This window comes from Leptosomus discolor, unplaced genomic scaffold (genome assembly GCF_034619465.1).
Source record: "Leptosomus discolor isolate bLepDis1 unplaced genomic scaffold, bLepDis1.hap2 HAP2_SCAFFOLD_54, whole genome shotgun sequence".
Taxonomy (NCBI): Eukaryota; Metazoa; Chordata; class Aves; order Leptosomiformes; family Leptosomidae; genus Leptosomus; species Leptosomus discolor.
Window position 1 is genome coordinate 1,033,025 of NW_028237817.1, and position 70,422 is coordinate 1,103,446.

The 70,422-nt window shown below is 49.9% G+C and overlaps 2 protein-coding genes across 2 annotated transcripts; both read right to left on the reverse strand.

Annotated features, from left to right (window-relative positions):
• Positions 1-13,416: 13,416 nt before the first annotated feature.
• On the reverse strand, positions 13,417-33,687 carry LOC147412730 (RING finger protein 17-like). The gene is made up of 19 exons (XM_086481080.1): positions 33,646-33,687; positions 33,206-33,210; positions 32,495-32,627; positions 31,884-32,037; positions 31,060-31,175; positions 30,552-30,672; positions 29,694-29,811; positions 26,596-26,814; positions 25,805-25,955; positions 24,557-24,675; positions 23,701-23,791; positions 22,707-22,822; positions 22,071-22,378; positions 20,951-21,114; positions 20,021-20,140; positions 18,899-18,979; positions 18,080-18,205; positions 14,149-14,259; positions 13,417-13,461 (listed from the first exon to the last, which is right to left on the reverse strand). The coding sequence occupies exons 1-19, from the start codon at positions 33,685-33,687 to the stop codon at positions 13,417-13,419; spliced, it is 2,340 nt and encodes a 779-aa protein (XP_086337206.1).
• Positions 33,688-37,402: 3,715 nt separating this feature from the next.
• Positions 37,403-41,961, reverse strand: LOC147412731 (serine/threonine-protein kinase PAK 3-like). Its single transcript, XM_086481081.1, has 5 exons — positions 41,837-41,961; positions 40,827-40,944; positions 39,876-39,975; positions 39,247-39,443; positions 37,403-37,462 (listed from the first exon to the last, which is right to left on the reverse strand). Exons 1-5 carry the CDS (start codon positions 41,959-41,961, stop codon positions 37,403-37,405), a joined length of 600 nt encoding a protein of 199 aa, XP_086337207.1.
• Positions 41,962-70,422: the final 28,461 nt, after the last annotated feature.

A 70,422-nucleotide genomic window follows, 5' to 3' on the forward strand; every position in this document is an offset into this window, starting at 1 on the left:
GGATCAGTGCTGGACTTGGGCACGAACAACTCCAGTTCAGAGCAGGATCCTTGTTACTCATCTGGCTGCCAGGCTGTTTCTGCCCTCTCCTCCCTGCTACAACCTGAGCGCATGAGTACTCTCCTTGCTTCTGCCCTGCTGCTTTGGGACCTCGGGGGTGAAAAGGAGAGAGGGACTCGTGTACTCACGGGGTCTCTTGGGGTGTCCTGGGTTTGCTTTGCTGCTCACTTCTGTGCTGTTTCCTGGGCTGTTCACCGTGTGGGTGCCTAGAGAGGCAAATGAGGCCCTGAACTAAGTTTCCGCTTCAGGGTTTCCTCCTACAATAAAACACGCTTCCATTTTCTCATTGGTAACAGCCTGAAAAATCGACACCGAAGCAGCACGTGCCTCTTGTGACAACAGGTGACAAGAGATGGTTGTGTTCAGTTAATCCTTAGTAGCTTTGGGTGTAGGAAAACAGTAATGTTACTGTGTGGGCACCATGTATGTGGATGTCTGGTTTTCTGCATATTTGTAACTGATCTTGTTTCTTTTAGACATGAAAACCTTGATATGTACTGCCAAGGTCAGAACAAAATGCGCAGAACTGATAAAGCCAGAGGTGCCGATTAAGGAGGGTGTGTAGGTTAGCACTAGTTTTGAATTTTCTCGTTCTAGTTAAAAGCCTTGCCTTAAACGATTGAAACGAGCTGAACCATTGGGTATTTATCATCCTTGCGCAATTCTGTATTGCTTCAGACTTTACCAGCCATACTCATGGACTCTGGGCCTGTCCTGTAGTGAGCTCAGAACAGAAATTCAGGAAAAAAAATGTGTGATTTTCCAAAATTGTTATGAGATGGAAGGCAACCGCTGGCTGCACACAGGTGGGAGTACACAGAAATAGGCAGCGTCACTCAGAATGAGGAAGAGCGGTGTGGGGACAGCCGCAGTGTGACAGTTGTGGTGGCCGTGAGCAGCACAGCACAGGTTTTTCAGGCAGCAAGGCTGGCTGGCAGGGTGGGTGAACAGCTCCTCCCGAGCACGGAGATGGGCATGGGAGAAGCCAGGGCTGTTCTGTCCGTGTGTAGCGGGGAACGGTCGGAGGAAGCTGCTCTCAGGGCCTGTGACCAGGAGCTGTCGTCTTGGTACTCCCGGAGGGTGATGGTTCCCAGGGAGCAGAGCTGCCGGGCAGGGGCTCCAGCTCGCAGTGTGCCACAGGGTGAAGAACTTCCTCTCCCAGCATGTGCGGGGTTGTTGTAGAAGGGTCTGGGGAGCTCCTGCTGCCGACTGACCGGGTTCAGACTGGACTGGTGTGGGGCTGTGTTTTGGATTTGCGCTGGAAAGTGTGTCAATAATAATACAGGGATCTTTTAGTTACGGCTGCTGAGCAGAGCTGTGATGGGTTTGCGGGGCAAGGTTTTGGTAGTGGGGGGCTGCAGGGGTGACTTCCGTGAGAAGCTGCTAGAAGCTTCCCCCGTGGCCAAGGCTGAACCCCTAAATGACAGCGGTAGCGCCTCGGGGAGAATGTCTTTAAGAGGAGAAAAAGTTGCTGGGCAGCAGCAATTGCAGCGAGAGGGAGGTGTGAGAAGATGTGAGAGAAACTTTTCTGCATCCACCAAGGTCAGTGAAGCAGGAGGGGGAGGAGGTGCTGGGGTGCTCCAGGTGCCCGAGCAGAGATTCCCCCGCAGCCCTTGGTGAAGACCACAGTGAGGCAGGCCATCCCCCCGCAGCAGAAGGCAATGACTGCAACAGCACAGGGCCTTTATCAAGAGAGGGTGGTTGACGTTGTCAGTATCTCATTCCTGTGAGGGTGCCACTCCCCCGCCCGCTGCCCAAATGACTGCAGGCGGAGAGAGGCGCTGCCAAGCAAACATCCAACTCTTTAATGGATTGGGAAAGAACGAGGGATCTGGGAGAGGGCTGGGGATGGGGCAGGTGGGGTCAGGTCTCCTATTCCAGATCGTCTCTGCACGTGGGTGGGGGGCAGATTGGTGCAGGACCCGTGTGGCGTGAGTAGCCGTACTCGTCGGATATCTCCATGACGATGCGCCTCTGCAGAAAGAACTGCGCCCGGCCCTGTGCCATCTGCAGGGCCGCCCGCTCCCGCTCCTCCTGGGCCAGCTCCCGCTCGGGCTGCTGCTCAGGTGTGAGGGGCACCGACGCCTCCTGCTCCTCCAGCGGGGTGGGCGTAGCCACAAGGGTCCCCCCAGGGACAGTATGGAGCTGCGGGAGGGCGCAGCAGCTGTGGCGGCTTCCGTGGGTTTTGCCCCTCCACGGGTGACAGGCGTGGCCGGCTGGGCTGCGTGTGTTTGGCAGCCTCCCGGGTGCGCTCCTTGCCACTCGATGCCACCACTGGTGCCGTCTCCTTCTTGCCATCAGCTGGGGGCTTGGAGGCAGCTGGCCGCATGCTGGGGCATCTTGGGGCCACCAGAAGGGGCTGGGGGACCCGGGGGGGCACCTGGGGGCTGGTCTGGGGCTCCAGACGGCGCAGTTGACGCTCCACCCCCACCGGTTTCACTCTTTGCCCCAGTGGGCGGAAAATCCGGATGGCATCCATCAAGCGCGCCTTCAGCTCAGTGCGGGGCGTCCTCGGCTCCCCCGGCGCTTTCTCCTTCTTGATCAGCGGTGGGTGAGAAGGGCATGGGGCGCTTTGTCCCCAGGTGTCCCCAGGGCTTTTGGGTCGCTTGGGCCCCAAGGTGGGCACAGTGGTGTCCTCAGATGCCCTGTGCTTGATGCCACCCGCTTGTCGCCTGCTGCTGCCCGCCTGCTGCTTGCTGCTGCCCACCGCCGCGCCGCCCCTGCCTGGCTGCCCCTCGCACAGGGCTTTGGACTCTTTGTCCACCTGGCACGTCGCCGCCTTCTTCTTCTTCTTCTTGGGTGGGTCGTCGTCCTGCGGGGAGCTCTCTTGCGTCTCGGACGCGTCGGCCGGTGCAGGGCGCTTGGCCTGCTTGCTGCCTGCCTCTCCCGCTCTGGGCAGTGCCTGGCCGGAGACGACAGCCGGCATCAGCGGCAAGCGGCTCACAACCTCCTGGGGCTGCCGCTGCGGCACCTTCTCCAGCTGCTGGGCCGTGCAGAGCGGATCACGCTGGGGGGCTGCTGTGGGGCTGGTCAGCAGCGGGAAGCGCAGGGAGAAGGGGTCGGTGTCCCCCAGCATCACCTCCGCCAGGCTCTCCTTGCAGCAGCTGCCCTCCACCACGTACTCAGAGAGGTCGGGGAGCTCCTGGAGGAAGGCGGTCCAGCCAGGGCTGTCAGAGATGTCGGAGGCAGTGTCAAGCCAGGCCAGCATTTGGTTGTCGGTGGTGTCCTCTGCCTGCTCAGGAAAGGCCATGGAGAAGGCGGATGGCCACTGCTGGGGCAGGTGCACGGGCTTCCCTGGAGCTGGCCCTGCAGCTGAGAAACTCCAGGCGCCTCCTCCAGCCTCCAGGCTTCCTCCCTCCAAGCAATTCCAGGGGCTCCTCCTGGGCTTCCTCTGAGATGTCTTGGGGCTGCCCCGAGCCAGCTCTGTCCCGAGGGCGAAGCTGGGCAGTCTGGCAGCAGGACACGGGGGGGACGCTCCTTTTATCCTGCCCCGCAGCATTGTGACTGCTGCGTTGCCGGGTGTGGGCACTGTGACATGGGGCCCCCCCTGCGCAGCCCCGCCTGCCGCAGCCCTGCCCGCCGCCCCTCTGCCCAGCATCCTTCGGAGGAAGGCCTTTGGGGGGGCTGGCCCCAAGGCAGCCCCGTGTGCCCAGGAGGCCCAGGGGGCTCTCCCTGCCCTTGGTGGCCATGCGCTGGGCACAGCTGCTGGGCGGCCCCGACGCCTCCTCTGCCCCTCGGCTCCCAGGGACAAAGCCAGTGCTGCTGCTCTTCTCTCCGGCCGGGGCAGAAACCCACCGTGTGGCCCAGTGACCCCCCTACCCGCCGTGCCCTCTCTGCGCCAGAGCCAGCGGCCATGAGGCCGTGCAGTGGGGAGGACGGGGGACTTGATCTGGGGTAGACAAACCCTTGCCCAGAGGCGCAGCGAGGCTGGTTTCGGCAGCCGCAGCCCGAGTGGAACCGGAGCCAGAGGCTGGGCTGGACGGTGCCAACGGAGCGCCATGGAAACAGCAGAGGCTTTGGAAAAGGAGGGAGCGGGGGTTACCCTGGGGTGGTGGAGATGTTGCTCCTTTTCAGGCCCAGAACACCGGGGTCCGTGCCCAAAGCACGGCGAGGCAAATGGCGACGCTTCCCAACTGTAAAGGCAGCCCCTGGCTGCTGGGGCTGTCACATCCCCTTTTCCTCATGAAACCAAGTTGCGCAGGCAGCCATCTTTATGGGGTGAAAAACATGTTCAGCTGCAGAGCTCATTTGTGACTGTAACCTTTCCGAGATTTTTTTTTCAATTCCTAAAAGAAACTGTGAAAAACAATCTTCTGGCACACGTGTTGCCAATCGGCAGTGGGTAAGAAAAACTCCTCTACACACAGTGAGATCAGTAGAGACGTCCTTTATTAACGATGCGCACCGGGGACATGGGATCCTTCCCCAAGATGTCCGCCTGCACGTTGCAGTCAACAAATATTTATACATTAAATTCATACAGATTCAGTCTATACAATGCATATTCAATTTCATCCTCTCAATGATTGGTTCTTCTTCTCTCGCTTCTGATGCAAATTAGCACGCAGCCTCTGTCGTAGTCTTCTGTTGTTCCCTTGTGAGTAGGGGGTATAATTTGGGTAGGTGGTCCGTGAGTCGGAGGTCTCAACCACTCCTCAAATTGACCGTGTTTGGTCAAGGAACATGTCCTTGGCTCGTAGGCTCTTGGCTTGTACCTCCTTTGGTCACGATTCAAAGATTGGAGCTCCCACCCACCACCCCTGGGCAGCGGGAACCATCATAAATCCTGTCTAGCAGACACCTTGGACTGCAACACGTTATCCTTGTTTCTAACCACTAACAGATCATTGGTTAATAAACACCTTAGGTCAGGGACTTTATGCTAGCAGCATTGGCAATACAAATTTTATTTTACATTTGATCATTTATTCCATTTGAGACTTATTTTCCCAAAATAATCATTAGTCTCTCCTACTAATATCCACTAATTCGGATTCTTGATATTCAAATCAAGACGGGAAAAGTAAGGGGATTTCCAAGCAGTATCACTGGTGCACGGCAGGTTTCAAGTTTCTCTGGTTTTTAAACTGTAACCACCTGGTGAGGTTTCTATGGTTACGAGGCTCAAAACACACACTTCTAACATCCTAAATCTGGGGATTTCTGCAGCACCATCAGCTGTGCTCTCCTGCAGGGCACTCTCAGGACCATCACACCTGGAGTGAGAACAGGACCTGCTCCAAGTTCAGTTTGTGCCAACTCTGCAAAACAAGCTGCGTGACCCGCTGAGGGGATACAGGGGACATGCAGAGGGGGGTATGGGGGCTAATGTTTGAATGTGCTGTCCACTCGTCACTCATAGCCAGGAGGATGAGGGACGAGGCTACTGCCTGTCTACACGTGGGAGAAGATGCTTACCTAATATTGTTGATTCATTAATTGATTTATAAAATTTCTTGAGTTTATTTTGATTCTTGTAGCTTCTGCACGGGTGTGTTTCTGGAGGTCTAAATACTTGGACTCAGTGCCTGTGAACTGGATGTGGTGAAATCTGGTATTTTCAGATCTGATGGCTGAGTTTCCTGGATTTCTGGATGGGAGTTCAAGTTGACTGTGTTTATCCTTGTGGAGGAGGGGTTGCTTGGGTTTTTGGAAAGGCATGGTGCTGGCTGTTTTTATTCCTAGCAGCCTCTGTCTGATAGGGGGCCAGATAGAAAATATACTTTATACCTGAACATATATTAATACGGAGCTATATAGAAAATGCTAAAACTATTGAAACTTGCTTTCTCTAGAACTAACACGCATGTAAGTAAACAATTAATCACTAACGCCTGCAAGCCGCCTGAGGAGGAGGCCGGAATGCTTGAGAAAGAAGCTGATAAGGGAAACAGAAAGGACAGAAACAAGGACATAATTCATGGCTCAAAGGCGTCAAAGGCAGGAGGAGCTAAGGGCTAAGGAGGGCTCGCTAACATCCATCTCTAAACAAGAACAAAGAGGAGATAGCCAGCTGTGCACACAAGGACAGACCAGGCTGAAACCGGTCTGGGACTGCAAGCTCAGCCAAATTAGAGATTCCAGGGGAGAGGCGAGGAGTACACAGCGAGGAAGACCTATGGCCTTTATCCCTGAAGACCCCTGCCCAGAACCACCAGGAGGAACTGTGCAAGCGCCCCGAGGAGGAGCCCGAGGCGGAGATTATGGAAATGGAGTGACAGGAAGGAATGGCCTTTTTGGGGACAGGTCATGAATATGTACAGGCATTTCGAAATAGGTGATGTTTTAACTGTATAAATCCTGGACAAGCGGCCACGGTGGGTATGCCCGTGTGTGGTGGAGCGATCCCCCGTGCATCTGCGCGCAATAAACACACCTACTGTGTAACCTTGCAGGTTGTAGAGTCTTTTCCGCACGTCATGTGTCACTTTCCTTATTATCATTTAAAAAAAACCAAACCCAAACAGGACTTGCTTATTGATGATCATGAAAGGGACTTAGCCCGGCACTGGCTACGAGCTGACGTTCAGGACTGCCAGGAACTGCCCCCCCAAGCCCCTCCCAGCTGTGAGTGAGCGCAGGTCTCACTGCTGCAAGCTGGGGTGCCCCTGGGGTAACAATGCACGGGCCCAGTGAGGGCAGAGCTCGCTTGCCCTGAGGAGGAGCAGGGGGACAAGGGGAAGGAAGCCAGTGCCTTCTGCCGGGCGAGAGGGTGGCATTTCCCAGCACCCACTGCACTGGAGAGCTGGAGCAGACACTGGCAGCAGCACTGAGCTTGTAGGTACTGCAGGAGTTCAGAAGACAGGTCAGCTTCAAAGTGCCTGTGAGGTGGAAGAAGGGTCTGAGCTGAGATGTGCTGTGCTTCCTCCCCCGTTGCTGAGAAGCTCGGAGCATGAACCTGTCCTCCCGTCTCTCCTGTCCTGGCTCATGAACATAGAAGAGCGGTTGGCAGAGCAGACTTTGGGGGCTGCTAATGCTGCTGCCTCTGAACTCCGAGGGGGAGAGAAAATCAGATGAGGAGGGAAGAAGAATGGCCTGAGGCGAACTGCAGAGGAAGTCAAGCACCAAGTAAACCGACAGCCGCACTCTTAAAGCCAGCCCTCTGCTGTGTTTCACCACGGCAGGGATTCCAACAGCACAACCTTTTACCTTGAAGATTCTTTTTTCTTAGATGACTAAAATAAGGTAATCTACCTCAGCTGTTTGATGGATTTTTCACTGACAGCTGAGGATTTGAAACCCCCCTCTAAACTACAGAGCACTGAACTAATAAACTGCTGCTTGAAAGTGGAAATGGGAAAAAGATTAGAAAAGGCTCCGATCGATTAACACTGTGTTGTAGCGCGGTGCTCGACTGCCTTGAGTCACCCATGCCAAGGTGTGAGGCAATGGATGAAGGTTCACAAAGCCTGAATGCTGCCTACAGCAAGGAATCACAGAACTAATTCAGCTCTTTACAAGGTGCTTGTGCCTGAGGCAGCGACAGCCCCAGCCGAGCGCTTGCTGGGGGGCGGGGGGGGGGTCAGGAGTTTGGGGAGCACAAGGGGGACCCAGCATCCCCATGTCCTGGAGGTACCTACAAACTGGACGGAGCAGCCGCTCAGAATGGGGATTTATTCCCACCCCACGCAGCCAGCACTCCACCAGAGTGCAGTACAGCTCGGGGTCAGCTGGGAATATCACACTCCGCGGTTTGGCCCAAGAATGCCCAAGTTTCACCATCGATCCTTTCGGCACGATGACCCCACTCACAGAGGGGGAACCAGCCCACGCCCGGTGCCCCGACCCTGCAACCACTCACCGACGGGCAAGGGCTTGCTCACGGACAGAATCTGCGGGGTCTCCACTCACCTAAGGCCCCCGGGGGGTGAGGGCCCTCAGCCCTGGGCAGCGTCCTCGGGCACGTCCCAGCCCCCGGGAGAGTCCCTAGCCGCAGCCCCGCTGCTCCCCGGAGGCCCGGAGTGGCTCCCAGCACCTCTTGGTTGGGCTCCGGCTGCGCCCCCTCGGCTCGGGCTGGGGTCAGCTCTCATGAGCTGGGGCCAAGTGCCAAAACCGTGAGGTAAACGCCATGATGAGATCTTACCGGCTGAACTCCGATCGTTGTCTTTGGCAAGTCCCTGTCAATGTTGGCTCTTTGCCAGGGCGGGTGCATCTGCCACAACCCACCCATGACCACAGCCGTTACTCAACTGGTTTCCTGGGAGCGGTCGTGCAGCCACCTCTTGCCTCCAGTGTTAAAGGCGAGCGTGACCTCGGGGAGCTTTCGTGCTCGCTGTGGATCGTCATTCCTCAATTATCCTTCTGTCCAACACGGACAGAACAGGTTTCAAGGGGGTGCACTCTACCATTAACAGGTTTCAGTACTGCACGCCTACTCTGGCTTATTACAATACAAATTACAATAATCATAACTGCAGTCACCTAGTAAAATCCAAACATTCCAAAACTTTCCCCGACCCATTAGTCCCTGGTACAGCAACAACTGCCTCCCAGACTTTTACCACTTTCTTCATTTCGTTGGCCTGATCCCGAGGTGGCATCGATACATCTCGGATGTGGATGCAGCCCTATTCCACACACTCCTTCTCCTTTGGTCACACAGCATTGTGTTCCACTGAGCACCACACTCGGCTGTTGCCCTGGGAATGTTGAAACGCAGGGTAGTGCCATTCCAGTCCCCACTCCACAGTGTCATGAGCAGGTAGGAAGGAATAAGTTCATCGCTCAGGTGAAACCCACTGGCATTTTTGCCACCACATGGTCATCCAGGTCCTGGTTGTCACCATGGCCAGCAGGGACACCAGGGCGATCCGCTGTCCCTGTAAGACAACACGGCTGACCTCAGCTTGGAAACTGGGCTTCAGGGTTAGAAGTCAGGGATTATCTACCGGCACCAATACGGTGGATTTCCCACTCCCATCCAGGGCTTCCCAGGCAAATATGCCTCTGGGTTTCGCCAGGGTCATGGGCACAATGCCGAGGGAGGGCAGCCTCACCATTACAGGTTGGCCCACGTATGTCCACAGTGTCCCTTTTATCATCTGGTACAGGGGCGATGCCCATTAATGGTCCCATAGGACAAAACGCTCAAATTTTGGGGTTTCCATGACGCCCCCAGCGGTTCTTGTCAATAAAGACCGCCTGTGGTGGCTGTACATCCCAGTTACGGTGTCAGACATCGGCACATCTTTCAATCAAACCACGGGTTCATTCGACTGCATGGTCAGCCTGAGTATGAGACCGTGGATGAACACCCACCTGATGCCCTCCCCTCGAGCCCAGTGCTGCACCGCTGTGGCCATAAAGTATGGCCCATTGTCACTTCGGATGCACTCAGGAGTGGGTAAAATACTAAACCACTTTCTCTGGGCTTGCCCTGCCTGGTCTCCAGAGGCAGTTCTAACAGCTGTAGCCACGGTTAGTCCACACACCACCTCCACTGCTACCAAGAGAGATCCCTTTCCATGCGATGGCTGCAAAGGACCAGTACAACCATCTCTTCTTTTACGGGAATCATAAAAACCAGGTCCTTACCACCCAAAGCGGCCACCCACCAACAGGCGGCCGCCTGTATTGCTGTTACCATTGAGGGTACCCTCGGGATGGAGCTGTCAGGGACGGGCTATTACCAGTCAGTTTGCTATAACCGTTAATTTGACACCACCATCCATCAGGCTTACGGACTGGCCAGACTGGAGCGTTACGGGGTGAATGGGTGCAGCTTATGGTCTGTCTCTTCTCCAGGTCGCCAGTCCCTTCGGTGATGCCCTGCTTGGCTGCGGCTGGCAGCGGGCCCTGAGCCGTGCCGGGCACATTCGATTGCGGCAGCGCAGGAGTGAGCTGCAGGGGCCTCATCCACCCCCAGCTCCCGAAACCCCAACGCTGAGAAAAAATGTGGATTAGAAGGAGAGATGTTAATGCCATGTGCGGAGGAAAAGGAGAAAAAGGAAAAGAAACATCTGCCTGGATGTTGGGGGGCGACAAACAAGAGGATGGGCAGTTGCGAGTCCCTTCTTCCCCTCCCCCATGTGACCCCGGTCCAAAGGGGAAGGGAGGCAGGAAAACCCAGACAGAGCAGAAAGGACAGAGAAGAAATGGGGAGTTCGGGGCTGTTTCAAGCGGCACTAGAGGGCACTCAGCACACACACACCCCCTACAGGTGCCGCTGAGCCAGGCTGCCGGGGTGGATGCTGCGGCATTTTTGTTTCTCCCATCCCTGCACCCCCAAATCTGGTTATATTCCCACCTGCACCCCCAAGTCCAGTTAAATCCCCCACCCTGCACCCCTAAATATGGTTAACTCCACAACTTGCACCCCCAAACCAGGGTGTATCTCTCATCCTGCACCCCCACATCCATGGGTGCCTTGGTGCTGGGGGACCACCCAGGCAGGGTGAGACACAAAAGATGACGCGGAGGCCACGGCCTCGCAGGACGCAGCGTTTATTGTTGGCAGGGGAAACTGAGGCACGGGGACGCGGACAGACCTGTGTCCCACCCCCTGCCACCCCAGCCCGGGGGATGCACCCGTGCCTCAGCAGGCAGGGCCACTGCCCCCTCGGGTTAAATAGCTTAAAAAACAACCAACCAAACCAAAACAAGCCCAAACAAACAAAAAAAAAAAAAAAAAAGGGGAGATTTTAAGGGAAATAAAAGGGTGAGAAGCCCCAGAGCTCAGTGGGGACCAAGGCCGGGGCTCCCAGGAGCCTTGCAGGGGAAACTGAGGCACGCGGCGGTGTCACGGCCAGCACCCCATGGGATGCGGCACCACACCTTCCCTGAGAGTTTGTTTAGTGTTAAACTGGGAAGACCGGAGTCTGCTGGCTGGACCTCCTCAGAATTAGCCCTTGGGGTGGGGTCTGCCCCACGGTCAAGGGGAAACTGAGGCACGGGGTGGGAGGAAAAGTCAGTCCCTCATCCCTGCAAATGGGATCCTACTTTGCTGTCAGCAGGGGAAACTGAGGCACGGAGTCATCCTCCACCTCTCCAAGGTGCCCCAAACCAGCTCCCAACTGGAGAAACTGAGGCACAGACCCACTGGTGCTTCCCCCCCAAAACCCCAGCCCTTCTCAGCAGGGGAAACCAAGTCACGGATCCACCTCCCCCTCACCTCCCCGCCCCCTCCCCCAACAACTCCAGCAGCCCCACTTCTCCCAGTCGCGCCTTGGAGTGCTCCCCCCAGCCCCGGCTGGTTTTGGGGCTCGGGTGGGGGTGACCCCTCGCCGCGGAGGGCCGGGCCGGCGGCTGCCACTCGCCGTAACGCCCCCGCGCGCCCCCCGAACACCCCCGGCCCGGCCGCGTTGGGCGGGGGCAGGTTCGGGCCGCGGAGGCGAGCGGAGAGGCGGGGCGGGGGCCGCAGAAGGGGCGGTGCCGGCGGCGGGGGCGGTGGTCGCGGCAGAGGGTCTGGGCAGGGCGGGGCAGGGCCCGCACCGGGCGCTCGGGGGCGGCTTCTTCGCCCCGCGACGGCCCGCGGCCACCTCCGCGCGTGCCAGGCGCCGCCGGAGGGCACCGGCGGGACCGGGGGGGCTGGTGGTCGCCCCCCCGGGCGCGGTTTCTCCTCCCTCATGAGCGGGGGGCAAGCGCCAAACGGGCTACTGAGCCCTGCGATCAGGCTTTTGCAGCCGAGGCCGGTTGGTGGGGGGTTGGCCGCGCTGGCATGACCTGATCTCCGCCACACTTTGGCAACCCCTGGCCGCTGCCGGGGCTTTTCAGGGCAGGGCCACGAGCCACAGCGGGGGATCGGTGAAACCCCCCACTCGATCGCTCTTCCCTTCCGACCAAAGCTCCGGTCATGCCGCCGTGTGGGGGGCTGCTCCAGGCGCAGTGATTTGCCACAGAGGAGTAAAATCATTTTGGACGTTGATACAACGGGGAGGAGTCAGTCCAGCTCGGCAGTCAGGAGCGCTGACCAGGATGATGCTGGACTCCCAGTTCATGGGGAGCGTGTGAGCAACCACGCTCAGCTCAGTGTGGGCACTTGCATCATTTAAAGGTCAGGCTCACTGAAACACTTCCCTGAACCGAAGGCGCACTGGGTTGTGCCCTAAAAACCCCCGGGACCGCCCCGCTGCACCAACCCTAGGCGTCTCCACCGGCGCGCCGTTCCTTGCAGGCTGGCCCGCTCCTGCCAGCGCAAGCCCCGATCCCTGCTGGCTCCTCGGGACGAGGCGGGTCACCCCGCTGCCACCAGCAGCACCTGCCCCAGCAGCGGGGCCGTGTGCCCAAACCTGGTGTTTCCCCGGCCATGGAAGTGCAGCTGGAGTGAGGGCCGAGGGCCAGCAGGAACTGCCAGCGCTCACGACACCCCTCTCATCCGAAGGGTCTTTGCTGGGGCAGTGCTGAGGGACAGGCTCTACTTAGACCATGCACAAGGTGTATTTATTTTTAATCAACTTCCTTGCTGACAGGTGCACACTTCAGTGAGAAAAGATCATTAAACAGCTTTCTGTACCACGGAAGTCTAACCATGCAAAAGAAAGATTATTCTGTTTTTCCCGGAAGAAAACATAAACTCCGAAAACAAGTCTCAGCACTGAAAGCAAATTATTAATTTAATAGCACTGTAAAACCAGATCACAAAACCACACATGCAAGACATACGATTAGGATGTCTAACTTGGAGCCTCTTTCCCTTGAGAATCAAGACAAAAACAATTTCACTAGAACGGATGGGTTATTTCTGTTACAGCAGCAGTATTTGGACAAGGCAGGTGTTACCATTCTTACAGCTACAAAAGCAGGGCCCTTCAGGCTTGACAGCTCCCCACTACTGTTAAGGCCAGAGGACAAGTTCATAGAAACCTCTAAATTGGGCATTACAAGAATTAAAAACCCTCAGATGTGTGATTTTCCCCCTATGCCTATGCAGAAGAATCAAAGCCCAGACAACGACCATCAGAAACAGCAACCGCATTAAACAAGACTTCGTGAGGAACTTGTGAAGTAAAATTTTTCATCTTTTTTTTTTTCTTTTTTCTTTTGGCAGTATACAAAGAGCCAAACCAAACCAAACCCCAACAGACTTATTTTGAGACCTGACTCTAAGATCTTAAAGTAAAATCAATTATTTTTTCCATTCTCTTTTTTTTTCTTCTTTATTTTAATTTTGCAAGCCAAGGCCTGTAACGTTACACGAACAATCCCTTTTCGATGTGACATCACGTGGCTATGTACTTCCCAGACTAATGCTCAGGAGCAACCACAGCTCAAACACCACCCCGGGGTTTTGTTGGGTTGGTTTGTTTTCAAAAACATTTTATATTCCTCTCCGGTAAGAAAACAACAACAACTTGCCTGGGGTCCTGTGATCAAAACCCCCAAAATTCTGCCAGTGACACAGGGCTCGGAGCAAGGTATTCATCTGATGGCTGTTCCTGTCTCTTCCCTCGTCACTCCCTGCAACTGGAAGGAAAGGAGAACACTACTTGTGTTCCTGATCCCTTCACCACTCCTCCCAAGACCCTGAAGTCTCTCTTGATTGCCCTTGGACTTCTGGTTACAACTTCATCGCTGCCTACCTGGAAAATCAATCCCGGATAATGTACAGGGTACTAATGGATAGGCACACCCTATGCCATCCCCCCCGCCCCCAAATACTTAATAGTCACGCGAATTGGTGGGGTGAATTTCTGTTAGGCCATGGTGCTGAATTTAAAGCAATCACTTAGACGTAAAATACAACTGTAACAGGCAGAAAATGTTCACCTCACTCTACAATGTTCCAGTAATTTAACCTTTGAAGGACAAGGAAGAGATAAATCACCATTGTTCCACCAAGTGAAAATCCAATGACCTATTTTCTGATGATACAAGGTAAGCACCAGACTGCAGTACTGTAATTCTTAAAGTTACCTTTTCAGGGAAACGGTCAGTATTTCTCCGCCCTCACTGAAGAGGGTATTTCAAGCAAGAGTTCATGCAGACAGCTGCAGTGCACAACCATCTGCATCAACAACTCAGCAGCCTTTTGCCACCTTACCCACTGTTTTCTATCACCTAAAACTGTTAGCTGTCCCGCCCTTTTCACCAGCAGGGCGGGACTGCAACATTTCCTGACTGCAACAGATCCAAGATGTTCACAAAACGTACCTCCTCAGGGGACACCACATGGGTGACTCTGACAGGAAAGGGATCTCCTGGAACAGGTAGCGGTGGCAACAGGTACGAGGGCAAACCAGGAACGTCTTCTTCGAGTAGCTCCTAGACCAAGAGAGGTTTTGGTCAGGCATCATGTTTAGTAACAAAATGGAAACTAGCTTTGGGATGATTCCTGGCACAAAGGAGTTATCTGAGAATGTAACCAGCATGTCTTTGATGAAAAAGATATTAATCAACATTTCCAACAAAAACTTAAGCTAAAAGATAACAGAAGAGAACTAGTTAATTAACACTTTTAAAATAGAAAGCATCTATCTTTGAAATGGTCCTAACACACTGACTTGCTAACTTGGCTGCTGTTAATTCAAAAGTGCACTGAATATGGCATTCCCTTTAAAGAGAGAAAATATTTAGAAAGAAAAACGAAGATAACAGCAATTTACCTGCACGGATTAACCCGAATGCCGTGCCCAAGGCTACTGCAGTTTGCCAGAGCAAGCTATCCCTTACGAGAAAGGCAAAGGATAATTTGACTCCTTAGCCGCCAGCATCATCCCACGTTCAAAACAGATCACAGACTTTGCAGGGTACAGATGCCCATTGTCTGGGCAGCACAGCACGCTCCGGTCTGTCGTCTTCTAGACCCTCATATTGTACAGGTTCAGCTCTACGTGCCGTGCGCTCACTTGGCTCAGGACAAAATCAACCTTGGCACATTCCATTATGCCTTCAAAGTAAGGATGGATAGCACATAGCTCAGCTGGACCATAGCTCCGGGGTACAGCTCCTGTCCTCTCTCGTACTTTAATGTCATACGTAACAAAAGGCACAATTTCTCTGAAATAATTTTATTTTTTACACATCTACTTGAACAGTTCTCATTCTGCCCAAAACAAAAAGTGGAAGCAATCAGATACCGATAACTGCAAAATAAAACAGCTTAAAAAACCCAACAAACCCATCTTGATAAATACCGGTAAAGAAAGGACATCTAACTAGATCACAGACACACACAAAGTGCCAGATTTCTGCCAAACCACCAGGAATATTGTGACGGGCCACCTGACTGCACCTGGCTCTGAAGATTCCTCTGAAATTCCTGCTTGTTCCCAACAGAGCACTGCACATCGCTCAGCCGAGCGCTTTGGTCACCTCTCGTGCGCGTCTTTGAAAGAAAAACTGCCCTCGCAGCTCTGCTGTTGTGTTACCAGCCCTTCCTCGCTGCCAGCAGGGTGCTTACTGCCAGATCTGCCACACCGGGGCGTGGACAGCCCAGTTGCAAACACTGACCCTAAAAAGGTGTCCTGCCAAGACCTCTCAAGGAGCTACCCGTTTCAAACGGCTGTCCCTCTGCCTTTCCGCCTTTGTGCCTGTTCTTGAAACACCTGAAAAGGCCTCACATTCCTTAATGCATCTTTGAAGCCACAGCCAAACCCCTGAATGTTTAATAGATAATTCACACATCACCTAACACTGCACACTTAATAAGGCAACACAGGAGCCTTTTCAGCACGAGGAATTCAATCCAAAGAAAGCAAAGGGCAGGCTGCAGGGCAGCGTGTCACCTCGTACCTCCTTCACCACACGCAAAGCTTTGGCCATGAGCAGCCTACATGAGCCCAGCCAGTAGGCTGAGGCATTAAAGACGTCTTTAGGGTGAGGAAGATCGAAGTGACAGTCCGGCAAGTCTCAGATTCTGTACTTCCCCGACACGGACAGGGTACCGTAGACTTCCCTCTCCTGTTGACAAAAGGAAAGCAGAAAGGGCTTTCTACCCAGGTGTTTGCAGAACGCCTTTCCACTGGACTTGTTGTGAACATCAGCCACAGAACAGGTCTTCTTGGTGTCACAGATGGCGGGACCCACGACCCACACAGCTGGCCTTCAGCATACGGCCACAGTCACGTGACAGCCCCGTCCTTCATCCAGGCCTGGCCTGATAAATTTCTAACAAGGAAACAACAGCTCAGGGGATCGGGCAGGTCTTTCAGTCGTACAGATCACCGGTTCTAGAGGGAATTAACTGCCTGTGTAAAAGTGGGGAACAGGGACAGGAGGAATAAGCCTTCCTGCAAGCCGCAGGGCCCAACCACCTCGCAGTCCCAGTGCTGGGATCTGCAACGCTGCCGGCAGTGCTGCAACACCAACTGCAGCATCTGCTCTCCCTTCCATGGAAGCCCACGTGGAATCAGAGGAGAAGGAACCAGCCCTTCGCACGCTGCTGCTTCTGCCTAAAGGGTTCTCCCTCTGCCTGAGGAGACGCTGGTCCCTCCTAGAACGGCTGGTGGCTGAACAGCTCCTGGTGAGGCTGGAAGCGCTCAGACGACTACAAGTCAGTCCCATCACAAACGGCTGTGCGTCAAGTCTGTTCAGCACGGCCTTGGCTGTCATTCAGAAGGCAGGGGCTCACTGAATGAACGTGCCCAGGGTGTCAACAGCAGTTTGAAGCGCAGCTCTCCTCCGACCCGAGCTGACGGACTGTTCCAAAAGCCAGCATTGCCATTTCCAGGGGCAGATTACAAGGGACCAGGCTGGCCAAAGGCTCGCTCAGATCATGAGCTTAAAACCTGCAGACCTCAAGTACCTCCCTACGGAGGGGCTGACAGGCAGCGCGGTTAAATACAAAAACAGGCCGTAGGAGGAACTGGGGACTTATTTTGGCTCAGACGCTTGGAAAGGGTTTGTCGTCAACTGCTGTAGAAAAAGTAATTCTAGAAATGACGGTTAGTTAAACCTCAGCTCAGAACAAAGAGATTAAAAACTCGTCTGTCAAATGAAGCAAGGTCACAGTCCCCCAGGCCTGAATCTAGGAGCACAAGGCAGCACCTGTACCTACGCGTATGCACGCGAAGACACGTTCACGTGCACACGTTCACCCAGAACGAGACTCGCTGCCGTGAGCTCACCACGCCCGGGGTTCTGGGGTGCTCTCCAACACCCTACTGCCTGCCAGGGAATCTCCTGGCTAATGACTAAGCTGGGATGGTGCTACGGTAAGAAAGACCAGCTCCTGAACTCGCCTGTCAGCTCAGCAGAAGCGCATCTCGCAGACAGGAACACACTCTGAAGCAAGACACCAGTGTAGCGGGCTCTGTGTAAGCAGCTCATTACCACTGTTAACAGCACGACAACACTCCCAGAACAGACCACAGTCCTTACCAGGTTACCTACCCGAAAACACGCATGTGAAGCAAGGAAGTAAAGTTACTATAAAATAATAACATGGGTAATGGCTGTACTTTACATAGTAACGGTATCCTTCAGCCAACGCAGCGTAGCAGCTGGCTTGTGAGGATGGAGGGCTGCTGAGCCTCTCTGCAGCTAAACCCAGAGCTGATCGCGGCTGAACATTCTCAGAGCTGCAGGCTTCCCCCTTCTGCTGTTCCCGAGGCTCTGCTCCCAGAACCAGCTCGAGCTCTGGACGCCTTGCTCCTTTTCTGGTCCACAAATGAACACCTCCAACACTCATTTTCTTACACATTCTTCTGAACCGCTTATTTCTGGATCGGGTCTGCTTAATGCTACATGCCTTGCGGAGAGCATTCCGGGCTTTCCGAACGCTCCTTGCTTACAACCGCCTTACGCAGCTTGGTGGCTGTTTTCCAAATTTCATTTTTGTTCTAAGGGTACAATCCCATTTCAAGACAGTTTGCAGAAAGTCGCGTGTCACGTGCTGACTTTACCAAAACGCAACAAGAGACTGATTCACCATTGGGGTTTCACCGTTACTCAGTTCTAACGCACGCTGAGAGATTCTTCTAACTGCATCACTGCCATGCACGCCACGATTACATCAGCAGTGACAGCAGCGTCCTCTGAAGGGGAAAACGATCCTCTGAAGCAGAGACGAGCAACTGAGCAGTCTTTTTAATGTCAGAGGGACAGCAGCAAGAGACACACCTACACACACAAAAAAGCTCACCAGCTTTGTTATGTCCTGACCCTCTTCAGCAACACAGAACTTCTGACGTGCCATGAAGGAAGAAAGCGACGTTCCACCAAAACACAGGCTGACGGACAATTTGCCCCACGGGTTATCTGGTAATTCCTACTTAGACAGGACAAAGTAAGATTAGAACAGGCACAGTGTGACTGAGGTTTTAGAAACAGCGACCCGCAAGTTCCAACCTGTCAGTCCTACGCGCGCCCCACTCATTCGCCAACAGGACGAAACCCCCAAGGGCGGTCGTTAACGTCAGGTAACGACACAAATGGGAACGTGCCCGTCCCTGGAACGGCAGCCCCGACCACTCGGTCCAACACCGAAACACCATCCCACGTTCGCTCACTCAGCGATAAACCCTTCTCTTCCACAATATACCATTAGAAATTAAATTATCTGAAATTGCAGGTTTTCAGACAATACAGATTATCTGTTTCCCTGTAGTGTCATACATTAATTTAAGCATGTCCATACTCGATTACGCCCAATTTTAATAACTTAAAATTGAATTGACAAGAATTTATGCTGTGGTAGGTAGGTTGCTTGTCAGAACGACAACACAGAATACAAACAGCACCAAAAAGCATTTTTGACCTCTAAAGGACACATTTCGGGCCTGAAAACTATAACAAAGGTAAAGTCACGGGAGAAAACTTTAGTTTGGGATTTTGATCTGTCTATGCAACACATTTACTGCTGTACTCCTTCACCTATTATTCCTGATGCAAGTTAAAAGGAAATTAAAGCAAGATAACAGAAAGTAAGCCTCATTCCACACCCGTGAATACATTAAGCTACCTGAACATGGATTTCAACCTCCTCATGTGTAAGTAGTTCTTGAAGGCAATCCACTGCACCTTGCTGCCAAAAACTGCCGATCTGTTGGGTGAAAGCAAGAAAATCGCCACACGTTAAGACGCTGACACTAAGCCCCACACCATCCTCAACACAGGGGCATGAAAATAGGCGACTGTCATTGAAAAACTTGGTTGAAAACACCCATCACTGGTTTGATTTGTCTACAACAGTTTAAACGTTACCTGCTCTTTGGGACACTAAAACTTTCCGTGTGACAAAGCCCACCAGCCAGTTCAGACGTTGAAGTGGCTTAGAAAGAGACGCTGCTTGCCAAGGCTGACCTTTACCCCAGGCATAACAAGGTCTGTGTGCACAATCACCCAAAGCAGAACCCAAAGACACAGAATTACACTCGGAGATAACAGACAACAGGAAACACAGGACACTTTAAAGACTTCTGTGTTTCCCTGCAATATCTGTCTGCGTCCCAACCCGCAGGCCGATAAGCCTGTCTGTCTGAATCTATCCGTTGAACTGCTCCCAGCAATAAAAAGGTTTCCTTTAAGAACAAGTTCAAAAGTGAGCCAGTCGTTTCAGTAATTCACTTTACTAAATGCACCATTCAAATGGGACTAGAGAACGTTGTTTACATACCAATTACCGACTAACAAAACCCCTAAACCACTCACTCCCATGAGCTGAGCAGCGGTAACAGAGGGTTTCCCTCACAGCTACCTGCGGAATGACAGAAACGCTTTCGCAGGACTTGAAGACTGACAATTTTCTGGCTATTTTGCATTAAGAAATCCAGGCCCCCCTTCTTCTTGCTGCTACTGCAAAACAAACTACCACTCCTGAGTATCATCCTGCCAACTACCGCAGCGCCCCCTCTCACAAAGATTTAATTCCAAGGACAGCTGCTTCTGAAGCACGGTCACTTCATAAAGTAATCCAGCAGCTCCTGGTAAAAGCCTGCCTTGCTGAAACCATCCTCCAGCTGTTCTCCCCATCCTCGCAGGCAAGAAAACACGCCAGCAACTAGCCTCAACCTTGGTGGGACTCAACAGCGTACCAGTTTGAGTAACTATCAGCTAAAACCTCTTCCAATTCACCGTTGCTCACCGGTACTGTCTTGTGGAGCTCACAGGGTATGCAAAACGCAGGAACACCAGCATACAGCGCGGCTGGATACAGAAGACACGGAATAACCCTCTCCATGTAACCATGGTCTATGTACTGTACCTATAGGAAAAGAAAAGCTTTCCTGAAATAATTCAGTCAAGTTTACTCAGAGAACGCGTTCATTGACAGCATTCACTTCTCTGGGGGAAAAAATAACGGTCTGCTGAGAGCAGGTGATGTGATGAGGTGGAAATGAAGGAAAGGATTAAAAAACCGCTATGGCAGGTCAGAAGTTCACTTTCCAAACTTGTCTTGCAAGAGACCCCACGTGTTGTGCAATAACCCACAGCAGTTTAGAAGTGAAAGACATGAAGAATGCGTGAACCAGGCTGGAGTCAGACTTGCAAATCTACGTTGAAAGAGGACAAGCAGACTCAAGAGTTTAGGTAGGATTAACTGCTCATTCGAAAAAGGAGCTCTGTACCTGTGCAGCAGAAAGCATTCAAAACACACAGCCAGCCCCGACTCTCTGGGTGGGGGGAAGCTAAACCCAAGTATTTTCAAAGCGTTCCACACATGGTAACAACAACAGCAAAAGAAGAAAAAACCTGCAAGGGATTACTTACAGGGGATCAAGGGGAGCTTTTTACTTAAGAACATTTATCATCACCAGGAAAACTACGGGAAAGATTGTGACAACTGAGATAGGTACGTAGAATTCATCTTTAACAGAAACGTTAACATCCGGACAGTTACCACACTTTTAAGCAGAATGAGCATCTGGAAAGTCAGGTCAGCTGAATGAAAAAAAGGTGTGATCATAAACTGACGGTAGATGACTGGATTATTTGCCTTTTTTTTTTTTTTAAAAACATACACGTGCGCCTGTTCATACGCACATGCCCCCTGCCCCCATATAATCAAACTTACCTGGAGACAGGCACTGCTGAGTCCTACAACTCTACCTCGATACCACATGGCATCTGGTCCTCTTACAACACAAGCTTCTCCCTTTGCCCAGCAGTAGGGTTGCAGAAGACCAAGGCACTGGAAGTTACTTTGTATGTCAGTCATCAATTGGTTTAGTGCCGTTTCTGGGGGTGGGGGGAGGAATAAAAAAAATCAATTCAAAACAGTCTATAACATAGTAGTGCAAATGATTTCAATCACCAAATCCCAGCAGATTCAGGTGAAGACCTGTATAAACAGAAACCACACGTGCTGCTCCAAAGAATATTTTCCAACACTGATACAATCTGTATGTTCGACGTCCAGCATATGCAAACACGCTACTGCTCAAAACAAAAAGCAAACTGCATTCTAATTGGGAAGCCATTAGTATTTCTGGACTCTCATCTCGGAGAAGGAGAGTCTGTAAATTTTGCAATCGACACCTTGACAGCACTAGTACAAGAGCCTCTCCATGAGCAATGCAACAGATTGCCAGAGACAGCAGCAGGACACCATGAACCACCACCAAACACACGTCCGGACAACCCTCTGGAAACCGGGAAACTTGGTACTGAGCTCATGTGGAAAGGGGAAAGTCCAGCAGTAGCTGAGAACCAGGCTAACTCCCAAGCATCTTTAGGCCTGCACCTTCCTCAACAGCGGCAAAACGTACCACCAGCTCCGCGTTCCAAAGCCAAGCACTCGCTGCTGCACCCCAGACTGCCCAGAGAAGAGGTGAGTAACCCGCCTGTCGAAGCGCTTGGGCCTCCTGGATTTCTAGGGCGGACGGAAGGAGGGGAGAGCCCGTTGGGGTGGGTGTCAGGGCACGGCAACTCCTCTGGGGATCAGGGTTTCCTCTGCCAGGGAGCTGCCGGAGCTCTCCCCACCGCTGCAGCGCAGGGGGTGCACGGGCATGCACCCCTCGCCCCCCCCGCCAAAGGCCTCATCGCCTCCCAACAGCAATCCTCCCCAGCAGGAACCTTCCAGAGCCGGGCTCTGGCACAGGACGCGCACACCAGCACACAGAGCTGCCATGTTCCGGTGCACCCAAGCCAGCAGATTCACAGGCACAAACGTATTTTCTTCTCTGGAACCTTACCGGAGGATTTGGGTATTATATAAATAGTTCCATCGCATCCAACGCAACTCACTACAGCTTGAAAAGTCTTCGCTTCAGGTATAAAGGGGGGTTTATAGATTTCACCCATTCCTGAACGACGCTGTGACACACGTGTTTTACACGACTGTTCTTCACTCTCTGAAACAGCGATGTGGTCCTCCAGAGCAGCGCTGGTTTTCACACGTGCCGTTTCTGAACCGCAGCCGTCCAGTCGTGTGTTCCCTTGCTCTAAATGTACTTTAAGATGTTCCTTGGAGACTGAGCGAGCCACACCAGCTTTATGAGTTCTAGCAGATTCAATCAAAGCATATCAACACATTAACTGGCAAAGAACTTGAAAAGTGCAAAAGAACAAAATAACAGAAGTCAAAACCCAAACACACCAAGACGGCAAATGCTTGTTAAAATACTGCCCAACATCTCATCTACCAACTGAGAGAACTGAAACGTGCACTGGGTACAACTACGAACGTTATAATCCAAGTAGTTCACTGCAGATGGAGTTCAGCTGCCACATGTGCTGTAGAGGACAGTGCAAACTTCTGGTTTACTCATTAGCTTATCACGATGCGAATATGAGAGTCAGAAAGAACATAAAAAGGAAAGTATCCAAACCTCCTGTTTTGAAAAGCCAAACCCTTTTTAACAAGCTGCTCTGCAATATCAATCAATTCTCCTGTTTCATCTTTGCAAAGAATTTTCACAGGCAATGCACCAGCCACATCCCTTTCCTGGAGAAAATGAGAGAGATCGACAACATATTACACTGTGCAGCTCCGCTAACTACTGGCGTTTTCCATTGTACTGGTACTGGCCGCCAGTCAGACGTCGTTGAACAACTGGTGCCCACATCAGAAGACAAAAACCATTTGATCTGTGTCACAGTTCCCATCGTTTTACCACCTGTTCTAAACAGGTCATTTAAAAAAAAAAACCCAAATCACAGCACAAACCCTTGCTTAGTCCCTCAGCTCTGTCACTTGCATGAGCTGCCAAACACCAGTTTTCCTCCAGCAGGAGCTTTAAGCCCACTTGTAACCACCTGTGCTCACCAGTGCTGTCACTTCCAGACACACTGTAAAGCCTCGCTGGCAGCTGCCAACGGACACTGAATCCATCAACCCCCACAATAATTCCGTTTTCTTTTACCGGTGCAAGCACTCAGTGACTAACGATGCTCGTACAGCATCGGACTCGTTCTTTCCATTTCCGAGCAAACTTGAAAGCTAATAGAGTGGCTGCTGAGACTGTTCTCCTCAAGAACGTGAGCATCTTGCTCACCTGTCCATAAAAGCTGTCAGCATCCAGTGATCCCAAAGATGTAAATATTATTCTTCAGTAACTAAATGTAGCTCAGACTCTGTTCTTTCCGCCCCGGGGGCCAAACTGCTCTAACGCACCAGGGAATAACGAGAGTAAAGCAGAAAACAGAAAAAGCCCCTTTCTCCCCACAGCAAACACCACCTTTCTCCCCACAGCAAACACCACCATCTAAGCAAACTCCATTCAGGACTTTTTGAAGAGTAACAACAGTCAGAAAAAAAGAAATAAAAAATTAAGAGACAACCTGACAGAAAGTTTACAAATCCTGCTGGGTTTGGTTACAAACCTGTAGGATCACTTTGACTCGTGCCCCAGCTAGGTAAGAGGATAAACACTCGCATGCTGTTGCTGTCCACTGCGGGCTTCCACCTGCTGGTCTGACGCAGAACAATTACGATCCCTTTAGTACAAGAGAAGTTGGCATCTCCTGAGCTTAACCACAAACCCTGCCCTTTACTCGGCTTTTGAATGTTTTTTGAAACTGCCTGAACTGTCAGGGGGAAAAAAGACAGTTTCCATTACAGTCAACAGGAAAAAGAAATGGTTATTCATCTCTGGATCTACACGACAGGAAGAATTCAAAAATCTAACCCCAAAACTTCAAAATGAGGAGCATCAGGAGGTCCAGAAGGATGACGCCTGTCTGAACAGAACAAAGGAAAATCCATACGTCATCTGCAAATTGGCTTTTTATAGTCATTCAGAGAACAGGTTTTACAAACATGATTATTTTTTCTTCACAGCACAGACGGCACATAAACAAAGGCACGAGACGATACCCCGGTTCTCTGACCTCCTGCATGTTTTCACGAGACCAGATTCATCTCAAACTCTGAGACAAGGAAAAAAGCACTCAGTGCAGTCATAAAAACCTCTACCATCTGCCCACTATTTTAGAATTCATCCTATAAGTATGCTTTCTTGCTTTCTATAGCCCCGTTTCTGCTTTACTGGTAAGTAGCTCAACCCTTCGGAAAAAAAAACCCTTTTTATAGAGCAAATCACAGCTGCCATCCCGTTTCTTCTTTATTCAAAAAGCAAAGCCCATCCAAATCCCAAATAATCAGTGCTAACACAGAAAAATACTAAGTTATGGCATTATTAGGTGTCTAAGACTGCTACTCCGTATAAGGAAAGGCTACCTTATATCTGCCAAGGAACATTCTGTTGCCAATGGCCTAATGATCTTCAGATTTTCCTCGAGTCTTCTTAGACAGCTGATATCCACTGTTTTTTCAGCTCCAAAATCATAAAGCATTACCTGTTACAGATAAGAAACAGAACAGAACAGAACAAAACCCCCCTCTCACTCTTCGCTGTAAGGAACAGAATTCAAAGCATGCCTGAAGAGGTGAACAAAATTCAAACAAACAGTACCAGGATTCACTGAGTGGCCTTTGTGCTGAAGTACTTCCTCACACAACACCGGTGACCACCGCAGCGGGCTGAGAGGACAAAACACACACAAACATGCTCAAAGGGGGTCCAACAACTTTACAGGGCCTGTGACTTGAGTAAGAAAAGTTCTTCTCCTGTGCTCCAGTTACGCGGGTGCATTTCAGTTTGTAAACCCAGGAACGGCGGAACAGCTCCTCTCCACCCCCCGCTTTTCACTCCGAGGTGGTTAAAGAGCTGCTCGAGGGCTCTTTGCCTCAGAAAGCAGGCGACACAAACCACAAGTAGAGAAGGTCCCACCGCTGCTCCCAACTACCACCACCCACGGGCATCAGCTGATGAGGGTGGAGAGAACCCATGGCAATCCAGCCCTGGATTATCTGCAGAATTAAAAAGCCACTCTGACTTTTGAGGCAAGTGGTTATCTATTCACAAAATGCCTCTTCTGGTGCTCCTCCCTCTTCAAATGAGCGCAACAACACGCCTGTTTAAAGCCGCCCTGTGGGAGAAGCTCCCAGGGAAAACGTTACCCCTGCTCGGCCCAGGGCGTCACCGCCCGTTTAGGGCCCAAGCAACAGCAGGACGGCATGGGCGCTGGGGTGTTGCTCTCCCTTCAGTTGGCTCCCTCGTTTACTTTGGATGAAGCGTGAACTACTGGGACTCTCAGGCTCACGCAGCTGGAATCTAAGCTAAACCATTAGGCTGCAGCTTGGGAATCTGCCATGGTGCAAAGCATCGCGTAAACACCCGCACAGTCAACCTCCTGAGCCCTCCGCCACGGCCGGGCCCCTGCTACAGGCACCTGCGCTTTGATCAGACAGAAAGCTTGTCTGCAGCAACGCACAACAGAACCCGACCTCTCGACAAAAGCAGGAGGCTGGATGAGACTGTATTAACACAGAAGTAAGCAGCAGAGATTTGACATTATTTCAATCAGCGCACGCTTACAACCTTTAGAAATCAAAGCACGAACCCTCCCCCGGCAAGAGGCTTACCTCTGCACAGCTGTCAGGCACAGTCCTGCTTACTCGACCTCTCTGCCACTGTTTCACCTCACAGCTGTAAACAGCACAGTGCGTGCCACGTTCCCACTTCACGGGCTGGGGCTGGGATTCTCTGTAGGTGGTGGCCATCTTCTCCTGCAAACTAACATTCAAGGAAACCACGTTTCTAGTGGCCCAGTTTTGTCCAGCGAATGAAGGGGTATTTAGCCCACCACTGCCCAACTAGCACACAGGACAGTCTCAGTGACCGTTTAACAGACACACAGTATCGTCGTTTTTCTTCATGACATGTTAGAAATACCTGAAGTGGAGCTCCCAAACACATGCCGTACCTAAACACCTGCCAAAGGCAGGCGGATGGATACACCATGTCTAGAAATGGCCTTCAGACTTTCCTAACAGCCTATTAGAAGCACCTGGAAAGAAAGAACTTGACTGAAGCTCTACAATGCAAGACACCGGGATTCTTTAGCAAGATTTCTAACACGGGAACATGGAGGAGAAAAGAAAGAGCAGAAAGATTTCATCTCTTTCTGGACAGTGTGGCATTTATCAGGCCCCAACATTTACTACACTAGAACTGACCAGAAATAGGAGTTCGACATGTGCTTAATTTGGAATCCCAAATATTTAATAAAACACAACATAGTGCCAATCTGCCTTCTGGCCCTAGACTTTCCCCAACAAAGCCAGGGGAGCCCACAGCACCAGAGTTTGCTCTAACTACACTTCACCAGTTTGTCCTAAGAATGCTTTGAGAAAATTCATTTGGATTTCAGTACCTTTTCAGTGTCCTTTCTGATGACAGCCACTGTAGAAAGATTTTACTGGGAGATACAACATGACTAATTCTCGCTTGTAGCTCCTGCTTAGAAAGGGATTTGAAATCTCCTCTGTCCACGGACTCCACGTCTCTAGGATTTAAAGCTTCCGAGGCTTCAGGAATTTCTAAAGGAACATCCCATATTTCATTGGGCCTTACACCAGTACTTTCAGGGCACCTGTAAAGAGCATAAAGTCATTGGAACGGGAAGTTTAAAGCCATTTGAGACAACACAAAAAAGAGCTCAACCAACAGTTCAACATGACGGGAATCACTCAACGCGGAGAAGAGCGAAGAACAAGTAACTTAGAAAAGCAGACAAAAAAAGGCAAAATCATTTCTAAGTGCTGAAACACTTGGGAGAGTACCTTGCTTTTATTCCCCTTCAGAAGGCATCCTTGCACGTTCTGCTGAGAGATGGCAGCACTACACAGTCCAGGCTGCCAGCAGAAAAGCAAGCCTGACACAAACGGGCTGCTGAACATTCACGTTTGCGTCTGGCTTAAAAGACATCAAATGACCGACATCAAGCTTCTGGGAGATCAGTGTTGTCTCCGAGTGAAAGCTGCAACATTCTGCTTCTAAGATGTGTAAGTATTCCTTCCAGACGTGAAGATGACGAACGTCAGCCAAACATTTACCTTTCTAGCGGTCCCTGAGCATACAAACGCACCGCAACCGGTGCCAGCACTGTCCTCAGCAGAGTCCCGAGTGAAGTCTGGTCATGCAACACCTTGACGAAAACTTGTTTAAATGGCCTGAACCGGATAGAATAAAGCCCAGCAGCAACCCAGAGGTGGCTGGTAGGTACTTTGAGCCACAGCCCGGCTCAGGACAAGCCTCTGTGAGCTGCGCCAGCTAGAGCCGTAAGAGACTGCAGCTCCAACAAAAACCTGTGAACACAAAAGAACTGGCTTCTGGTAACCACCACTGACCAAAGGAGACGGCAAGCGTGAGTTTAACTGTGGGCACTGCTGGGCCGCCAGGAAGAAGCTTTGTTCTCGGAGATCTACCACCCGTCTATGCCTTCCTTCACGGGAAGGAAACAAACTGCTCTGGCAGAGAGAAATTCCCTGAAGCTTTGACTGACCCACTGCCCACTGCCCCACAGTTATTTCTGCAAACCTGCCTGGGGCAGGCGTTTGGAAACCAACGGGTAAAACAGCCGCCTTGTAGAACCAGGGAAGAAAGGAACACCAAAGCTCACAAGCAACGCTTGCCGTGTGTCCAACCAGCCTGAACTGGGAAATGGACAGAGGCAACGTGCCACAGAGAGCTCTCCCAAGTGAAGCACACGTTACGAGTCCTCCAACACCCTCGCTAGTAACTCCAGTACAGCAGTATCACTGCACACCCATCAGCAAAAACCATCTGTTTGGAATGAACTTCAGGCTCCAAGGTTGCTCCCCGGAATTCTGCATGGACTACTTCCTATCCCAACGCAAGAGCGAGGTGACTAAGGTTTGCTGGCCAGCAAGCCAGCTTCAGCGGAGCTGTGCTCTCCCGCTTAGAGTCTCTTCTACCAGTTCAGGGCTGGCCTGGGCATCCCCCAACAACAACCTTAAACACGCAAGAGTAATCCTAACGGGAGCCGGTGGCACCTCTCCTTTCCTGAAGGGCAGAAACGCCAGGGAGAGAGAGGAGGGAACAGAACAGAGGGAACAGAGGGAGAAGGAACCAAGGTCAGGAGAGCAGAGGGTATTGGGGGGGCAGAGGCACGCTCCTGAAGGGACCGAGGCCTGCCGAGGGCCCGCGCTGAAGCACGGGAAGCAAAGAGCACGGAGGAAGGAGCAGCGGGGAGAAACGGCTGGTCCTGGCCCCAGCCCCTGCCCTGCCCATGGCCTCACCGAAGGGACTGAGGGGAGCCGGGGCATCAGGGGAGGAGAGGGGCTTGGAGCAAACTTGCGCTGGGAAAGGGAGAGGGGGCTGCTGTAACTGTTTGGGTACAATGCTTGCACCAGTCTTGAAGGATTTATGCTAATTAGCAATAAACTAAGGTAAATTGAGTCTGTTTTGCCCACAACAGTAGTCGGTAAGCAACTTCCCTGTCTTCTGTCAAGTTGACCCATGAGATTTCTTGCTCCTCTTTCTTCTGTTTTCTCCCCAGTCCAACCAAGGAGGGGGCAGTGAGCGAGTGACCACAAAAATCCACATTAGGCAAGCCACCAACTTAGGCACTTACAGTAAAGTCACACGGCTGCTTGTTTGCAGCTGCCACACAATAAAACACCCCAGTGACAGTGACAAAACAACTCTGCTGTTCAGGTTTCAATAAAGCTCCTTCACTTGACAAAAACCTGACTGAAAAGCGTGACCAGTAAAGAAAAGTCTTCCTAGGACTTAGTCGTATTTCTGAGCTAAGAGACGAAAATCCACTTACTTACTTCCTCCTGAAAAAAGCAAATTCAGAAATTCCCTTTCGGAATCAAAATTTTCTACACAGCAATCTTCTTATTCTCATCCCTATTCAAGAGTTATTCACGAGAGAGTAATGACTGTTTTTCACAAACACAGCCCACGGATTAGCCTTCCAAAAAGCCAACAAACTAAATGCAGCCCTGTCATCTCCTTATCAGCCCCATCTCCCCCAGCAGGCTTCCCAACCCTTCTGTCTGTGGCTGTCACAGCTGGTTACCTCAGTACTTCTTCTCCAACAACAGACCTTCCACAGAGACGACTCACCTCAGCTGCAGGTCCAACACACAAAAGGGGTATTTCTTTCCTTACTACAAGGGAAGGGGAACCTTCACGATAACCAGTTTGGGAGGACTGGGCACTTAAGCACACTACAAGTACGATGCAGACATTTCATCTCCACCTTCTCCATCAACTACAATTCCAATACATGACGTTGGTCAAGATTCAGCTGGAGAACTCGATCATGCCAAACTGCAGAGTTACACTCTGTAACTCACATCAGCTGAGGAATGTGACTTGTCATGAATTTATCACAAATGTGGTAAGTTACAGTCACTGGAGGCGACATATTAAAGCCAGAAACTTTACTACACAAATTCAGTATCTCCACATACTTTACGTTACGCACAGAGTACTTACCCAGTTACGTAGGACGCCAGGTCTTCTTTAACTAGCTGGCAGTTAATACTAAAGATTCTTCCAGGAGGAGCAGGGGAGTCCACGAGTTCAACAGACAAGATGTTCGCCTCTAAAATTTCTGTGAATGAATAATATAAACAGAACTAGAGCCACCCAATGACAGTATAAAGACTACTGACGGCTTTGGAGGCAAATGGTACTATAAAAGACAGAATTCTGTAAAATGACATTTTGTTTATAAAGCAATTGATTCTGAACATCAACAAAATGCAGAGGCTTAGCTTTGCACGTATCTACAAAATTTAACTTCAAATACACCAATAATTACACCATGTTTTTGTACAAAAAAGCCAACTGCTACATGTCATTTCATTTATGAGATGGGCTCCAAACCACCATCCCCCAGGCGCTGAAAAATAACGAGCTACAGGTTAACAATAAATGGTGTTGAGAAAAATCCTACTAAGGCATAGATGTGTTAGCTGAAATTCTTCTTGCTTGTTTCTTCTTTTCGCAATGCTTTACAGCCGCGGCGATCCCACTCCCAGCTACCAGTAAAGTCAGAAGAGCCAAGGACAGCGAGCACTTCTGGAAACAGGCCCCTCTTAATAAACCAGGACACTTATGTCCCTCAAGGCTGGTGTGGTCCGTAAGAGGAGCCATAACCAGAGCTTTTGTCAGCAGTCATCATCTGTTAGGTCTCCTCCAGCTGGCTCATGGTGAGATACTCTCACTCCAGGCCACCTGTCACAAGTACGAGCACAAGCGCTTCCAACAAACACTATCTAAAACATGAGAGTGCATGTTTCAACGTTTGAGTCAATTCAATCATACTGAAATAGAAACTTGATAACTTACCAAAAATTGAACACAGCAGGATTTTACCTTCAGTCATTTCTCCAAATCTTGCCTTGGCTTCTCTGTTCCACTCGTCTGCCCCTTTGCAGGGCTCAATGCCAGCCAGCCTGCACCTGATCGCCTACAGGAGGACTCAAGTTATCCATCTCCCATCACGCACCAAGGCCGTCTCACCACAGCCCCGTCACAGCCTCTGCTTTGCGCTCACGCGGGACAGCGAGACAGCGTGACCTCGGCTTCTACTGCCACGTCACCGCCATTTGATTGGATCTGAATTAAACACACACACACACTATACAGACACCTCCTCACCCCAAGGCAGCCTCAGATTTCATTTAAAACTGGATGAAACTGGATGATCCAAAACCAATTAAACGGGTTTTCAATGTGACAAGGAACTGGCTTAACATTTTATTTACTTCTGAACGTTAACAACCCTCGCCTTCCTCTTCCATCCACCCAGATTCTGTTTATTTTGAGTATTTAATCCAGGCGAGCTCTAATTTACCTTTTCTGGAAAGCTCAGAAACTCCTTTTTGACTCTGCGTATGTCTTTAAGAGTTAAGGTGGCAACATTGCCAAAGTCAACATATTTCACCAAAACTGCTTGATGACTTGGCAGCCCTTCAAGAAAAACAGCCCAAGTTATTAAAACAAAAAATGAGTATCTGATACAGGTTAAAGCACCCGAATTTCAGAGCAAACCCCACATTTACACCATACAATCATCAAATATCACAGCTTCAAGTGTCCTACAACCCAGTTCCAAAACTCTGTTCTTTGAGAGTCAGCTCTGCCACGTTCCTGCAACGACAGAGGTCGCAGTTTGGTCCCCTTCCATCTAACCACTTCATGAGACCCTGGCACATCAAGTACGTGCCCAGGAGACACGCGAGCACACAGGCACGCGGCGCTGCCCACACAGGCAGCACAGGAGCCAGCACAAGAACGGCCAGTCCCCTTCGGAATTGCCATGGGGAATAAGCGACCCACGCAAGCTAGGCTCAGAGGTTGGCTTAACAGACAAACCTGTAGTGCAAACTGTAGCAGTAAGAGAAAAATTATTTAAAATAATTAGATCATAGAATTTCAATAATATATAGAAAATGAAGTATACCGCTTCTCTCGATTTAAAGAAAAGTAAAAATGCATAACCCACTCCAGTAACAGCAAAAGGTCACAACATGCATTAGTACTACTGACTCTATGAACCTCCCACCAGTCTAAGAACGCCCAGTGAAAACAACAGCTTTGTTACTGCTCACAGCCCGTGATCTAGAGCCACATCTGACTTCCCAACCCAGCGTTAGAGCGAAAGAACCAAGACTTCACCTAGAATCTGCGCTCTGTACCAATTCCCATCTTCCCACTTTGCCACGCAGGCTTGGCCTTCAACTGGGCAGAGCATCTCCACGTTTGTCCCATGCTCATGTCTATACACCTCCTGAATTTTCTTTGCAGGAGACAGAGAATCCAGGCTGTCTGTCTAAAATGAGAAAAACAAATCTCACACACACACACACCCCCCGCACCCCTGCCCCGTGGTACTGTTGCTCTCTTAAGGGCCATTTTCTCTAGCAATGTACTTCCTAGGCCTCCCCCAACATGACACAGCGGTTAGGAACACCTCACGTGAATCAAAGAGCCTGACAATTGTTGGATATTGCCCTGTCCAATCTCTGCTTGAAACAGTAAACCACTGCATGCCCGCATAGGAACTAATCATCTAACAAAACTGACCAAAATGTGTTAACCTTCCGGAATTCTAAGAATTCCTGGAATCAAGCTAGGATTGTAAGAATTAATCTCACCTACTAATTCCAGGAATCCTAAAACCGGTTACAAGCGACGGACAGTAGCTTATTTAAGGTGGACGACAAGTAGCCAAACGTTAAAAGGTTTGTTCAGAGTTTTATTTAAACAGACCTTATTTCTAAACTTACCCACTGCAGATAGAAATCACTCGGACTATTAATGTGAGAAACTACGACTGAGACTTCTCTCTCCTGTGGAATCCTAGGTGGGCTATACTGCAGGATGGTACTTCCTAACTGACGGGGAAGCTGTGCTCTAAACCTGAGGTAAATAAAATACAACTTGGAATAAATTCTCTCAAAATTAACTGAGAAGGAACCCTTTTCTATTCAAATGTCAAGCTGCCCGTTAAAAAAGTGCAAAATGGTCTTATCAAAATAACTCGATTCGTGTTTGTATGAATATCTTGACCTTCCCTTCCTGCAGCTGATGCAGCCAATTCTCTCTCATGCTTGTCCCATCACAAACAGAGCACACGAACGACACATGGCAGCTGGCTCCTCAAGATATTTTGTTATTTGGGATGCCCTAGCGCACATTTAAATTGTTAAAAGAAAGACAGTAAAAGGCTAGAATCCACTACCTTGCCAGAACCTTTGCCTTTTCCTCACTTAGGAGGAAAGGCAATTACCTGAGGAACACAGAGGCTGTAAAAAATGACCTCCTGCTGCTCTCATACGTCACACTTACATGACGTGACTGCTGAAACAATAAACATCTCTATTACTTGTACTATGAACGTGTAGATGCGGTGCTTAGGGACATGGCTCAGCAGCAAACTTGGCAGTGTTACTTTTACGGTTGGACCCGATGATTTTAAAGGTCTTTTCCAACCTCACCGATCCTAGGGAACAATCACGGGATCGTATCTTTAAACGCCAGCCACAGCTGAAAAGCACAGCACAGAAAAATCTCTTCAGCGACACGGGGAAACAGTTGGGTGAAGCACAAGTAAAACCGAGATGTCAGAACTGAAACACTAACTGGATGACCTGGAATGCCAACTGCAATATCAGTATCTGCAGCTTTGCTTTCTTTCATCACACTCTTAGACACCCACTAGCACACGCAGATTTTTTTTTTCCATTTTAAAATTTAATTTCCAATAAATATTTAACCATTAGAAGAACAGGTAAGTTACTGTACCTAGCCTCTTCATTAAAAAACAACAATACTTACTGCCCTGTTGTTCCCCATCCAATCATGCCCAAGTTTTTAAAAACAGATGTCACCTCATTGGTGTTCAGGAAGAACCTTGAGAGAAGAGAAGAAACGTTACAGAAGGTGACGTGAACACCTCATCACTCTGACAGTTTGCCATAGACCGTATTTTTCACCACAATATTCATCGAGGGACAAAGTAAGAGATTAATCACCTACTCCAGTTCCATTCCTCCCCTCCTATTAAGAACCGATTTGGTTGCTCATCTACCTTCACATTCAGACTTAAAAACTCTCTTGCCTTTTGCTTTCTCTCTCTCTCACGCGCAGAGTACTCCAAAATTCACTCGCTGAGTTTTCACCCCTACACCCAGTTCAATTCAACAGATCATTCTGCACGGAGAAAAGGAATTCCCCAACAGTCCTGAAGAACACCACCATAACTGAAGTCCAAAATCTACCTTCTCTTTGTTCTGCTTATCGCTACGCTCACGAACAGCCGCTTCTTTCACCGATGAAAGCCAGCAAAACCCTTTAAGTGCCTTCACAGTCAGACTGACAGAACTGCAAATGTAACTCCACTGAATCAAACCCTCGGCTCCGCTGTCCGGTTACAACAAGCAATTGGTGAAAACTGGAGTGCAAGCAGTACGGAACAGCCCACCTTCTCTTCTCCCCTCACCCCTTCAGGAACGCACCCACCCTTCGCTCTGCAGCACTTCATGTCTACAGAATGGGCCTCAACTCCTGCGCACCTCCTAGTTGTGACTTCTTTCACCTTTGCTGTTATTCGGGAGTGGCACCAGCATGTGAGGCCTCTACCAGATCTCCTTTTTTCCCCTCCTGTTCGAGTTCTTCAAAGGTCTTCCAATGCAAACGAGCTTGATTTTGTCATGTTTTAGCTTTCTTCTAGGTTGGGAGAGGTTGCCATTGTGCATTTCAATAGGCTTCTCCGACATTCTCATTCACCACTGACATTATCTTCAAAACAGCCCCTACCTACTAAGTCACCAAGTTCACTAGAAGATGATTATGAAGACTCCTTTATCCATATTCTAACGACTCAACTGACACAGCACAGGGGGAGTGGTAACCTTCTCAAGCACTGGAGCAGGCTGCCCAGGGAGGTGGCTGAGTCACCAGCCCTGGAGGCATTTGGCTGAGAGAACTGGGGTTGCTCAGCCTGGAGAGGAGAAGAGGCCGGGGAGTCCTTGCAGCCACCTTCCAGTGCTGAAAGGGGCTTATCCGGAAGATGGGGACAGACTTTTTAGCGGGGCCTGTCGCAATAGGACAAGGGGTAACGGTTTTAAACTATAAGAAGGCAGATTCAGACTAGATATGGGGAAGAAATTTTTTACCGTGAGGGTGGTGAAACACTGGCACCGGCTGCCCAGAGAGGTGGCAGAAGCCCCATCCCTGGAGACATCCAAGGTCAGGCTGGATGCGGCTCTGAGCAACCTGATGCAGCTAAAGATGTCCCTGCTCACTGCAGGGGGGCTGCACTGGATGGCCTCTAATGGTCCCTTCCAGCCCAAACCACTGTAGGATTCCACTTGTTTTTCAGCTGAAAAGCACCGAGAGTGGAGACTAACACGAGGGGGCTCCATCTGATGCCTTCGAGTTCAGCTGATGACAAAACCAGGACACAGCGCAGCTCTTTCACCTGCAGCCGCTTCGCGTTTTATCGGCAGAAGGTCCTGGGCAGACCCTCGCCTGCCCACGTCCACCTCCAGGCAGCAGCTCAAAAAGGCCTGAAACTCAGCACACAGTTGCTCGGGGTTCTGCAGCTCTGGTGTCCTGTTGGTCACTATCAGATCCATCGCCTAGAGAGACAAGAAACACGAGACTCCACCTGTTTCTTTCTTACCCAGAGCTGCTCATAGGGAGCCTGTTTTTTAAGGTCCAGTCTCCAGGGCCAGTTTCTTCCCTGGCAGAGGGTTAGAGATGATTTTTCTATACCTACAAAACAAACCCCGATGCAGCCACAGCTACTCCAACATCAACGTGATCTTGCCTTGACAGCTGATTGCAGTGGCTGACCTCATTAGTAGGAACTACATCAGCAAAAGCACAGTTTGCTTCTCCATGCATCGACACCAGCTTTCCTGGCTATTTTAAAGAGTGAATTCGGGCCAGCTGTATTATTTCAAAGGATGATTACATAAAATGCATCCCTGCAGTGCTCACTGCTCCCTAAAGTACAGCTTCCTTAAAACAAACCTAGTCCAGATTTTTGCTCTATTCTAGATAGAAATGGTAAATGGATGAAATAAAAACTAGATCCATCAGCTTATTCCTTGGATAAACAGAAGCATTTGGAACCTCATTTCCAACACAGACATGTAAGCTGTATGCACAATTTTATTAGGAAGAAAAAACACTATTGGGCAGACAGGAGCCACCTGCAAATACGTCAGCAGTCTCCAAATTCCAGATCAGCAAGTCTTCCTGACAGACCTCAGGCCAAGGAATTAGAACAGAATTTTGCAAAACATGGGGCGAGCATTATCCGGGGCAGTTCACTTGGAACCAAGGTCTTACATGCTGAGAAGCTGGACAGATGAGTTCATTCTGCTTTTGTAAGACGTTCTTTAGAAACGCAAGACAAATGTTTTGAACTGTTTGCACCTAAACTTGCAGAATATGTCCCAAATATACAGCAATAATAATGGAAATAGGCCTAGGAGTCTTCCATACAAATGTCCGCCATGACAAGAACAGCTCTGCGCTACTGGCATTTAAAGAGACGGTGGCCAAAGGGACTTTGCTCTTATCCTCTTAAACACAGAGGAAAAATTCCAGGCCTAAAAAGGCAAATGAACTATCCTAGAGTAAAAACAATAAAAGGAAGTTTCTCTACTTTTCCCACAACAGAAGTGTCACAAAATCAGTCCTGTCCTGTCCCTCTGCAGCTGCCCTCAGGCACCGGGCACAGCGGTGAGCCGGAGGGCCTGTCCTCACTGCGGTTAAATGGTGCTGCCCCAGGGACGTCCCTTCTCCTGCGATAAAGGAACACAGCACCCATGCCAGCCTTGGGAATTTTATTCCGGCTCCATTCACCTGGCTGTGAAACAGGAGTGCCAGGACAAAGGGAGCTCTTTCAGCTGCTCTTTTCTTCACAGAACTCCAATCAGCAGAGTCATCTGTAGCTGGGTACTGCACCTTTTAAACAGTTCTACGACCACAGAAAAAGATCTAGGGGAAGCTGAAGCACCTTCTTGCCGTGTCTCTTTTGCTTTCCTGTGATCCAGCTGGCAGAGAAAAGCAAGGACAGTACAAAGGAAAGAAGTGTTTGCAGTAGCTGCAAAGGGGCAATAAGCTCATGGATTTCTTTAACGTACCAAGAAAGAAGAATGGATTTGGCATACAGCTGCAGTCTGTGAAAATGAGACCCTAAAGTTATCCAGGGCACCCAGATACATGACGGAACAACATATGGATGATTTAGAAGCCTGAAACTGTAGAAGATTCACAGCATTTGGAAAATATGTTATAGGTTTGAAGAAAATTGATGCAGTGTGGTTAATAAAGGAAAAAGCAAACAGAAATGCCTGGGATTTGGTTTGTTGGGTTTTCTTAAAACTGAAACTGGGGAGGTCCGACCGGCATTTCAAAGGGCATTTATCGCACCAGTATTTGTCCCTCAGGCCCCAGGCATACGCCTGGTGGAAGGAAATCACAGTGAGAGAAAACAAACACCGTCACAGAAATATCCAGGCCACTCTTGGCTGGAAAATGGTTCATTCCTGTGAGTTCTGCATCGGCTGGGAAGAACTTGAGCGACAGGGGATGCGTTTGCTCTGCACATGGAAAACAACAAACGCATCGACATTAAGCCTGGTTTTAACTCTACGATTAATGATCCTTTAATGCCCTTATAGTATATTTCGGTATTTCAATCCATGTCGGTAATGGAAGCTGCTGCGTGCCTTGCACTATTGAAACACGCAAAGTTTGAAAGAGCATCCTTTGGTTTCCAGGCTTCGCAGAACTCCCTGGATGGGGTCTAAATGTGACTATTAAACCCAACACCTACTGTGTGCCATCAGCTAAAACCTGACCTGCAAACACAGGCCTTGCTTATCAGCTCTCCTGTCTGGATGCAGCTGAGAGCTCTCGCTGCACTCTGTGATTCCACACAACAGCAGAGGGATCCTGTCCCTGTTGGGGATGATTCACCTTCATAAAACCAGCTGGGAACTGGGGAACTTCAGGCGGTCCATCACAAGCTGTTCACTGTTCCCAGCTCAGGGGCAACAGCCCCTGCCCAAGAGCCCAGGAAGTGAACACAGACGGGACCAACTCCAGGTGCCTGATTTTAACCTCCTGCAGTTTTACTCAGGCACCTGAAGACACCGTGAAGCTCTGAGTGCTCAAGCTGATCTCAACTCCCGCAGCAGACGAGGCATGTATGAAGAAAAAGAGCATCTCAAATAATCTGGGCAAGGGCAGGAATGGCTGAATGTGAATTTGATCAGAGATAAGAAATCCAGTTCCCTTCCTCACAGTCGACCTGAAGCTTCTCGAGGAGCCCTAATTAACAGTTGAGGTTAATGAAGCTTGGAATTTTCAGCCTGCAAACCAGGGACACAGGCCTACTGCCACCCTGCCAGCTGTGCTGCACTCAGCTGACTCAGCATCAGGCTGAACCCAAACCTGTTTGCTTCTTCTCCCCCCTCACGAGGTGGCACAGCGCACGCTGCTCCTTCTGTGTGCACTGGAACGAAAAACCTTGGGGCACCTACCAAACCAAAAGAAGTCTTCCAAGAAAACTCAGGAACCTTTGTTCAGAGTGGAGGATTGACACTGGTGTAGCTGTTGTATTCCTTTCTTAAGTAGCCTGCCAGGGGGTATGTCCTGATCCTTCTGCTGTTTCTTCTCTCAGCCTGCAGCACGCACTCTGGGTGCTGTAGAGTAGGGAGAGTGCAGCCTTACTGCTGTGAGAAAAGCTACGCATCATGCTCTATTTTAATTCCAGCCTTAACAAAAATTCTGTGTCTATACACATGGGTCACAATTAATTTCCTCATAAATTCCTGCATCCCTATTAGGAATTAACTGTGCAGCATCTAAGTTTGTTCCAGCTACCAGTCATGAGGTTTTATCTTTATATACATTCCTCCACTATTACACACCCATTTGGGATAAGAGCTGGTCATTTCATGTTAAGAAATGAGGATGAAGCTGAAAAGTTCAAATCATTAAAAATACATTCATTTACTACAAGTTTCTGTGCTAAAACACATTTTCAGGAAGTTATTTGCTAATGAGTAATTATGGCATTTCTATAAGCAGTGACACCTCCTGAAAGGCTCAGGTAAGCCATCGGCACTGACCCGTTTGAAAAGACTTCTCTGCCTGCAGACACAGCTGGAATGCTTTTCAGAAAAACTCCCCAACTGGAGAAACTTGCCGCTGAAAAATCGCTGTCACTCAGAGATACAGCTCAAAGAGAGTTCAAAAAACATACACGGTATTTCAAGCCCCGTTGAAGGCAGAAATGGCATGTTTCTGAACTGGATACAAGTCACTGCTCTTTAGAGGTTCTCCCCTTGACGTCACCAAAGCTACAGTAGATGCTGCTGTGCTCCCTGACAGCTTTAGAAGTGGCCCATGGGGGAACTAGTTCCAGCTGATGCGGCTCGGGTTTTGTCTCATGGGGGACTAAACACAGGATAGATTTGAAAGACACTGGTATCTGATTTTATGTGCACCTTACCCTGAGAGGATCTTCACTAAAGTAAGGAGGTTCTCCATCCACCATCTCTATAGCCATGACCCCAGGCGACCAGATGTCCACCTTGGGGCCATAGGCTTCTTTCCTCACCACTTCTGGTGCCATCCAGTATGGAGTCCCGAGCATTGTGCTCCGTCGACTCTGCTCAGGGCTGAGCCGAGCACAGAAGCCAAAATCAGCTGAGGAGAAAAACAAGTGGTGTTAAAGGCAGCTTGAATTAGGAAAGCGAGCAAAAGAAATCCCCACTCTATACCTGAGAACACGGTGTGGAATCTACCTGGAAAAGCTGCCATGCTCTGTTTACTCAGTGCTGTAGCCACGGAAATACTGATTTGGCCACTTAATAACACCCCTCAAGTTTTCTGCAGTGGCTTTTATTGACTTGAACCGTTAGACTGTAACTGCCTCCCTCTGGAAGGGCCACACACAAACCCAAGACACTCTTCACACCTTTCTCCTTTCTGTGCCTCTCTGTAGGTTGGAACTGTGCTCGGAGCTGGCAGCAGTGGTCAGCGCACTGCCACAGGAATCCCTTCTGGGGAACTGGCTGTCAGTCAAAAGCAGCCCCGTGCCACAGCCTGGGAAGGCTGCGCCTGACCAGGAATACCCACCCAATTTGACAGACCTGTCCATGCCAAGTAGAATGCTGTTGCTTTTGATGTCCCTGTGAATCACTTGCTTTAAATGAAGGAAACCCAGGGCTTGAAGGCACTGATACGTAAAAAACAAACATGAGGGTAAAAATTAATGACCTGATTTCACCACACAAGAAAGGAAATGCCTCTAAAAGATTTAATTTCTAGATTAATTGTGAGTAACGCCCAAATATTGCGCTGTCCAGAGGAATAGCTTGGTGCTTCAACTTACTATTAAAGTAATAACTTTCCAAATAAAGGCTTATCAGGTTTGGAAAGAGAAATGTCCATTACTGTCACAGACTAGCCCCTGAAAGCACAGGCAGGATGGCTGCTGCCCAATCAGTGTGCTATCTCCATCCGTATGACAAACTATGTTTTGCCAAAAATGAGAAAGTCCCTTCCTTCGGTTTGAAGTGGATCACTGTTGGGTGGGAGGTTGCAGGACAAAGATTTTATTGTCAGGCTCTATAGCAGGTTTGGAAATAGCACCTTAGTCATTTTTCAGAAGCAAATGCCATTTTGGGTGGAATGCTATCCTTTTAAGCTGAGGACTCTGACAAATGAGTCTCTATTTTTCTTTGCTGTTCTTTTAAAAATCTGCCACCAGCATGTTTGCTTTTACAGGCAAGGAATGCAGTACAGACATGCTCCAGGCACGTGTTTAAAGAGGTAGAGCTGAGAAGAGTAAAAAAAGAAAAAAAAAAAAAAGAAAAGATAACACAGTAACAGTGTTTCAGAGTGTAATGACAGAGGACAGTAAGTGCAGCGATACTGGCAGGCAGTTCACTTAAGGTGCCCTTTCTTCTCCATATCATAAAGCAACGCAGAAACAAAGCTCTCAAGATGAAATCCCTCATGTTCTTACCACCTGTTCACCAGTACCATCCCGTCCAAGGAAGAGGAAGCACACGCGGGATCCCTCACCTCCCTGCAGACAGCTGCCATCTGCTCTTCATCCATACAAAACTGGGTAACAACATCTCTTAAACAGCCACCAGCCATGTATTCCATCACCACCCGGAGCTCATCACCGACCAGGTGGCTGAAAGAAGAAAACAAGGGCACTGAGATGAACAGGCACAGCTAAATTACCTCATGGAAAAGACTGCTGGTGGCTTTTGTTTCCAGGTCATTTTCAAACGAAGACAGAATAAAATGACTAGACGTTCCTTCTAGGCTACACAGGACTTAGAATCTGTGCAGCCTAAATGAGAAAGGCATGCGAGTGAAAAATTACATGTCTTAGATGGCAAGCAAGTGAAAAATGCAGTTTACCAACAGCAAAGATAAATCTGGAACCAGGACATAGCACATCATCTGGTTCATCATCTTAACGCAAAGATTCCAGGATTAACTCCAGAAACAAGGCAACACAACTTTCATAGACATCCATGGTAGGATGGTGTGTACCACTGAGGACAGAAATTGGTCCACAGTTTGGAAAACCTTACATAAAAAACACACAGAGAGAGGAAAAAAAAATTTAAAACTGGCAAATGATGTGTTTCTGGAAACAAGAACCTAGTCTTCCTGGCATCCACAGTAATGGAAAATAGTGGGAACAGCCCAACGGAAATAATTTCTGTGAGGACTTATCAGCACTTATCATAAGACAGAGAAAATATGATCAATTTAAAAAAAAAAAGGAACAAAAAAACCCCAACAACAAAAACAACAACAAAACAACACAGAGGTAGTGAACTCATGGGCTGTTGTTTTAGTAAGACATGGCTGATGCACATTTTTAAAAACAGTCTTCAAACTATATATGCCAGAAAAGATTAACGCAGACAAAACACAATCTTCTCCCAGAAATTGTATATGAGTAGATAAATAATGAAGAGGTCAATCTTCTGCCAGAGACCAGAAGTTTTTTAATCTTTGGCTTGCAGTACGTAAATGAACATTCATGTGATAGTACCAGAACTACTTACCTGTCTAAACAGTTAACAATATTTGGATTCCTATTTTCCCTCATCACCAGGCTTTCGTTAAGAGCTCGTTCCTTTTTGTGCTGTTGTTGGAGATTCATTTGTTTTATGGCCACCTGAAATGACATTAAAAACCATTCATTTGAGCAGTCTGTGGTACGAGATCAGAATGAACACGAAGGGAGTGGGTTTGGAATGACACAGCAGAGCTCTGCCAAGCTGTCTTGTTATTAGACGTAAGAGGTCAGTAACTCACACTACAACGCCCTATTTCTTTGCTAGCTTGGGTGCTGCTTGCAGGACACATGGCCAAATACATTTTGCCTTGTAAATCTGTCAAAATGGTCTACCATTTTTAGGTCTATCTAGGTTCTTTTCAAATGGCCTTAGTGTATCACGGTATTATTATTCATGCACGCTTTCAAGCAGGAAGTGATTTTATTGCTGTGAAAACATAAAACCAGCTGGTAATGCTTTAGCAATCGTGATTTTTGATCATTATTTCAGCAATTGCTGGTGTTCTTGACTGCATAACTGAAACAAAACACAAATGCACGTTACGTGGCAAATGCTGTACTAAAAAGATTACTAAGGTTACACAAAAAGTACGACCCTAGCACTTCCTAATGCCTTGAATTTTTATTTTGCAACTCTGAATGCCATTTTTTAGCACAGTTTAGATTTGCAATTATTTTCTGGGTTAAAAAACAATAATCCATTCATCGGTATTTTATGGATACACCCAGGGTCATAAGCAGAGCTTAGGGCTTTTAGATCCCTTGCAGACCTCTGTCTCAGAGCAGCTGTAAAGTGCAGCACTGCAGGTGGATGAGACACTACCCGTGAGATTCAGATGTATCTGTTGACAGCCAGGAATGATAAATCAGAAAGCTGAAGCTGTAGCCCCAAAGAGCAAAGGGATTCTCTAAGACACCACCTTGTCTAATTATCACTAATATGACCACTTTTGCTCTGAACCGCTGTAGCCAGCCTGCCTCTGCCTCAGCCTGGCTCCTGCGCCCAGTGCCACCTTCCCCCATGCAGCCATGGGCCCTGCTCGAGCTTTTCGTCCTGGCCTCCTCGTGAGCCCGCTTCTGCCAGCCCCGTCCCTCTGGGCTCAGCCCTGCTTCCCTCCCTGCCTTCCAGCTCAGCTCCGGCCAAGGGCTCCTACAAACCCACCCCAGAAGAGCCCCCCTACCCGACACGCGCCCACTGGGGAGACGAGGCCCCGGGGCTATTTCAAGTCTGCCTCTTGCTCCCCCGTAGTCTGGCCAGCCTCCCCCTCTGCCCAGTCCTGCTCTTGACATGGCCCAAAAGAGAGCACCCCTCCGCTCTCGGGCCTGGTTTTCCAGCCAGATTTTCAGGCAGTGTTTGCCCATATTCAAAAACGTTAAGATGCCACTTTAAAGGGGCCACTACAGGGACTGTCAGTGTTAACTCTCCTTCAAGAGCTGCTTCTCAACCCCCCGGCCCCCACTTCACTGCAACCACTCCACGGGCTGTAATAGGCTGTCACCGACACTGGACCTAAACACGGCTGTATTCTTTTGGAGAGAGCTTTGGTCTTGAGATACGTCTTCTCATCTGTCAGGTGTGTGTCAACCAGCTTCAGGATGACTAAAGCACAAAACTGAGTCCTAAACACAATCTCTCCTTCATTAGGTCTTGCATCACACTTTGGAGATGAAACACCTGATGGAAAAAATGCTAAACAGTATTACTGCCTGAAGCTGTGGTTAAGGTAAATTGGGACTGAATGACGGCAGCCTTCAGAAGCGAGTGGATGCATCAATATATTCAGTAACTAAGACAGAGCTAGTGTGGCCTTCTCTGAAAGGAGAAAGTGCCCTCCTTGCGTTCTTGCTGGTTGTTAATAAGGACAAAGTGTGTCCAAAATTAAGTGACGTAACGAAGCTATTTATTCCTCACAGCAACAGGGGAATCTGTGACCACCCCTGGGGTTCTCCCGAGGCCTCTCACTGTGACAGATCTTCAGATTTTACGATCTGTATTACTAACCAATCTATGGCCAGGTCCACAAGCAGTTTTACATGCTGTAAATGTACAGAGTTAAATTGTATATCGAGACCAACATTCTCTGTAAGAGCACAACTTCATGCACAGTGGGGAACAGAGATGTAACAATTTCTAAACCAACACATTCACATTGGCAGTAAAAACTATAGTTTTTAGCAGGCCCAAAGGCTTGCTGCGATTTCTTTACAGATTTCTCTCCATTCAAATGCCCAGTCAGGGATGATGTAACATGGTAGCAGCCGGGGACCAACAGCACTGTGGAGAGCACCAACCTGTCCTCAAGACACAGTAAGTAAAAAACCAGTTCTCTTACGATGGGCCTTGGAAGCGATGGGTGAAGCATCAGCCCAAGCACAGAAAGCACCAAGGCTCTTCCTGATGCCAGGGGGACCAGGACCTCCCCCCAGGAATTCGCAGGCACCTTTTCAGGCATTAATCAACCCCTCGGTGCAATGGCTGCTGGAAAGCGGATAGCCACAGGAAGCGTTCAGTTCCTGAGGCACAGAACCACGGTGCCCTTAAAGAGCTGTCCCTGAAAAGCTGAAGACAGCAGACGAGGTACGTTGCAGGCTGACGCCAGCCTGCGCTTCAGAGGAACAGCCTTTGCAGTAAAGATCTCCTGGCGATCCGAAAGCCCATCCGCTGTTCGCACCTGGGGAGAAAGCGCTGAACCCCTGCCAAATCTGCTGGGGCTGTTGACACCTACCTCTTGTCCCGTGCTGATGTCGAGTGCGGTATAGACAGTTCCAGACGCCCCAGAAACAAAAGAGCAGCAGAGACATGAGAAGTGGTTTAGACCCTGGAAGTGAAAGCCCTGACAGGAGCTCTCTGTTGCCTGTACTGTTTCCAAAACACCTTGGTTCCTCCACTCCTTCAGCCAGCAGTGCACAGCGCAGCAGCCCACCAGCCCCCTGCCATGCAGGCTATCCAAGAGAAAATTTAGGTCCAACAGGAAGAAAAAGGGCTGATGCAAATCTCCAGAGTTCATACTAAATTCTTTTAGTCCACAACTGAAAGGCGGGGTGCATATACAGACTGGAAAATAATAGATTTCATTCTTTTCCCTTTTTCTCCAGTTTTGCGCTGTTGGGTTTTATTTTTTCCCTTTTTTTTTTCCTGTGGTGTGTTTGTGTGGGTTTTTTCCGGAGAATGTAACACGCACACAGTCTAGCTGTGCCTTCTCAGATCTCTTCTTTGGATCTATCTGCAAAACTCAGGCAACACCACGCAGTCATTCTGAGAGCCCTGAACACACGTGCCAGCCATCTGAGGAAAGGACAGTGCATCGACACTGTGTTTATTACTGAATTGTTGGTTTTCACTACCTCTGCCAGAAAAGAGAGCTGAATATCTAATCTCTGGTTGCAGTTTCTAAACTATGCCGTTATAATCCTGATCACTGAGTATTTTTTGAAAGCAAAATATTGGAAAGAAATGTTCTTGAGAAGTGTTATTTATCTGACAGCTATCAGGTTCTAAGCTGCTCTTTCAGGCAATAAAGATTTTTCTCCTTTCTTTAGCGTGGCCGTATTATTTTGAGACACACAAAAATGATTTCCCCTAAGAAAACAAGCAAACGGGTGCCAGAAACTTGAGGGACAGTAGATCTTCCAGGTCCTGCCCCTCGCTGCAGACAAGACGTTGCCAGCATCAAGTGCTCTTTGACGACGCCTTCTGACCACAGGCACCAATTCTGATCAGTACTGAGAGACAGCAGAATCTAAGCCCAGGGTCTGAACACGTTTGGAGCTTGCCCGACTTCACGCTTGATATCACACCAGCAAAATACCTGGCGCGTGCTTTTGTGTAAGCAGCTGTGACTGGACTTACCCTTGCCCGACTTGTTCAAATCGAGTGTATTTCTGCTTAGGATCTGCCACGCTCACAGTGCTCCCTGAAAGAAACAACATTAAAAATGGAGACACCCCCTTCCAGCAGATCAGAAATGCCGCCCCACTGTCTGGGGTTGGGAGCCGTTTGTAGGCAGCTGGGTGACAACAACGATACAGGCAGCTCCGCAGCACAGAGAGTCTCCACGAAGACTGATTTTTACAGTCCTCTGGAGAGTCACCCGGACAGGAAACCAAGAACTTGGAGAAACATTCACAGGAGCCGCAGATCAGAAAAGAACAAGTACCAGTGCAAGTGCTTGTTGTCTCGAAACACTAAGGACAGCTGGAACAACAGAGCCTTCATCTTCTTAGCAAGAAATAGTCTGTGCGATTCCCCAGAAGGTTTAAGACTTCTGGAGGTTAACTGCCCCTTGGGTTCTGGAATCCATTCTGATGAACAGGTGCCACTTGCAGACAGGAAGAATATTGCACAGTGTTCCCAGGAGGGGATCTTCTCAGCGTTTCAGCGGCTTGCCAAAAGAATGCTGTTATGTTTTTAGAGAACAGCGTCTCCTGTTACAAACAAGAGAGAAAAAGCATCTCAGGCAAGAAGCCAGAGAGATTGGGAACATCAAGGAGGAATGCAGATTGGGACAAAGAGGCAGTGAATGAAAAACCAGCCATGCGCTGCAGGACAGAGACAGAGGAAGGAAAAAAGAGGGGCAGGGAGCAGGACAGAGGGAGAGCAAGGAAAACCAAAGGGGCAGGTAGAATAGCAGAACAAGAGAGGGGCTTGGAAAGCAGAGAGGGACGAAGAGGGAGCAGGGGACAAGAACAGACAGAAGAAGAAAGGTACAGGGAAGCAAAAGAGTGACGCCAGTGATGGAAGGTGGGAGGGCACAGGCACAGGGAGGCACCCGGAGCACAAGAGGGGTGACACGGCCCCAAGTGTGGACGGAGGGTCGCAATCACAACAAATTTATCTACACACTTGCAGATAAGCCGGCACGTCTTTATTGCAGCGCTGGGAAGCACGGGGACAGCTCCACCCGACGGGCTTCAAAGTTACATCAAAAATTCAACATCTTATACCCTTTTTCTGCAAAGTCAGGATCTTTAACAGATTTTAACATAAGCATGCATCTTATGCCCGCTATTAATTTTGACAGTTACAATGATTGGTCCGCCCTATTCTATAACTTTCTTAATAGTCCTATCCTAATCTAATCATTGGTTATTTTACTGATCAAAATCTCTGATATACAAATTAGGATGGGGAGGACGGGAGAGTCTTCACAGCAACATTCCTTTGTTTCAATGGTTTCATCACATAAGAGAACTAGCTGAGAACGTACAATTTCACCCCTTGTACCTGCCTCCCTCCCTCCTCGTTCTGTGTTCTGTACAGTTTCCCAATCCACAGCAGCTTCAGCTTTGGCCATCTTCCTAAGGCCTGCATCTGCTGTCTCTTAGCATAAGTGAGGTTTTGTCTACTCCTTACCATAATGTAAATTATTTGAATCAGGAAATAATTAACTATAAGAAATTAGTTGTTTATTCAAAACAATTAATTATCAATGAAATTCAAAATTCAGATCTGATTATAACACAAGGGCCCAGGACTCACTGCCGCTCCCGCTCTTGGTGCTGCTGGGAGCATTTTACTGTTGAGACACTTCTGTCTCTGCCTCTCTCAGCTCTTACAATATGAGGCTTCCTACATACACAGCCTCACTGCGCACACACACACACACCCCGCCCCTACGGCTATACCGTGCTTTGGTTACGCACACAGACCCCGCGGTGCATGTTGGTGACCAGCTCTGCTGAGGACTACTCACAGGGACCCTTCCTCACGCCGAGAGGCCGGCTGTCTCTTGTCTGCAGCTGGGGGCAGCTCGCAGCCGGATCCCCTTCGTGTCCTTCTCCGGCTGCTTTTCCTTTTGCCCATCTCCTCAGCTTCAGCCTGAGCTGGATGCAGCTGACGACATCCCCAGGGCAGGAACAGACAACCGAGCCCCTGGCACGGCCTCTGGCAGAGGGAAAGAACCCTGACTGTCACAGCTGGCCCCAGGCCGGAGCCTCTCCTGCTGCAGCCGCTCCTGCAGACCCCGCTCCTTCCCCGCACTGCTGCTGAAGGCCCCTGGGTTAACAGAGCCCTGGGCCTGCCCGAGGCCCCGCTCACCGCTGCCAGGACAGGCCGTGGGGCAGCCTGGGGCTGCGGGACAGGCCTCAGGGGAGGGGCTGGGGACGGGGCAGCTGCAGGGGGGAGCGGGGCTGGGGGGGCTCAGGGGGGCTCTGAGAGTCGGCGTGTCCAGTGCCTGTGCTGGGGGGTCTGTCTCCCTTCTCCTTCCCCTGCCCAGCTCTCAGGTCACCCCCGGGGATGCCCCAACTGACCCGGCTCCGGCTTGGAGCTCCCACCCACCACCCCCGGGCAGCCAGCAGGCAGGAGACACCCCCTCCCCCGTGCAAGGGCCTGGCTCACCTCAGGGGCAGCCCAGCCCTCACCTCAGACGGGCCATGGCTGGAGCAGAGCCTGCACCTCCCGGCACCAGCCCCTGCCCCAGGACTACAGCTCCCAGCATGCCCCGGGGCCTCTTCCTGCTGCCTGCCCCTGCAGGGACACTTCCCCCGGCCCTGCCCCGCCCCCGCGGGCCCCATGGCCCCTCCCCCAAGCCAAGAGCAGGGCGGGAAACATCCCCCAGAGCCTGAGGGCCAGCGGGAGGGGGAGTGTGGGGCAGGGCGGCAGAGAGGGACCGAGCAACGGTGGCCGCCGGGGTGGGGGAGCAGGGGGAGCACGAGGGGCCAGGGCAGGCAGGGAGGAGGCTAAAAAAGATGGGGACAAGGAGCCAGAGTGAGGAAGGGGAAGAGAAGCAGCACAACAGGCTTTAAGGCAGAAAGAGAACAGCTGGAAACCAGGGAGCCAGAGCCTGGGAGAAAGGGAGAAAGATCAAAAATACTGGCTGTGGGCACTGCTGCCATTGCTTGAGCACTGCCCAGGAACTGCACGGCCAGGAGCCTCAAAGTAGGGGTGGCCTGTGAAAGCCCTGCCCCGGGCCCGCTCCTGCACCCTGCTGGTGGTGGTGAATGTCGCCTGGCAGGGTGGCCAGGGCCTGGGGGAGACAACCAGTTGCAGGGTGGAATTGCCCAGCTTTTTTTTTGTTTGCTGGTTGCTTTTGCTTTTTTTAAAAAATAGCATTACAGCTCTGAATACAACCTGCAAGGAAAAAGGAACCAGGCGTACCGGGCTGGGCACATTGAAAGCCCAAACCCGCTCAACAGCCGCACAAACCACCGCTGGCTCCCGCTGTGCACACTCCACTGCCCGCCTGCAGGTACAGGCAGCCGCCGTTTCTTGAGCCTTCCCCAGGATCGGCACCACTGGGCAGCTCAACAAACCGGGTGGGCTGCAACCACAGGCCGTCTGCACGACTGCAAGGGTCTCTCTCCTTTGCTCGTGAGCTAGTCCAGCTTCTGGTTTCCCTAGTGAATTGCACAAACACACAGCGCTCCGAACAGTAGCTGGCCCGAGACACTCGCTCTTGCCCACCGCTGGGTCGCCGTGGCCTGTGTTCCCTTCTGCCCTTGCTGGCCGCCAGCCCTCTGGACCCACCCGTGCCCTGGGTGCAGAGTGGGGCCGCACACGAAGGAGTGAGAATCGCTCTCCAAGAGGAGGTAGGACGCACTGCGGTGATCACCTGCAGGGCTCAGTCAAACAAGCACACCAACCAGCAGTTTGCCTCTGTGGGGTTGGCTCCTTGATCCCTCCCTCCCCTCCTTTTTCCATGCCTATACATGCCCCTCAAATGCCTTGACTCCCCTCTTTCTCCGCCCCTGTCTCCTCCCAAGCAAGGGACCTCCCCGCGGGTATTTTTTCCCCCTTGCTCCCAGGTTTGCCACAGCCGTCCACAGGTTTGGTGTTTCAGGCGCTATTAGCTGGGTCACCTCGGACTTCCACAGCATTACCGATGCAGTTTTTTCCTGGGTACTGCTGTCCCTGCCAGACTGCTCTCCCCAAAACCACCCCAGCTCTTCCTTCAGTTATCTGTCAAGTGTGGCCACCTCCCACACCAATCCCCCTTAACTACCTGTGAAATCCAGCTCTTCCTCATGGCACTCTGACTCCCGTCAGCTTCGCACTCGCTTTGCTACAGGCAGCAATAGCTCTTGGCATGCTCAGGCGTTTCCCACGGTGTGTTCAGTAAGCGAAGGCTCCCGGCAGGCCCTAATCTTCAGCTTGCGTGCCTTAAGGCATACCCCCAACGCTGGCTGCGTGTCACATCATTTCCTCCTCTCCTCTTGCTAGCCTCCCTCTAGCCAGTCTTCTCCACCCCACGGTGGCTCTGAGCACCCTCGTCTCAGACCGGGCACGGTTTCAGCTTTTGGAGTGACTCTTTGCCCGTGTGACCGACTTGTCTGCCTGCAGCCTCGTTCTGCAGGTGCTGGGCGTGGAAGTCCTTGCCTTGCACAGGAGACTGGACTGAAGCCTGGTTAGCTGTGAAAATGGTCAACTTTATTTCAAGAACTAAGTCAAGAGCAGCAGTTGTGTGTGCCCTGAGAGGAGCGTGGACAGGACCGAGCAGGCCACTGGCACTGAGGCTGCCTTTGGATCTCAGCAGGCATTGCCCCAGGAGGAAAGGGTGGTGCTACTCTGCAGCCTGCACTGGATCCTCTTCCTCTTGCTGCTCAAGCCTTTTTCCCCCTTAGCACCTGCAGGAGCTCCTGCACCCGAGTAAAGAACTCCACCAGCTTCTGGAGTGGGAATGGGCAGGAGCTAAACGTGCCCGACTGTGTTGGGATCGGCCTTGGCCTCTGCACGGGGGTGGAGGCGGTGAGAAAGTGACTCCATGCCCGCGCCGTTGGAGCAGCCCGGACTGCTGGGTGCAGTCCCATCTGTACCAAGATCCAGTCGTAAAAGTGCTGCGTGGAGGTGTAGACTCCGGGCCGCCTGGCTCTCGCGCAGCCTATCCCCCAGCTGGTCACCCCCACGAGCCAGAAGTAGTCGGCGTGCTTGTCTTGGCAGACCAGAGGACCACCGCTGTCACCCTGCAGCGGAGCAGAGGAGAGTCAGAGGGTTCTGGTGGTGTTGGGTGGCCCCTGTCAGCACTGTGGCTGGCTCCTTCTCTCTCCTGGCACCTGCCAGAGCTGTGCCCAGCAAGGCTCTGCTCAGGTGCTGGAGCCTGCAGGACCTTGTCTGGGAGGGGGTGGTGGGCCTGCAAGGTAGGGCGCTCTCTCCTCTCTGCCCGCTGATCCTGGAGGTGTGGAAGGGGGACGTTCCAGGACTGGGATGCAGACCTCTGGGCTGGGGCAAGAGCACTGGGTGGCCTTTCTGGGCAGAGTGCCGGGGCTCTGGGACAAGAGGGGTGCTGGGCAAGGGCCTGCAGACAGGGAAGGGAAGGCAAGCCCCGACAGCGGTGGGGACCCAGTGGCAGGAGGGCGACTCGGCAGGCGCAACACGCGCCGGGGGACGTTTGGGCGCTGGCGACAGGGCTGCCCGTGCTGCTGGGGGCTGGCGCGGAGCACGCTCCTACCTGGCAGGTGTCGATGCCGCCCTGCGGATAGCCGGCACACACGTTGTGGGGGTGGACGGCCCCTCTGTACCAGCGGCTGCTGTTGCAGACCTTGACATCGATGAGGTGGACCTGGGCCTCCTGCAGGACAGCAGTCGATCCTCCAGCTGTGAGCACAGGAAGGAGTTAGCAGCCAGCAGCCCTTCTGTTCCCAGTTCTCCTCCCCTGTGTGGGCGAAGCCCTTCCCTAGGGCCCGCCTTTGCCCCTGCAGAGGCCTTGTGCCGGGCTTGCCCTTCCCTCTCGCTTTGGCTAATGGCTCGGGCCCATCTCTCTGTGGCCGTACGTCCCCGCAGCCCAACTCTGGTTTTCGCCGCTGCCCAGAAGCTCAGCCCGCCTCCCCAGCGTGCCGAGCTTACCCTCGGCACACGAATACTCTTTGGGAACTCACATCTTGCCATGGTGGCACCCCAACCGCTGACGTAGCAGCTCGTCAGCTCTGACACTCTCAGCGAGGCGTCGGGCACGCAGGCCAGCTGTACGTAGTAGCCGCACTGGACAGGCTGGTCCAGTTCCAGCAAGGCGATGTCGTTCCTCTCCGTGACGTTATTGTAGTGTTCGTGAAGTATCAGCCGATAAATACCGCGCACTTGGGTCTCAGGGCCCAGCTGAGCCAAGTGGGTGGCCCCGATCACCACACGCCACATGGTGAGGTACCTGGAAGGCAGATGCAGAGAGGCCTCAGAGGGAGCGGAGCCACGTGCTGCAGCAGCCCCGCGGTTCCCTGCCTTCTGCTTCCCAAGGCAGGGAGGAAAGCAGCGCTGCGGAGGGTGCCACTGCCCTAGCATGCCTTGGGCACCGGGAACGTGGAGCTGGAGGCTGCTAGGAAGCGGTGGCACGAGCCCAGCCTTCTGCGGAGCAGTCTCTCAGCTGGGCTCGCCAGTGCCCTGGCACCGGGCATACTGCAAGGCAGCGGGATGGCAGGAGCTCGTGGGGCTGCGGACGGGGCGCCTGCTGGTGCTGTGGGGATAGCCCCCTTCCCTGCTCCTCCTTACCTGGCCGCGTTGAAGCAGTGGGCTGCTGTGAGGACCCACTGCGGGCTGATGAGGGACCCTCCGCACACGTGGCCCCAGGGGCTCTGGATGCTGACGATCCAGGGCCAGGCCCCTGGCTGGGCACCCGAGCCACCCACGACGCGCGACATGCCGTAGCTAGCCGCCATGGGCCGGAGCCCGCAGGTCCTGGTGTAAGAAGAAACTCATGAGTGTGCTGCTGGACGGCTGTGCTGCTGTTGAGGCTGAAGGTCAGCCGTCTTCCCTCCCCCCGAGGGGCTGCACGGACGGCAGGGCCAGGGAACCCCGTGGCTGTGCCTCCAGCCCTCTGTCCGCTGTAGCCCCGTAGACGGGTTGTGCCAGCAGCCTGGGTGCTGGCAAGGAGCTGAGGCTCCCACAGGGAGTTTGGGAAGCTGTGGAGTGGCCACAGGGGCCGCGCGGGCCCCCTCCAGTGAAGCCCGTCAAGGGCTGCCCGAGCTCCCTCCCAGAGCCTCGGCCCACTTACCCACAGCTGTCCCACATGCCGTGCGCAGGCCGGCACACGGCCAGCAGGACGAGGAGGGCGAGCACTTTCATTGCTGCCAGCGGCACGTGTCAGCTGCAAGAAGGAGGTCTGGTTGCCTCCAGCGCAGCCGCCGACGTACTGCCCGCAGCAGTCTCGCTGCCTCTGATGGCCTTGGCCCTGGGGCTGATGTCACAGAGCCGCCGTTTCTGGGCGTGGGGCACGGTGGCCTCTCGGGGGGGGTGGAGGTGGGGGTGTCAGCAACATGGGGGGTTTCCAAGCAGGAGGGGAGGCAGAAGCTGGGATCGGACCCCCCTGACGGACCCCTGCTGAACACTCTGCCTGCAGGATGAGGGCGTGCAGGCCCCGTGGCAGGCAGTAGCGCCTGCCTCCGAGCGCTGCCTGCTCACAGCCAGCAGGAAAAGAGCAAGCGTGGCAGCACGGCCTCTTTGGGAAGTTCACTGCCACCCTGCTCTCCACAGCCGTTTGCCTCCAGGTCCTTCCCAAAAACCACACACCAGAGAACATAACTGCTCTGGGCAGGACGCACTTGTTGGGTGTTGAAGAGCCAGTCCGGTCATCGCCGCGGCGGGCAAGCAGCGATGTGCAGCCAAACAAGCCAAGCATCCCCCACACCAAGCAGGGCCAACTTCCCTGCACAAAGCCCAGTGAAACACAGATGCAGCACAGTCCACGCTGGCTAGGGCAGCCACAGCAACACCCTCTGGCAGGCTTCCTGTCCTCGCTGTCTAGGAGGTCTGTCGCCCTTCCGAGCCAACCCTGGCAAGGGCGATGGGGCGCCTGGTTCGTGCGGCCCAGGACGTGCAAGCTGAAGCTCCAGACAGAGAAGAATGCTCCTGCTCTCAGCCGCACATGTCGTTCTCCACGGCTTTGGGAAGCCCTGCACCAGCCTCATCTCACCAGTCCGCCTTCTGCAGCTGTATGGCGGAGCCTTGCCTTGCTCACGTGCTGGAGCGCAGGGCAGTCACGGGAGCACAGCAGCAGCCAGCCACCGTGCGTGGCATTTGCTGAGCAGGGCCGGGTCCCTGGAGGGGAGAGAGCAGCAGCTTGAAGAACGGCAGCCTCCAAGCTCGTGAAAGGTGCGGGAGCTTCCTGCCGTCATCCTGGCTTGGGTGGACAGACAGAAGGCACTGTAACGGGTCTGCGTGGCAAGGTTTTGGTAGCTGAGGGGCTACAGGGGTGGCTTCTGTACGAAGCTGCTGGAAGTTTCCCCTATGTCAGATAGAGCCAATAACTAAGAGATGGGATTTAGGCAAGAACAAATCAGTCAGTAAAAACATGGTTTTGAGGGAAAGATCCTTGTAAATCTCTAAGCTAAGGGATTTAGTTTCTATTTTTTGTTTTAGAAAGCATAACACTTTTTTCTTTGTTGTTGTTTTTTTTTCCTTTGTTTTGTTTGGTTTGTTTTTTTTTAGGATAATCATGATTTCACCCAACACACTTGAAGCAAAGTATTTTCCTTTTACCTTTTCACATTTCAGTTCAACAGGTTTGGGGTTTGTTGCTGTTTCTGGACCGGTCTTAAAAGACTGCTCCTTCATGGCTCCTGTCAAGAGTACGAACGTGCTGCGGGAAATCAGACCCAGGAAACAAGCACAAATCTGTTCCACGTAGTTCCTGAAACTTATAAGCTATAGTTTCCTGGTGGCAAGGCAGGGATGTTGTTAGTAATTCTATTCCCTTCCTTCAGCTGGAAAAGCCCAAAACCTCAGAAACTTCCGTTCAGCATGAGATCAGGAGTGCCAGAGGCACAACAAACGCTGTGATTCTCTGGGGAGGCAGAGACATGACTGCTCCCAGGCACTGCAAAACCTGAGTGCCCAGGAGACAACAACTAGAAAGAGCTCTTTTTTTCCACTACAGGCAGCAACAGGATCTTACTTCCTTTCTCCAACAATTTTTTTTTGGTTGTTGAAGCTACTATGAATTTAGTATATTTGAAATTTCAAGTCTTTCAGGAAATCTGGCTGAACTCACTCACTGGATTCACAGGTTATTAAGGAAGGACAGCCAGACAGGCCTTGTTTCCCATGGCTGGAAACTTACCCAAGTCCAACACCAGAGATGGCCATGCCCAGAGTGTATCCTAGACTGAGAGATGGGAGATACTTATATGGATGTCTTTCAGGCCGCCTGATCATCTCGTTGTATGCTCTGGTGGTCGCTTCTGAATTGTGTCCACTTTTGAGGCTTAAAAACAGTGCCTTGCTCTGAGTATCAACATGCAACGCCTACTGGATCATAAATACTCTATTTTCCAAAATAAGAAAATCTCATCAGAAGCAGGCACAAAAATATTAATTCAATAAATAAAACTTACATTAATTCACACCCGAAAAAAAAATCCCCCCCTTTCTCTTCCACATAATTTTCAAAGGAAAGGAAACCCTCAAAGTTCTTTCTAAGAGTCCCAAAAGAAACTCCAAGGAAATAAATATTATTTACTTTGCATATCCTGCAAGACAGTAAGCAACCTCCCAAAGAGGGTCCACAGACTCTTTTCAGTATCAAAAATTTCCCTTGCTGAGACAAAAGAAAAATAGATCTATGAAGAACTACTACCGTTTAAAACGCTGTGAGAGGCAGACCATTAATGCCTGTCCCTATCACCATACACAAGTGAGCATCCCGGGTTTTGTGTCCTTCACCAGTTTTATCGCGCGCTCCAGCGTTTCTCTGGCTTTGTGGACAGGGTTATCCCCAACCTACAAAGTTAAAAATAGACTGAAAATCTTTACTGCTAAACCCAGTACTAGCTCTTGGTAAACACAGTCCAACCTTGCTTATGAAAATTACTATATTGAGACAATATATTTTATTTAAGGGTTTAAATGCATATAATAAATAAAAAGGTTGCTTACATTACCCCAAAATAGCACAAATTAAAGGAAGAGTGATCACAAATTCTTAAGAATTAAAATAAAGGAAAATTTGGTTTAAACGTCTTCAGGCATGGTAGCAGTGTAAGGAGCATGACAAGATTGCTTAGGATCATTTTATCTGGTTTTTGGATTCTTCTGATTCTTCCTTTTATGAAAACTATGAAACAGCCACAGTGTTTTATTTTATTTCCGCTCTTACAACTGTAATCTACTTTTGGAGAGAGTTCTACAGAAATGCCAACTCCAAATGCTCTTTTGATGGGAAGAATAAAAAATAACAGACTTTTTTTGTTTTAAAGAAAGGATCGCAAATAAATCCCAAGTTGCTGATTTTCAGTACTACAAATAAAACCAGCTTTTGTGAAGGTATTTACATTAAACATGTTTCAAATAATACTACTGTGTTATCTGACTATGCTTTATTAACAGTGTCTTTTCCACAGTTTTTCTGCATTTTTACCTGCAAGGCTCACCTCAGTGCAGGGCACTCTTCCAGAACGATTAGCAGCAGTGTCACGACATGTAACACCAGCTGTAAATTCCAGACCCGACTGCCGAGCTGCAGGCATTCCAGTCACAGCCTTGTCAGGCTCATAAGCCTTCACGGGCTGTTTCACCGCCGTCCTCGGCTCCAAGATCCCTCCCAGCACTCCCGCCAGCACACCCTTTCTTCTTGAAGGCTGCTACAAAGGGAACCAAGGAAAAAATCACGTTCAAAAGCCCAACCTAAAGAGTGAGCAGTAAAAGCAAAACCCAGAACTGTTAAGATAATCGCTGTTCAGAGGACAAATTAATGTGCAAGGTGCCTCGGGCACCAACGGTTTGGCTCTTCCCACAACTACCAGGAGCAACTCCAAGTGCAGGCAGAGCTCTCAAGGGCAGGGTAAACAGCTGCTTCTTTGTTCTCCTCAGCCCCACTCACCCACTGGTTAGATACCCTTGTTAACTGAAACGGGACTTCAAGAGTTAACTGTTCATTCTCCTAATGGTAAATGCTAAAGGAATATTGTCATTTAAAAATCTTGCAAATATTCTTTACTTGAAGTTTGTGGTTTACATTAAATAGGTGTATGCTGGTGACTGGCTAATTATTTGAAAGAGCTCCAGGCCATATTTATTACTTCCTTACCAAGCAGCCAGCAGACACCTCCTATAAAACGAGAACAACAGAAAGCAGGTCAGGGAGTTTCATCTCCCGAACCAGGACTCTTTGTCTAGGAAAACATTCTGCTCTACAGGCAGAAGAAGAATGAAATGTTACACACAGATAATTACTGTTTGATCCCCAAACTGCACAAGTAAAACACAGTTGAATTATTGATGAAATGAGCCTTCAGGGTACATGAAAGCATAAAGCGTAAATATTTCCTGAACTGCCAGAAGTTCAGCCGTCTGACAAATACCAAAAACCATGGGGAAATGGGAGACTGAACCTCCCCCCCTTCTGTCTGCTCGTAATGCAGCAAAATAGAAACCACAAGATCAAGTTGAAGTTCAGCTGCTCGGCCAACAGGAAGGGAAAGTGCCTGTCACAGAGCCCTGATAGCGTCACCTTGACAAAAGCTCCTCCACTGGGTGACACTGGGGTATCATCTCTAATCTGGTAAAGTCAGTCAAGAAGGGCTCTGAGAGATGCACGGCCAGATTGGAATGCATCCTGTCTGATAGAGAGGAAAATGAAATATGAAGACAATTCATTCATTTACAGCCCGAGCAAGGAAACCCACCAACTCACATTAAATGCTGGTAACACTACCAAGGATACAGTCACAATTATAATCTCAGCCATAAACAAACATACTGTCATTCAAAATTTCTTAGCGACATACAATTACAAATAACATGTTATAATGACCCATGAGATTTCCAATCAACAGAATCGCTGTTAAGCTCCATCAGAGAGGCCACACAGAGTAACTCATTGTATCTTTCCATTTTGCATAGTTAAGACCAGAATGAACTACAACTGTTAAAAGAGAACAACAATAATTTATTAACATACAGTCGAATAATACCAGTCCAGTTTGGAAAACAGGGAGTACATTTATGTGACATTCTAACTTATTCTGAAGCAACAGGAAAAACTGGCCTCACCACAAGAATGGGACAGCCCTACACACATGGACATACAGAGCTGATTTTTTTTTTTTAACAGAACAGAGTCTAATTCTCTGTTTTTAATTAAAAATACCTATTGATGTGCATAGGTATGTGTGTGTGCATGCACACACCCACAGGGTAGACTTTTATCATCTCTATTGTGTAGCAGAAAATGGTGCTATTCACACCTGCCCCTGGTTTCCAATGACACCCAAGGGTTCTCAGTAGCTTCGAAAAGACGCTAAAGTCTCCAGGGAATTCAAGTTTGTGAGAAAAGATGAACCACTCACTTCCCTAAGCTTTCAACCTGTCCCAGGCAGGCTGAAAACCAGTAGCTGTGCGCTATGCCAGCGGAAGGCTCTAACGGCTGGAAGGCTCACACAAGAACAGCACTGCCGCAGGAGCGGGATTCTGGCTCCGGTACTGAGGGAGCACGTTGCAGGGCTTTCCCTTGAGCTTGCTGCTGGATGCTGGGTGTCCCAGGAACACAATTTGTTGGCTTTGCAATACGCAGCACCAGGGACTCCACACGATACTGCACAACAGGTTGGATACAGTCACTGTAATTTCAGAAATGCAGAGTAAACACGGCTGTATCCAACTGTGCGAGTACACACTCACATTTCCTGAATTTAAAGCACGGACAACCAGTTTTCCAAAATAAACAGCCACGCTCTCACTTTTAAGGTACATTTTCTGTCACATACAGTGGAACTTTTCCATGTGTTTCCTCATCATTTAGCCCTAATAACTGAAAATCTAGTACTTCTAATTTTTACCTATGGAAAAATAAACACCCAACAGGCTGCAACAACATGTGCGGATGGCCATGCTGCAGTCAGGGAACAAGCGTTTACTAAACTGTATTTTTGTTGGACTTGCAGAACACTGAAGAAAACACAGTATAACATGCAGCTGGTGAGCATTTTCCCGGTCATCATTCCAGGAATCAGGCACTGCATTATTATTTCAACATCTGGGAAAACAGAGAAATGACACGGGAGTTGTGTCAGCTGGTAATTGTGCCTCCAAGCTTTTAACCGTGAAGAGTAACTAGAACGTGCTTTGCAGCAAGAGAACTAAGGGAAGAATCCAAGTTAGCCCAGTTCAAAAGTCTGCTGCTTTGCTCTGGGTATCGTGCTTTCTGCCTGAGGATGCCACAAGTAGTACAGGAAGCATAAAACCCCCAAAAGTTTAAGAACTGTCACCTTGTTTGAGACATCACAAAATGTTGCATGTGGAGGCAGCAACACGAGAAAAAGCCAGTCCTATTTATTTATTACTCAATGCTTTAGTAAGGCTTTAAAAGCACTGATAGCCAGGTATTCACTGTGTCCATTCACAAGAAAAACCAAAGTAGCTGAAAATTACACACATGGGTGGCAAAGGACTGAAAATCCCAAAATATCAAAGAACAGCCCCAGGTAATCCTGATTCTGTTCTTTGTAAGCAACTCAATCACGGCTCAAAAGCCCTCTGCCTGACGCACTACACATTCAAGTATTGTACTGAATGGCTTCGGTCTAATTTCTTTAACTCTGACGTTATCAATGAACTCAGAGAACCAGCAGCTTTAACCAGACCCTGCTACCTCGCAAACAGGTTGGGGTTTGAAAGTGTAGCTCTGCAGCAGCATGAGCTGCTGCTGCTGCCTTGCACTAAGCTGTGTCCAGTGCTGAGCTCAGGTGTGTGATGAGGTGCTCAGGGACTGGATCTGGCAAGAGCGAGGGGTTTGGGTTGGTTTTGTTTTCTTTTTTCTAGTGTTCAGCAAGTTCTTCAGTCATCTGACTAACAATCCCTAGGTCTATGACCATCTCCTTCTTAGATTTGTTTAGTCTACTATGGAATATTCAAGATAGCTTAATAAAATAAAAGAAAAAAACACCTTTAAAAAAGGTCTTGTAAAACTTTCAACACTGAGGAAGAGCTGAAAACTTGTTTTTAGTTTTGATTCCATTAATTTCTACTACGTGGAAATGACTCAGGTATTCCTTCTTGTCATTGAAGACAACAGAATGAGTTAAAAAATTTCAACAAAACAAGGAACAAAATCTGAAATACAAACTAGTTGGATAAACCTATTTTAAGGCAGGTTTATTAAATGCAATTCTTTTGTCACAGAACAGATTGACAGAACAGTCGAGGTTGGAAGGAGCTTCTGGAGACCATCTAGTCCAACCTCCCTGCTCAAAGCCTATGACCTCGTCTAGTCTTTCAGTTGGCTTTGCATTTTTTTAATTTGACTCCAGTTTCTACACAAAGGTATGTTTCACAAATTCATTTTCACAAACGTATGATTTTTGTGTATAGGAACTGACGTGTTTTGCTAACCCGTTGGAGCACGGGTGGAAGGAGCCATCCCCCGTGCTGCCCGGCACCGTAATACAGAATCCCTGCTTAATAACACTGAGTTGTCAGTGAGTTTTCTTTGAGTCAGTTACAGCACTGCTTCAGCAAATGCTTCCCAGGCTCTGGAGGTGAAGTGGCCTCATGAAAAACTCAGTTTGGGTAAACATCAAGATTTTAACTATGCAGAGGCAAATTAAGCTTCAAAACACACATTTAAAGAGATATACGGACGCACAAGTCAGCAGAGCGTGTGATTCTGTGATTTTTCTGAACACAAATGGCACTAAACACATGACTAAAACTTTCTTAAAACATATACTTAAACCAAAAAATGGCCCAAGTTTCAGATGCTCAAATGCCTACAACTTCTACAGCCTAAACTTAAGAACATAATAGGTGTAGAACAAGGCTTGAATTTTCCAAATTTGCCAGAAGTAGGGAGGTACTGAGAAGCTACTATAAGCTGCCTTAAAACAAGAATTTTCACCATAGTGAGAAAAAACCCCACTGAAACTCAAAATCCAAACCAGTTTGTTTTTTTTTACGGGGTTCTTTTGGTTGGTTGGTTGGTTTTGGTTGTGGATTTTGGGTTTGGTTCATTTGTTGGCTGCATTTTTAAATGACAATCAAGTTGAGGACATCAATACCAAGTACAAAAAACACCCCCGCAAACCACTCCCTCTCCCCACTCCCTCTCCCGTAAGTAGGATGAGTTACCTCCTCTTGTTGTCCCACAAATCCAACTCTTCTACAATCCTTTCCTCCCTGTATCTAAAGTATAAAACGAGCTTGATCTTGTTTAAAAAGCAGTGACCATCAAGACAGAACACAAAGGCTTATAGCACCGTCAAGACTCAATGGTTGAAACCGTTTCCTCAGTTGCAAGTCGTGCCATCCCCTTACCACTATGTACCTCCCAGAAACAGTACTTTCCCCTTCTCTCACAGAGGAAAATAAATTCTAGATTGGAAGGTAAAAAAGAACGGGGGGCGGGGGGGGTGTTTGAAGCGGGTAAGCAGAAGCCTCAGCTCTGACCACGGAGGCGAACATGAGGTTTATCACTCACGACGCTGCTCCTGGATCCCACGCTGCCACCGGGAAGGCGAACTCACCCGGGAAAGTCGAGTTTCAGATTGATTTCTGCCCGAGGGAAGGAACCGCAGGGAGATCCTGCCTACGTCAGCTCCCCAGCCACATCCCCCACGGCGCCCCACGAGCCTCCCCAGCTCGCGCGCTCCGTTTTGAGATGAAAAACAGCTAAAAAGGAGCTACAAGGCGCTGGCCCAAGGGCACCTCCTACCTGCCAGCTCTGCAGCCTCGTCAGAGGGGGGGGTCAGGCCCCAAGCCCCGGCGGTGGCCGATGACCCTGTGCCCGATCGCGGCTTTGTCTCGGAGCCGCGCGTGCCTCCCGCCCGCCGCCCCGCGAGCGCGTTCATCGCCGCAGCGGGGACCGAAGGCGGAAGCAACCGGCGGGACGCTCGCAGCCCCGGGACCGTTGTCCCGCAGGCGCCGGCACGGCGGGAGACGCGGCCCGGACGCGCCCGCCCTCCCCCGGGCAGCGGAGGGGCCGCCCCGGCCCCGCCCCCCGACCCCCCCCGCCCCGGGCCGCCCTCGCCGCGCCGCGCCGGCGCCTGCGCTCTTGCGCCGCTCGCACTTGCGGTGAGAGCCCGGGGGAAGAGGCGCTGCCGGGGCCGCCTCGCCGTCCGGCGGCGGGGCCGGCGCTGCGGCTGCCGCGACACCAGCCCCGGCCCGGGCCGAGGGAGCTGCAGCCCCGCGGCCGGGAGGCCTCTCCCGGCGGGAGCGCCGCTGCGGGGCCCCGGAGGGGAGCGAGGTAACGCGGCGTCCGCCCGCGGGGCCTCCGGTCCCGCTCTCTGCGTCCCTGCCGCCGGGCCCGCTCCCCTTCCCTGGCCGCCCCGTGCCTTCGGAGAGCCGCCTGCCGGGGACGGCCGCGGCGGGGTGGAGGTGAGAGGGTTTCATCTCGGCGCTGCCGGGGGGGGAGGCAGGGAGGGAGGCAGGGAGGGAGGGAGGGAGGGAGGGAGGGAGGGAGGGAGGGAAGTGCTTGACGGCCCTTGCCGTAACTGCAGACCGTGGGGGCTGGGAGCTGAACTGGGAAGCCGCAGCTTTCGGGACTTGTCACCTTGGCCGTGACGCCGTACTCGAGGTCACCTCGCCGGGAAGCGAGGGAGGGCAGAGCTGAATCATTGGACTCGGAGATGCGGTTGTGTTTAACTGAAGCAAAATGACAATCAATGCCCCTGGTTGTGCTTTCTTACAGCACACAGTGGGTTTTCCTTAGGAGAACCCTCGCTGTTGAAAGCTGTGGGAACGGAGCCGATAGTTTTGAATTCAGGTGGCCTCTTAAGTGGCAAATAAATATGTTCCATGGGAAGATAATGTTCTAGCTTTTGGCTTTGTAGGTGAGGTAAAAATTTCAGCTGTTGAGCTGCAGCAGGCACAGTTCTCTGTAGCTTCAGTAATGCCAGTGTCAGTAACCCTTGCTGCTTGTCGGTGTGGGTTTTGAGGGGAGATGGTATTTTACTTGGTATGAAGGACTCAACACTGTTTTACTGTCTGCAGTCCCAATTTGATGCTGTGTTGACCATTCGCAGTGTGTTCAGAAGCGTTCTTAGCCTCACCTTCCTTCAGAGAAGTCCTCTCTGATGTCTCTGGTGTACCTACTGTTCTACGGTTTCCCAAACCTCAACCCAAATCAAAAGGCAGTACCTAGGAATCGCTCCCTTTTGGGTGGAGTTTCTAAACAGTTTTGTGTAGATGCCTCCAGCAAAGAAGATAAAAATAGTCATTTCAGTTTCTAGGTGCTTTGCCTGAAGTTTCTGCAAAGCTTTAAGCTCGCTCACGTAAATCAGTGAGGCTTTAGAATTATCTCTTGTTTTATTTTGTTTTGTGGTTTTGTTTGGATTTTTTTAAACACAACTTTTCCTGTGTCCCTTGAAACAACTCTCCTGGTAGAGGTGGAGGGAGAAGGACTGGGAAGAGTCATGGCTCAGGGGTGACGTAGCCAGGCACGCTGCTGGATGCAAACTCTAACGGACTGGGGCCCGTGGACTGCAGTTAGACAGCCCAAACTGCTACAGCCCCCCAAGGTGTTCCTGGTGCTTCTGAGTGTGGCTGTGCTCGAGGCAGGAGTGTTCGGCCTTCCTGTGAACCGCCAGTTGAGCCCTGTGTTTGAGGGTGCTGTAACACTGGGTAGTATGATGACTTGGGGAACTTTTCCGCCCAGTTAGAATCTCACAACTTTGCAAAGGCAGTAACTTTTGTAATTACGTCTTTTTTTACGAGGTGCTTGGTGGACGAGGAGAAGCTGAGCCTGGAAAGCTGTGGCTGAGCAACCCCGAGGTGATACTTACGGACTGGTCCCACGTGTGGGATTGGAGAGACAGGAGCAGGTCAGTTAACAAACACCTCCATCTCGGGGGGACATGAAACGAGCTTTTTTGGCAATGAAGGTGGAGGGAAATGGCTAGCTTCATCTAGCTAGAGACAGGCTGATTCAAAGTGTGAAAGTCTCCTCGAAAACGAAGAACCTTGGAGTAGTGGAGAACTTGCTGTGCTTCAGAAGGTTTGGTTAAAATTTAGGCACTCAAGAACAAGAACCTCTAAATACCTGTAGCCTGTGCACGTAAATACAATGTAGGCAGAGAAGTTTATTGGAAAAGCTTTACACCTCTACCGTGCTTTACCAGTTCAGCAGTGTCAGCAACTGGAGATTTTAAAAGCTCTGATTCTCAGATCAGAGTTCACGGTACAGGTTTCTGGGTGTGCACTGTGTGTTTTATTCTGGCAGAACAACAGGCCTGTATGCTGTGACCCCTGGGGTACCTTGTGGGTGTAGCTATCAGTACACCTTCAAGGTGAAGAGTGTGTGTATGTCCAGAGAACCCAGTTATTTCCAGGCCCACCCAGTTTCCTGGAGGATGGTGAGGACTGTGCAAGGACTGAGCTGTGAACGGAAGGAGTTTGCCATCAGCTGAAGTAAAGGTCTGCGGGGTTGTTTTGTGATTAGGAAAGATAATTGGCTGCTGGTCTTCCAGTTCCTCGAGCCCCTTGCTTCTGTCAGGAAAAAGGGCAGCTCTCTGTTACAAGACCAGTTGTGCTGGTGGGTTGCTGGGGAGGTGTTCAAACCAGGGCTCGCTTGCCAAGGGCAACGTCAGGTGGTGAAGAGGGAGACCCCCGGGTCCGAGTTGCCAGGGCCAGGAGCAGCAGTCGGTCTCTGCCCAGACTTCTGGAATGCCGTGGGGACAGGTTTGCTCGTGCCAGGCTGGGGTCTGTTAGATACAGCCTACGCTCAGCCACGGGGAGTGGAATTTCGGGGTGGGATTACTGTGCAGCACAGGGGGGCACAAATTCCTGTATTTTCATCTCCCCCTTTAGCGTAAGACTTAAGTTTTTATACGGTGCTGACTCAGCAGCCTATTTCAGCAGCTTAGAATTAGGAAAGGTTGTTTCACAATTAAAGCCACTGAATTTCGTGCTGCTAGTCAGAAGCTGGAGATGTGAAGTAATTCGAATTCAGATGTTTCATGTGGCTGTAAATGATTCCTGGGTTGTCACCTGGGGGGTCAGTCTGTGGGCGCGGGGGTGGAGGCGGCACAGCAGGAGGTGTGTTCCTGCGGGGCGGGTGGCGAAGGGGTGAGCGTGCGAGGGGAGACCTCTGGGCGTAGTCACAAGGGAGACTTGTGCAGGACTTGCAAAGTGGGGGTTTTATGGTGGTCCTACGCTAGCGTGGTACAAACTGCCTACAACGGCGGGCACTGGTGCTGCGCTGCAGAAGGGAACGTCCTAACCCCTGGCCCGTGTTGCCCCCGAGACTTCCTCATGTCACATCCCACTTCTTCGTTGCCCCTTCTCCATGGGCTCAGGGTTACAGTCTTCCCGTGTCTCAAGTGTGTTTCTGACCGTCAGAACAAATTTCTAACGGGTTTAATATTTAGGAAAATGAATGTAATACTTATTGTAGTTTACTCATGCATTAATTACCGAGTTGGAAAAAAAGCCGTGTTCTTTGAGATGTGAGCCATGTTCAGCGTCCTTGTTGTGATCCATTTTATACTCACATTGTGTAATGCTGACCTTGGGGATGAAGGTATTTCTGTGTGTTTTATTGACTTACATCTTGAAAGTGAAGCGTTGATATGTACGTTAGATGTTAGGTAAGACAAAAACATAATAAAAAAGCACAGTAATGGTATCTTTCCTCTCACCCAGTTATTATGGTAGAGCAGGTCTTTTTCTTGGGATTTTTGTTGGTGGTGGGTTGGTTTTTTTTTTGTATTTAGAATGGTCTGTCTGTTCCTGTTTAGACACAGAGGCATGTGAGATGTTAAAGCTGTTGTGACCTGATGCATCTACAGCTCCAAATTAAGTGGATGAGTGGGTTAATTGATACAATATTGAAACAGAGCAACCTATTTTATTGTAGTTCTGATTTTGCATACATATGAGATATGATGTAATAATATTTATGCAATGCATGAGTAACTATTCATTATTAAAAACTGTAGAGCCTGAGGTTGTCTGGCAGTTTCTTACATTGAGGTAAAATAAAGCTGGTTTTATAAATACTTGGTATCAACTATTTTGACTTTTAGGCTGTTTGAATTAGCTTTGTAATACTGAGGCTTAATCATCTTTACTGTTAGGTGTAAACAGCAGCAGGAAAACCAACCCAGTTCTGCTGCGAGTATTATCTGTTCCTCTGTTTCCTACCACAGAAGTGGGTTTTTTACCCTCAGATTAATGTTCAGGTTGGAAGGGACCTCTAGAGATCATTTAGTTAGTCCAAGCGCCCTGCTCCCATCAGGGTCACCTAGACCAGCTCCAGGGATGGAAACGCCACAACCTGTCTGTGTAAGTTCCAGTGTTTGACCACCCTCACAGAAAAACAAAACAAACAGCAAGGGAGGGGGGGGAAACCATGAAAGAAAGAAACCAAACCCACCCCAAACTTCCTTTTTAAGTTTCTTGTGTTTCCAGTTGTGCCTGTTGCCTCTTGTCCGTTCACTGGGCACCACTTGGGTGAGTCAGACCCACTCTTTTTTACTGCTTCCCATCAGGTTTTTATACGCATCAATAAGATTCTTTCCCGCCACCCCCAGTCCTTCTTGAGGCTACAAAATCCTGGCTCACACAGCCTTCCCTTGTATGCCCGATGCTCCAAGCCCTTCATCGGGCTCCAGTATGTCCGTGTTTGCCTTGTACTGGGGAGCCTAGACCTGGGCCCAGCACTCCAGATGTGTCTCACCAGTGCTGAGCAGAGGGAAAGGGTCACGTCCCCCGACCTGCTGGTGCTCTTCCTAATGCAGCCCGGGACACTGTTGGCCGCCTTTGTGGCCGAGGCGCGTTGCTGGCTGCTTCACCCAGGACCCCGGGTCCTGTTCTGCAGAGCTGCTTTCCAGACAGTCTGCCTCCAGCCCGCAGTGAGGGACGGGGTTATTCCTCCCCGCGTGAGGACTTTGCATTTCCCCTTGTAGGGCTTCAGGAGATTCCTCTCTGCCCGTTTCTCCGGCCTGCCGAGGTCCTGCTGAATGTCAGCACAACCCTCTGGTGTGTAAGGCACTCCTCCAAATGTTATCATCTGCAGACCTGCTGAGGGTACACCTGTTCGCTGTCCAGGCCGTTAATGAAGGTGTTCAGCAATATTGGCCTCAGTGTTGACCTCTGGAGCACCACTAGTGACTGGCCTCTGTGTTGCATTACCACAAGGCTGCTTCTCCTCACTTCAGTTTCATTTCTCTCTCGGCTGCATAACGGCCAAATCTGGTTTAGAGCTCTCCAGGGTGTGTTTTGTTGTTACCTCTTCCTTTTTTTAACATGCCGTCCTCTGGGGTGAACGTGTACGCGCTGCATTTCATTTCTGATTACAGCAAGGCTTGTTTTGTAGCTTTTAGAAAACTTTTATGTAGATATCTTGGGTATGGTATGACTAAAGTAATAGTGACAAATCCTGAGTCTGTATTTTCTGATTTTTGATGGTATGTATTACCTGAACAGAAAACACAGGAATGATCTAAAATAACTGAATAGAAGTCGTCATTTGACTAAGAAGGTGTTCTGTACCAGAAATACAGTTTTAAATTGTCCCATGTTTTCTTTACTTCAGAAGAGTGGCATATGTTGTGCATAAAGTAATTTAACTTGCCATGGTAATTCAGGTCATTCTTTATTATGTTCTTTTTTAATGGATGATTCTTAAGGAATTTGTGCATTCACATGTATGTTTGTGAACCTGCAATGCCCATGCAGAGATGGATTTAGTACCTTTACAGTCTAGATTTCTGGTTTGAGTCTGGTGCTTGAAACATCTCCAAAACCCACCAACAAAACCACCCACCATAGGATAGGTGGGAAGAACAGACTAAAGCTCTGCTAAGCATTTAGAGGTTGTGCCAGCATGTCAGGTTTTGGTGAGCTTGTGTTCTTATGCCAGCAGTTGGAAACCTAATCAAGGAAATACATAGTCGTTTTTAACCACGGCTATATTAAAGATGAAAGACTTAAGAACAGAAACGAGTTGTTTTAGACAGTGTAATGGTGGATAGTCCTCACTCCAAAAGAATTCTGTTCTCTATAAAAGGAGGAATTAAAAGGTGTAGGAAGAGTGATATGTTACGAAAACAGATGGCATGGCAATATTGTTAGTCGTCATTTTGAAGTGAAATTTTGTAGGAGGGATTGCCCGAGTGGACAAACAGGAGGAGGGGAGGATGTGTTGAAAGGAAGGCTGGGAGTGGAAAGGGAGATGCAGAGCATGTGAGGTGAGCTGGGGGGGAGGGTGGGGGTGGCTGGAGGAAGAGAGTGCTGAGAGCCAGGGCTGCAGAAAATGCTAAGTGGGAGTTGCAACAACAGGGACCAGTGATCCAAGGTGCTCCCTTTTGGTTTCGCTTGCTTTGGTTCACGGGGCTGACTCATCCCCTGGAATTTCTTATCTCCAGACTTGTGGAAGTAGATGAAGTGTTAGGTGAGGTTGATTGCTCTGTGCAGTGGGAGAGGAGAGAAGGAGAACAAAGTCCCCCTGGCTGAGAAGTGTCCAAGAGGTGTTGAACATAGTGGAGAACTACAGTGTTCTCGTGAGCACTGTGCAGTTTGTGAGCACGTTTTGTGTTGCCTGCTTTCGTGAAAATTTGGACGGTTATTTTTAGGTTAAGGGACGTGAAAATGTAAATAAAATGAATTCCAGATATCTAGTGTTCATCTTGCCCGTGTATCAGCAGAAATAAACTAAAACCAGCCAGACTTCAAGCCTGACTGCAGGGTGATGCGTGCACAAGAAAATACTTTTGCTGGCGGAGAAAGCTTGGTGGAGCTGCCTAATCTAGGTGCCTATGTGGCAGATTTAAAAAACAGAACAAAACACAAACACAGTGAGAAACAGGTCACTTCTTCAACTGATCATCTCTTCTTTAGGCTCAGGAGGCTTTCTGTAGCCTGTTTGTTTGTCATGTTCTTCAGTTGCTTCCATAAATACCTTACTTGTTTTGTGGGAGCTTGAGTTGTTGAAAGAAAACCTTAGCAACATCTGATTCTTTCCAAGATAGTCTTCGGCTTTTTCAGAATGTCATTCTCTTGTGGAAACCACTAGCAATGCGATATTTTAATTTTATTAATAATCTGGTTTCTGTCAATAGTCATCTGTCTCGTAGTAAACCATTTAATTTCACTGGATGTTTGAATTCTGTAGTTTCTAAAGGTTGAGCGGTTCGATTTTTTTACTTGTAGTACCCTCATGACCAGGGACTTGGTATTTTGATAGCAGAACATTGACGGCGAGAGGCCGAAGCTTATACATTTGACAATAAAGTTGTGGAGATAAAATGGTGATGGAAAAGTAACAGTAGATCAGAGTGGCGTTGGCCAAAGACCCTTTAGTAAGAAGTTGGTTTAGGAGAAACCTTGGCGACTAAGATTGCAGCGTAATGCTTTTATTTATCTGAAGATAGATAATTTGGTGTAGAAGGGTCAGGAGAAGCACAAGTAATGCTTAAAACTGAGTAGTACAAAACTTTGGCCGTTTTTACAGCTGCTTTGCAGCAGCCATCAGTTGAAACTGGAAGCTTGGTCATACAGGTGAATCTGCACCTGCCTCGAAGGTGGATGGCTGAGTTTTCAAATCCAGTAGCTTGCATTATTTTTCTTTTATGTTTCGTTAATAATCCTAGATGTTTCGTGGTGTGCAATAGTGAACAGGAGTTTCCTAGTGCGAGGGTTTGATGCAGCAGCCGTCACACGGCGTAAATGTTGCTTTCTGAAGCCGTCTGATTTCATTGGGCTTGTTTGGACAAAGGCACGGTGTGGCTATTTGTGAGTGCCTTTAGACTAGAAAGTCACTTAGAATTGTGGGGCAGGGGGAAGCAGAGGGGAAAGCCTGATGCGATTTATTTGCTGAGCTGAGGAGGGCTGGGGGGTGTTTTGGTTCGGGTTTTTTCTTCGGGAGGTCGACTCAGTGTGTTGTCCTCAAATGACTGAGTTCTTTGTTAGCACTAATGGAGGTTTGAGCTGTTCTGGAGCTGAAAGTAGTTTACTGTTTCAGAGTATTTTGTGAGCTGCCTGTGGATGCTGTGATGAGTAACTAAAGAAGGGCAGGGGATTTTCTACGAGTTGTGTGTCCTGAAATGCTGCACACACTGAAGCTCTGCAGAGGAATTCTGCTGTTTCAGCTCCTCAAACCAGGGTACTGCTAGCACTAGAGGTAGTGTATTCATGTGAGGATTATGTTCTGGAGTTGTCTGTGTTAACAGAGACCTTGATCCCTGGCTATTGACCAGTAGCAGCCACAATAACAGGATGAATGTGTCAAAAATGTCACCTTTAAATATTTTTGTTAGCTTGCCGTTGTTGTAGGAAATCATGTATTAGATCTATCTTTTTGTTTTAAGACAGTTTCTTAATAGTTGAGACATGATTAAAATTTCAAGGGGCAATCCTTCCGTTGGGTGCAAGGAAGTTTGTCAGGAGATGATCTGCCTGGTCTGGCTCCATAACATCGAGAACGTGGTTTTTCGAAAGTATAGAATGATCACAATTCCTATAAAATCAGTGTGTGTCTGGCTGCCTCCAGGAGTTCCACCCTTAATCCTTTTTTCCTAGAAATACGCTACAAATGTTTTTAGTTAGAAACAATAATTGGAGCCCTGCATTTTTCTAATGCATAATTGTCAAGGAGAGTTACTTATTTGTAGGAGAGAAGCAGCAGAACCCACGGTCTCATTTGTGAGTCGTGTATGGGCTTAAGTTTTTAGTTCTTCAGGATGGTAACTTTGAAGTGATTGCTGTTGTTCATGCAGTCATAA

What these genes read in the sequence shown, in the direction of transcription:
- LOC147412730 (XM_086481080.1), bottom strand. Translation starts at nt 33,687, where the DNA reads ATGGCAAACTGTCAGAGTGATGAGGTGTTCACGTCACCTTCT. An exon ending in CCTGCTGTGTTCAATTTTTG is followed by an intron (nt 29,812 to 30,551) that starts GTAAGTTATCAA and finishes ATTCATTCACAG; the next exon opens with AAATTTTAGAGGCGAACATC. An exon ending in TGTTCCTTGGCAGATATAAG is followed by an intron (nt 23,792 to 24,556) that starts GTAGCCTTTCCT and finishes GTTCTGCGTCAG; the next exon opens with ACCAGCAGGTGGAAGCCCGC.
- LOC147412731 (XM_086481081.1), bottom strand. Translation starts at nt 41,961, where the DNA reads ATGTCATTTCAGGTGGCCATAAAACAAATGAATCTCCAACAACAGCAC. An exon ending in ATTGTTAACTGTTTAGACAG is followed by an intron (nt 40,945 to 41,836) that starts GTAAGTAGTTCT and finishes TTCTTCTTTCAG; the next exon opens with CCACCTGGTCGGTGATGAGC. An exon ending in TTAGTGAAGATCCTCTCAGG is followed by an intron (nt 37,463 to 39,246) that starts GTAAGGTGCACA and finishes GTGTTTCAATAG; the next exon opens with TGCAAGGCACGCAGCAGCTT.